This window comes from Leucopleurus acutus, assembly GCF_964270905.1.
Source record: "Leucopleurus acutus genome assembly, chromosome: 5".
NCBI classification, from domain to species: Eukaryota; Metazoa; Chordata; class Mammalia; order Artiodactyla; family Delphinidae; genus Leucopleurus; species Leucopleurus acutus.
The window spans coordinates 46,902,782-46,974,870 of NC_139147.1; positions in this window are offsets into that span (position 1 = coordinate 46,902,782).

A 72,089-nucleotide genomic window follows, 5' to 3' on the forward strand; every position below is an offset into this window, starting at 1 on the left:
ATTAAAGAAAATCTGTATTTCCCAACATTGAAAAAAGCATATCCTTTTTCCTGAAAGCAATAAAAATATAATCAATATGGCTTATTAAAGAGAAATGCATTTGCTTATGTAAAAAGAAGCTCATATTAAAAAAAAGAATAGCCTGAAGACTGGTTAATACAGCTTCTCTCTGTTTTACCCTTGTTTCTGCTCTGCCATCATCATTATATGGACATATCATCAAGCCAGCTTCCTCAAAGTAGCAAGATGGCTGCCCAGGTCACACTCAGGTACGGCAGCATCCAGCACAAGATGAAGCCATTTATTTCTGTGCTTTAAAGAACAAAAGATCTTTCCTAGACACCTCCTAGCCATATTCTGCTTATTTCATTCACTAGAATTATGTCACATTGCCCTTCACAGTCCATTAACTGGGAAGGATAAGACTACCATGTGTGCTCATACTAATCGGTATCTACTCTTGACATGGGGAAAGGCTCTCTTTTCCTAAGGAGTGGAAACCTCAACAAAATTGGGGCTCTGTTAGCAAGGAATAGGGAGGAAAGAGTTAATGGGCCGGCAATCACCAAGTCTACAATAATGTTTTAAAATGCAAAATGTAGAAGGAGATGCACAGCTTTGTCTCTTCATAAACATTTTTAAAGCTCTGAAAGCATACTAAATGTTGTGTAAAGATACAAACACCTATAGTGAATGGTCAAAAACAAAGGTGGATGCTCTATAGGGTGGTTACTGGCTGTCTGATTGCACAACTGGAGTTCTTCAGTATACAGCTTGCACCCCTTAGACGTGGGCTAGATTCCATGGCCTCATGGTTTTCTTTAGGAAAAGAGGGAGGGGAATGACATGGGAGGTAGCTATCAGCCTCAACTACACATTTTCTTTCTATTAATAAAGAAACAAATATAGCAGTATGTTAACATTTGTTAAATCTGGGAGGTAAAATGAAATCCACCATTTTAAATATCAAATAATTTTGGACCCGAAGCCCAGGGTACTCTTTGCTGTGTTCAAATTCCTGTGTGCTGATTATCAGGCTTTTTGAAAAAAAAAAAGGAAAACAGTATTTCAAAGTACAAAATTGGTACATTTTAACCCAAAGCAAATATATTGACTTTGGCAAAACTGTGCAAGATTTATGAATGATGATTAAAATGATCAAAATGTTAGCATTTCATTGTTACAATTCCAAAAGGCCATTCTCCAACATGAATTCCCAGACGAATGTGAATGTGGCTTTTGGCTATTTTTTTAATTGCTAGTTTGTTTTGGGTTATTCATTCATGTAAAAATCACTGGGGAACAGGTAAGCTTCTGTTTCCTTCCTAAACTACCCCCTGCTTCTGTCCACACCCTGAAAGGTTGTATGTGGGCTGAGCTCCTGCTTAAGCATATATTCCAGCTGATCATAAACATAGTCCCTGTTTTTCCTTTCCTTTTTTCTCTGGTCATTTGCATTCACATACATTTTGACTTCCCATGAAAAACTGTCAGGGAGGTCACTTTGCCATTTCTTAGTTCCCTTCTGTCCTCACTCCTACCGTATAAGGGGCTTCTATACAAATTAGGAAGAACGGGGGTTCATGTAGCCCCATACCCATGAACCTGAGTGGTCCTTCTTTCTGGGGGATTGGTATGGACCAAGAAGAAAAATACCTTATTTTGGCCATTAAAGCCTCACAATGTTTGGAAAGTGGCACATGCTTTAATAAGGGCCTTCTGGCTGATTATATTCTGTCATTGATATTCAGAAAGTCCAACCAAAAATATTTCCGAACATCTGCAACTAGGCTGGTAACTCTTCATTTTACATTCCAGAGCAATGATGCCCAAGTGTCCCTTAACCATTGGAAACACTGCAGTCGGAGAGAGTTGGCACAGATCCCAGAAGCCGCAGCCTCCCCTGTGCTTCTCATTTCACTACTGGCTCATCAATCTATTGGCCAGAAGTAGATCGTGCATTGGATCCTGTGCTGGAAGTCCAGGTTTGGTATGATCTGAATTTGGGGGGGGTGTTCCCACCCTCTCTCATTGTCTCCATTTTTATTTCCCAAAGAATAAGGAAGGGCTATTTCAAAACACCCTATCTAAAACTATCAGCACAAGTGCTGGCACCATCTCCAATGTCCAAATATCAGATTAAAGGAATAGTCAGTCCTGAGTCATAACATGGTTCTTTCTCAATTGGTCTTACTATAAAACAAAGGGGTATCTTTTGTTACTTGTGCTCCATGCACTTACAAATACTGTCATAGATATTTTTTCTGCTTGCTGATGAAGACTTATCTTTTTCTGAAACTGTTTGTTTATGAATGTTATGTTATGGGTTTGCATCATTAACCTTTAGACAGAACTACAGTTTAGTGGTTTTAAAGAGCAATTTAGTAGTGGGTGTAGCTTGAATGGTGCAGGAGAATAGCATTAAACGTCATTTTGGAGACAAGTATAATAGCGCTATTTTTCACTTAATTCAAAAAGGATCTGAGCAGAGGAATTCTACTGTTGCCTCACCTTAAATGAACCTCTTAGCCACAGTCTCAGTTTTCACTGTAGTCAGCACAGGATTTTTATGCCTACTTGTCTTACCAGCTCTTTAGGGAGTGCCTATAACAGCGTTTCCCTGATCACTTTGAATCTGCTCAATTTCCAACTAGAATTTTCTTCACATTTGACAAAAAGGGAGTATACGTGATTTAAATGTAATTTTCACTTATAGAAATGCCTAGAGTGAGTATTCTTTAGGTTTTGTAGTAGAACCTTCCTCCTGGAAGCTCAAAGCACTTTATATATAAAATTTCATTTGTGTTTACCCAACTACAGTAATATAAGTTGGGGGTCAGGTTTTAATTATTTCCTTGTGTTCCATGCAGATGATATGCTATTATTTTATAGTGAAGACTTCGAAGATACCGTCTCAAAGCAGAAGAAAGGAAATCACTTTCTTTTCCTGAAAACATGTATCGCCATGAAGATTTGGCAGGCCTGAGCCTGACCTTTTGTTCCTTCTATTATCTAAATACTTATTTGGCTTTAAGAAACCAGCATGTCATGTCTGGAATTATTACTAAATGTAACCCTCAGATTGCAATACCAGTTTATAACTAAAGAAAGGGTAAGCATGGCCATGCTGAGGTTTTGAAAAATGTCTCCTTAGTGAAGGCATGGACCACTGTCTGCTTCTACCTCAGCTGCGTGCTTCTACCTAAAACACCATGTCAGTCTATAGCTTTACACTGTTGTCTTGGCTAACTGTAGTCTTTATTAACAAATATCCCAGGTCACAGTACTGTATGAGGATTACACAGCAGTAGCAGAACAGACAGGAAGGTCTCCTCACCCCACTTCTATTGTTCTGTCTTTATGGGATTTAGTGCAGTGGTTTCCAGCCTGAGGGCCCTAGATTTCTAGAAGTCCTCAAACCACAAAAATAAAAGCCCAGTTATTTCTAATAAAATTTGAAGTCTCACATGAATTGGATATTTTCACATCATTGTCTTGGTTTGCAAGAATATCAACATAGTATAGTAACAAGGTGATCTTATGCTAACAGCTCCAGCTGGCTATTTTTGGGGTCTTTTAAGGAAAAAAAAAGGAAACAAATGAATTATTACTTAATACATGTGGTGAGTTTGGTGGAACACAGAAATCTCTTCAACTTGAAGTCTGTGGGGGAACTTATGGTGGTGGGAAGGTTGGCTACACCTGTCTTCAGTTTGGGGTCATAGTCACTCAGTAGAAGAGCCCTCCACTTCACAGAATTCCCACCTTATTTGGCTTGATCCCTGAAATCTGCAGATCTAAGAGTTTCTGTGTGCTAAGTACTAAGAGCCCAACAAAAGTTTATTAAAAGAAACAATTAAAAGCAGGCTGTTTCCAGTTCTTAGAGTCACACTTATTCAATAGGTATAGAGTGACCACCATGCCCCAGGCTCTGTGCTGCACATTTGGAATATAAAAGTTCCCCCAAAGACCATTCTTACTGTTGTAGACATTGCAGTCTAGTAGGGGTGACAGACATTCATCAAATGATCATATAAATAGAAGTAAAATTACAGTCATGGTAAATGTTATCAAGGAGAGGTGCATGGAAACCTTGACTGGGGGGTTTGACCTAGCCAGGGGGCTTGTGAAAAGCTTCCCCAAAGAAGATAAACTTGAACTGAAACTGGTAGTTGAGTAGTTAACTAGTCAAGATGCGAGGAAGATGCATTCTAGCCAAAGTAATCATTTATGTAAATACTCTGTCAGGTGGAAGTGAGGTAAATAGTAGGGCTGAAAGGAGGCCAGTTTGGTGGTAAGACTGGAGAGAACAGTATGTTATATGATCAAACTTGTGTGCTGTTGGGTTTTTTTTTTTTTAAGAAATCACTTTGGCTACCAGAGGGAGAAAAAACTGCAGGTGGAGAAGAGAGACCAACTAGGATTCTATTGTTTATAGTTCAGAGATCAAGGTGGCTGGGACTCTTACTGAGTTGGTAAAAAAAAATAGTAGAAGAAATCAAGAGATTTAGGAATCTCCCTCAAACACTTTGGTAGCCCTAGATGTCCTTGTGTTTGTATGTCTTTGCATGTCTCCCAGGAGATTTTTCTTCGTTTCCCATTCTCCACCAAAGGAACCCTTCAGCCTCATTGTTGGATCCCATCTTCACTAGGTATATAGGCCTTTCTCTGTGGTTTGCACTTCATGGTCCCTGATATGGGATACTTGCTTTGTTGTTAAGTTGGTCTGGGCTACTGCTTTCTAGGCATAGCCCACAAACTGTCACCCTGAGCGTGATGAGTATAGCTCTAATGCCAAAGGTAGCATCTACTTCCATGCTAGGCTGGTCCCTAGACAGGACAGCTGTTATAAAACATAAAGGCTCCACTTTGGCCACTTGACCAGCAGGGTTACTTAATAATTTTCTGTTTAATAATATCAAGGGTCTTTGATTTAGAATTTGGACAGCAGGAAGATCAAAACCAACTTCAGAAGAACAGATGCCTAAGTTCTTACCTCAGACTTCTAGCAGGGCCACTATGTGATGCTGGCTGAGGTTGTGCAATAGAGTGCAACCTTTATCTACCATTTGTTTTGTATATTATGTTCAATGAGTGCTTAGTACTTGTCTATGGCATGAATGAATCAGTCAAAGATAAGTGTCTAGTCTGATCTGCCCATTCAGAGCTGAAAAGAGAATAGTTATAAAGAATAACTATATTACAAAATCTAACCAAAAATTCAGCAACAGAGGAAAAGGAAAGAAATTTGGGTGAAAATATAATCAAGACAGGACCAGAAAGAAACTGAAAAAAAAGAAGTTTTGGTGAGATGGTAGCATGGGAAAAATGAGTTGATTCTTATTCTGGCAGGAGAGAGAAAAAGCTGGAAGTACTGTATAATCTGATGGTCACAGTGTGACTATGCATGTCCCAGCTGGTTTCATTCTATCTCCTCAGGCTGCCCCAAGTTTCTTGAAGTTTGAGCTTCTGGATTGAAAATCAGTCTAGACATTTTATTCTCAGAATTTCCAGAGGAAACTCAGATGGTAACACTACCAGCATGCCAAATTGAGAACCTGCATTGTTCTCTCCTGATGACATTTAGGCAATGTCCAAGACAATTCAAAGAAGTAAGGAACTATTTCCACTTTGTAAGAAAGTAAATGCTTCCTTAAAGTCCATTATGTAGGTTTCTAAAATAAAACTGCAAATGCAAATTTTAAATGGCTTGTCTAAAGGCTAATATAAAAACAGGGAATGTCAGAATTTTTACCTTTGCTCTTTGTCATTTCTGAACATATTAACATACTTTTATATTTAAGCCGAAAAGGTCTTGAATTCCAAAGAAAAACATGGAGATGTGGTGAAAAAACAGAGGACTCAGAATGAAGATAAACAGGATGGAGTTTTAATTCTCCCTATGTGATCTGGGACTAGCTACTTAATCTCTCTGGGTGCCCATTCCTTCATCATAAAAGTCACAATGTTGTTTGAATGACCTAGAAGAATATTCTAACTAGGATACTCATTGGTTCCATTTAGGAATGATACTGCAGAGTAACCCTTTTGATATACTAGATCCGGTATTTAGCGTTTTTTAATGGAGAATCAAGATATTGTTAAATTAATTAAACAAGGAAGCCAGACTGAGGTGGTTCTAATGCCATGGAGGCCTATGTAAGCAAACCAAAATCTAAGCCTGTAAGGGCTTACAGATTACAAAATCAAAACCTAAGGACAACCAATCACAAACAGCCAACTAGGCTTTAAGCTATAGCCAATCCAATCATCTTTCTTAGCTTCTGTACATTCTCTATATAAGTCTTTCCCTGGATCCTCTCAGCAGAGTTCTCCTGATCACTTCTGGTTTGGTGCTTCCTGATTAGAATTGATTTTTGCTCAAACTCTTGAAATTTTTAATATACTTCAATTTATCTTTTAACAGTATTCAAGGTCCAATTTGGATTTTGTGTTATCTTGAGAAGTATTGTAACCAAACATGTAAATTATACTTCAATGAAATTTTATATTTTTAGCTAGAGAGACAATACAAATTAATCTTTTTTTTTTTTTTTTTTTTTTGCAGTACTTGGGCCTCTCACTGTTGTGGCCTCTCCCGTTGCAGAGCACAGGCTCCAGACGCACAGGCTCAGCGGCCATGGCTCACGGGCCCAGCTGCTCTGCGGCATGTGGTATCTTCCCAGACCGGGGCACGAACCCGTGTGCCCTGCATCGGCAGGCGGACTCTCAACCACGGCGCCGCCAAGGAAGCCCCAAATTAAACTTTTGATATGCATTTCTTGGGGAAATTAATAAAAAATAATTATTGACTTTGAAAAATGAAAGATCTCGAGATGGTGAAAGCATATTATATTTATATTTTTGCCAGACTTATCTATAAAAATAAGCGGAGGCCCTTTGTTAAAGTCATAGAATTTGTACTTTTCTAGCCGAAGTAAAGGGCATAAGGTATTTGGGAGATAGAATTCTTGTTTAAATATATCCAGCAATGCTCAGAGAATACTGTGCTTGGTAGTTGATGGCGGTGAGCAAGCCTGGTCTCTGCTGCCGCAGAGCTTACAGTGCAGTTATTTCTATTCTTTGCACATCCACCACCTTTTTGGTATAACTCAAAGACACAGAACATAAACCACAGAGATATTAAGAAATTTTCTGCATGCTCCAAAGTAAGCTTACGAAACAGCATGATAAAAATTCAAGTCCAGTGGTATACCATGTGGATTCCATTGTGCTGTCACCTCGTCTCACAGGGGGAGTTTAGTGAAGATACACAGAGATGTATGAGTCCTAAAGTGGCCCCCATTAAGACATACGGCTCTTCTACAAGTAAACAGTCTGAACCATCTATCATTTTAATGAAACTGTGAGGACCAATAGTGCATAGCCTATCCCAGTATCATCTCTACGCAAAGAGAATTGGCCAGGAAGGAGTTCCAAAGTAAGTACGTGACTGATGGTGCCATAATTCAAGTCATTAGTGTTTGGCCTCTACTGAATTATTTTGTTATATAATTAATTAATTAAATACTTTAAATAGTTTTTGCCTGACCTTCCTTCTTTCTCTATGACATAGAGTTAGCAGATGGAGCAAATAAAAGTTCAACTTGAATTTCAGGTAAACAACAAATATGTTTTTAGGATAAGTATGTCCCATGCAATATCTGGGTCATACTCATATTAAAATTCAAATTGAACTGTGCATCCTGTATTTTGTCTAGCAATGCTACTACCACAAGCTGCCTCTCTACCATGGCTTGCATGAGAAACTTTCTACATATGTATTTTATTACATACAAGAACATTGACATATATATACTACCATGCGTAAAATAGATAGGTAGTGGGAACCTGCTATAAAGCACAGGAAGCTCAGCTCGGTGCTCTGTGATGACCTAGATGGGAGGGGTGGGGGGTGTGGGAGGGAGGGGATATATGCATACATATAGCTGATTCACTTCGTTGTACAGCAGCAACTAACACAACATTGTGAAGCAATTATACTCCAATTTTAAAAAACGTAAAAAAAAAAAGAAAAAAGAACATTGACTCTTATTTGAAGGCTGGAGAAATCCCCTCTCTGAAGATCCTCAGACATGACAAATACCAAATCTGTCAGAAAGTATTTCATTAAGTTCTTTCTTGAGGTAAGAGGATGGCCTGGGTGGCATTTGGGAATCCCATTCAACCTCATATTTTTGAGTCTCTAAATCACATGATGATCAAATAATAAGCTCACTGAAGCTTCATGAAGGCAGAGACGTTGTGTATCTGCCCAGTGCCTGGCATACAATCTAACAGAGGTGCTGACCGGTGTAGGCATTCAGTGACTATATATTAGATAAATAAATAAGAAAAAAGCCCTTGAAATCTGTTATTCCAGAAATAACAAAATAAAGCAAAAATTAGAGCAGATGTTTGTTTTCAACTATGGATGCAGAGGCATAAGGCTCCACAGACCCGTTATAGCTACATTATTACATTAATGCCTGAAGCTGCTTTCTAAGATAATACACGAGGATTTCTCTAAGGCCTAAGCCTCTCTGTAGGGGTTGAGCCAAACCAGAGGTTGTTTTTTTCCAGGTGCCATGCAGGGCCCCCCAAAAGATAACATTTTGACTCCTAAACTTAAATCCTTTTATGGCCCCTCTGGGCCACCTGGGTACTTTCTTAATCCACAGTGTAAGGCTTTTTAGAGCACTTAGAGATTTAAATTGGGGTTTGCAAAGTAGAATTTGTTTATGACTAAGGAAAGCCATTTTGACCTCAAAAAATACAAATGGAGCAATTGAGAAAAAAAAAAAAAGAAAGAAAACCAAAACCAGTCAAATGCTAACCAACAGGAAACTGGTATAGAAATAATAATATCATACAAAATAGAATTTAAGGCAAAAAGCATAGATGGAAATGACAGGAGAAAATGCACAATAGAAGGAATAACTCTATAACAAATTACAACATGCATAAGCCTCTGTATATCTAATAATATAGTCTTAAAATACAGAAAGCAAAAACTGGCAGTAGCAGTATAGTGTCAGACCAATGTGAACAATGGGGTTGACTGACTGGATTTTAATCTCGGCTCTACCAGTTACTAGCTTTGTGAACTTAGCTTCTTGCAACTTCTTTGTCCCTCAGTTTCTTCTGTAAACCAGGGAAAAGATGCCCTCACCTCACACAGTTGTTTTAAGGATTAAATAAATTATGTTTAGAGGACACATAATACTGCCCAACCCATAGTAAAATATATGCCTAACTTTTTAGTAATTGAGAGAATTATAAGAATTGATCCCTAATAATAATGTGAAAATTGATAATCAAGCAAAATATAATAATGCTAGGGGATTTCAATGAATAATTTTTCTCTAAAAGAGAATGCATATTGAACTTTACCTCCAAAAATAAATATATATATTTTCAAGCTATTGGAACAGTATAAAATTACTCACATACTAGATCATATGTAATGTCTCAACTATTTTCAATAATTTATATTAGGAAACAATATCATCTTACCACAAGCATTAAATATTTAATAAAAATAAAATATAGTTATTTTAGGAAAGTTGATATGTTCTCATATGCAAAGTATGAGTAAAAGATAACAACAGAAATTAGAGAATATTTATAACTTAATGAAAATAAAAGCATTACATATAAAAACCTGTGAGAAGCTGGTACAGCAGTAATCAGGGAGAAATTTATAGACATAAATGCATTTACTAAAAATAGTGATTGAAAACAATTAACACAATAGTTTAACTCAGAAAACTAGAAAAATAATAGAATCAACCAAATGAAAGGAGAGGTAAAGAAAAACTCAAGATAGTAATAGAAAATAATAAAATCAACAAGACAATTTCTTTTAAAGAAAGAAAGTACACTGACTCCATCAATAAAAGAGACAAGGATCAAAAAAATGGAGAAAGGGAACAAAAATGGTAAAAAGGGAAATGACTAAATATCCATGGAGTTTTTTAACAACATCATAAAAACATTATGAAGAAATTTATGCCAATAAACTTGTAGATTTAGATGAAATTGACAGCTTTCTAGACAAATATGTTAGGAAAATTGCCTGAGCAAGAATTAATAATCATTAAAATAAATTTAATAAGTTATACAATCTTATCTTACCTTAAAAATACTAAAGCTTCTAGGAACAAATAATTCAAACCGTATAAACATGTCCCAGAGAATAGCTAATGAGGGGAAGGAAGCTACTCAGCCAGTTTTATGACACAAACATATCTTTATACCCAAAGCAGACATGAATAACAAAAGAAACAAAATCTTGTAGATAGATGCAAAAAATTCAATAATTTCAAGAGTCATTTATGACAATTTTTAGCGAATCAGGAATAGAAAGAGAATCTCTGAACCTTATCTACAGTAAACACCACACTGAAATGTGAAACTTCAGAAGTGTTCTAATTAAACGCAGGAAAAATAGGAGGATACCTACGGCTGCATCTAACAAACACTGCACTGGAAATCCAAGGCAAAAAATAAGGTAAGTAAAGAGAGTAAGATGTATAACAAGTACAAAAGCTAGCAAAATTATCTTTACTGAGAAAATACTGGTTATAAAATCCAAGAAAGTTTACAAACAATTGGGACTAAGGAGAGAATATTCAGCAAGTTTGCTAGGTATGAGATCAATATATAAAAATCAATAGAATCTCTACATATGAACAATCATTAATGAGTAAAACAATGGCAGTAAAGTACTTATTAATAAAATAATAAAAAACAGTAAAGCACCTTTTAATAAACCTAGCAAAAGTGGTATAGTAAGCTTTTGACAGAGAAAACTATATATTTGAATGATACTTTAAAGCACTGAGTAAATATAAAATTATGCTAACAGATAAAGACCTAATATCCAAAAGATATCCGCTCACTCTAATTCATTCTACATTTTTTAATCCAACTGCATCTATAAACCCTTGCCAAGCTTATCCTGAAATTCATATAAATGAACAAAAGTTCAAGATTAAGTAAGAAATTTAGAAGAAAAATAAGAAAAAAGAAAAAGAACCTATCAAGATATCTTGATACTGGAATAAATAAAATAGTGTAGAGCAGGAACCGAAATAAACAAAGGGTCAGAAAAGAGAGCCCAGAAATTCATAGATATATTGACATATGAGAGAGAAGTGGGAGAGAAGTGATACTAAAATCAGTAAGAAAAGAGTGAATTTTTCATAAATAGTTTTAGAACACCTGTGTATCCAAACAAAAAACAATTAATTCCAAATATTTGAAAGCCCTAAATATGGAAAGCAAAACTTTAAAACTTTTAAAAGAGAATATAGAATATATTTATGATCTTGAGCTTGGAAGGAGGTATAATACCTAAAATGCAAAACTCAGTAAGTAAAAACTATGATATATCTGCCTACATTACAATGTAAACTTTCTATTTAATAAAATACCACAAACAAAGTTAAAGGAAGCCACGGAATGGGAAATTATATTTGCATGGGGTTTCACCAATGAAGATTTTATATTCAGAATATATAAATGTTTACAAATAAGAAAAGAATAACAACCCAACATGAATAAAGACCAATATATGTGCACCAGATACTCAGGCAAAGGAATGTTCAAATGACCAATAACATAGAAGTTAAAATGCTCAACCCCACAAACAATTAGGAAAATGAAAGTTAAAACCACGTGCAAATTAAAACTACCTACCTTTTCAAACTCAGCAGACAAAAATTTTCAAGTCTGGCATTACTCTAGGCTTATAAAGGTTAAGGGATCACAGGGTTTCTCATACATTTATAGTGAGCACAGAAATTGGTATAGCTATTTTGGAGGGAAATTTAGCATTAGTTAGTAAAGTTTAATATGCCTTATTAGCTTTCTGTTGCAGCATAACAAGTTACTACAGACTTCATGGCTTAAAACAATGAAAATTTGTTAGCTTACAGTTTTGGAGGTCAGAAGTCTGTCCTGGGTCTCACTGGTGTAAAATCAAGGTGTGTCTCTCTCTGCTAGGCTGCATTCCTTTCTGGAGGCTCTAGGAGAGAATCCATTTTCCCTGCCTTTTTTCCAGTGTCTCAGGGCCGTCTACTCCCTGGCGCATGGCCTGCTTTCACCATCTTCAAAACCAGCAACAGGGCTTCCCTGGTGGCGCAGTGGTTGGGAGTCCGCCTGCCCACGCAGGGGACACGGGCTCGTGCCCCGGTCCGGGAAGATCCCACATGCCGCGGAGCGGCTGGGCCCGTGAGCCATGGCCGCTGAGCCTGTGCGTCCGGAGCCTGTGCTCTGCAACGGGAGAGGCCACAACAGTGAGAGGCCCGCATGCCGCAAAAAAAAAAAAAAAAAAAAAAAAAAAGTAAAAACATAATATTGAACAAAATAAAGATGTAGAATTATATTTGTGTGAGTATGTGTATGTATGGATATGCATGGATAAATAGATGATTGATAGATTGATAGATAGATGATAGAGATTATATCAATTTGAATTGGCAAAATGAACACAAGATTTGGTATAATGGTTATCTAGGAAGTGAGGGGAAGGAAAAGACATACAAGCAAAGCATAATGTTTACATTTGTTAGAGCTAGGTGGGTACCTGTGTTTTCCTTAAAATATTCTCTAGATTTTTTTATGCTTTAAAAGAATAAGATTTTGTAGGCATTGGTCTAAGGGCACTGAATTGAATGAAGGCATCCCATGGAAGAAGCAAAGGCTAAGAAGAGGAAAACACAGAGTTAAACCTAGATTAGTTGGTATTGCTAAAACCAACTGGTAAACCTAGATTAGTTGGTATTGCTATAACTCTGGATTGAAAATCAAGAGCCTAGAGTTTTAGTCTTGTCTCTATCACTATCTAGCTCTGTGATTTTGAGCAAATTACTAAACATAGCCAGATTTTATTCCCCCATCTCAAAAGTGAGGACATTGAATCAAAACACTCTAAGTCTGTTGTAACCATAAGATAATCTGATGGCTTTTATGTACAGTAAGATAATTTGGACACTAAAATACGGATGGTTTGACAAAGTACATCTTCTTGAAATTGGCGATCATGTTTACAGAGCGTGTACCCACATGCAAGCACACACACACACTTCATAATCCCTGCTTTTGGCTTAAAACCATTCCCTGCCAGTATTTTGGGGCTAAAGGATGGCTGCAAAGCTGGGATCAGGGAGAAGAGCTATTAAGCCCAATGTGGGGTAAAATGTTGAGATGGGCTTGAATTTGGAGCCCTGTTCTTTTTGGCCCTCACAGAACCAAGTTCAGTGTTTCATTCATATAATCTCCTTGGGGAACATGTTCAGTGGCAAGCTGTTAAACAGTATATCTCTAGAACACTATTCCCCAAAAGAAACCTATTAATGTCATAGAATTATGGTAACTGCCTGTCCTAATTTTGGAACAGTGTTAGACAATAGGGTAAATATTTCCTGGCAAAAACTACATGGTCATTCAAATCCCAGTGTTGCCGAGTGATCTCCTTGCCTATGCCAGAATGGTCCCTGGACTGCAGAAAGAATTCCCTACACAGTTGCTTCACCACCTGACAAATACTTCTTTTGTCCTATGTACAAAATCAATGCTGAAGACCACCCAGATTTTATACCTTGATTCATTTCTTTGGACAGTATTTGGCATATCCTTGCAAGCAATGTCCACTTCAGTAAGAACAAACCACTTCTGATGACATGAATTCTTGAGTAGGACTCTGACTGGGACATACATTGCCTAAAGCAGGAGGCTGGGATCATTGGCTGTCTTTTGAGCCTGCTTTCATGTCCTAGTTACTCAACTTTGAGCACAGCCAAAAATTATCTCAAGTTCTTCTGGACAAAAAACACTCAAAACTCTTGCTTGCTTCAAGCCAATAGAAGACTCCAGCTGGATATTGGACCTGTCAAGTAATTTTAATAACTAAAAGAAGAATAGATTAGATTCTTGCTCTCATTCTCTATAGCGCTGAGGCCCATTCATCCCTATTTGGAATTTTTGTATTTTAATTTAAAGTCTCTGTTGCTTCTGTACATATGATGATATTTCAGAATATAGTTTTCAATCATATATGTATTTCTGAAGACGCATAGAAGTGATTGCTTCATGTTTATATCACAATTCCTATTTTAGAAGACAGTATTCCAGATGTTGTATGACCCTCTTCACTGCCTTGTCAATGCATTCTACCTATCTCCTAGTCATTCCCCCACATACTTTAAGAATTTGACCTCAGGCTCATGGTTTTCTTCCCCAACCCACTGAATTTTCATGTGACAAGTTACCAAACCCTAGATACCTCTAATCAATAACTTTCTCCATCTGTTACGTTCTAGAACATGCCACCACACAAATTGCTCGCTTCCATCACAACTTCTAATCTTTTTATTTTACTCATATGTGGACATTATTCTACCCTTTTGGGGCTCACCAGTTCATTGACTCTTCCATTTTTATCTTCTTATCACCTTTTATCTCCCCCTTCAGGTCAGATTGCATGCTCTAGAATTTCAGTAATTATCCTGATAAAACCATTGAATTTTTTTGCCTTTCTTTTCTCAGAAAACACTAACCATATTATAAACTCAATCTTCTGCTTTGGAAGCTAGGTCTCACTATAAATTTGGAATCTTATCTTTTTCTCTGGTCAACTTGCCCACTGACGTTTTCCAAAAATTATTTCAAACTTTCCTTTCTATCCTCAAACTTCTACTTCAACCTCACACCTTAACTTTTGACTTTTAGCTGATGATATTACCATTTACTTCACACAGAGAGAGAAAATCCACCTGAAAAGAATCAACTAACTTTCTGACCACCCAACTCACAAACCCACCTGAATCTGCTTGCATCTTTTCCTTCTGTGCGTGCTTCTAGAAGAGGTGGTAGCCCTCCAACCTGAAGCATTCCTTCCATCTGGGCTCCGGGATCTCATGCCCTCCTGACTACTCTGGAACATTTACTTCCTCTACTTTCCCCTGAATCATCAATCTTCTACTTTACGTAAGATCTTTCCCATCACCGTGTGTAGTCTTCCAACGATTCCAACCATTCTTTACTTCAGTAAGTGTGAAAAATCTGTTTCTTAATTTGAGTTTCCTTTTCTGTGAACATTATATTCATATACTGTACCTATTTTCTAGGGAATCATCTTTTCCTTATTGATTTGTAGGATTCATTTGTAGATTCCATATATAAATACTTTGTCAGCTAAACACTGCAGTGTGTTCTTTGTACTTTGCCTTTTAGATTTGTTTATTGGGTCTTTTGTCATATAGGTGTTTTCATTTTACTGTAATTAAATTTAACAGGATTTTCTTTTATGGTTTATGCATTTTGTAGCTTTTTAAAAAACTCTTTTCTAATATAATAAAGATATATTTCAAAATTTTGTTCTAGAAAATTCAATGTTACCTTTTACATTATATCTTTAGTTCACATAGATTTTTTAAAAAGAATAGTATAAACTAAGAACCTAATTTTATTTTTTTCTTATAGATAATTATCCAAGCAACATTTATTCATCTGCCTAACTTCCATCCAATGATTTGAAAAAGAAACTTAGTCACCTACCAAATCTAAATATTTGTGTCTACTTCTGTACTTTATTTTTTGTCCCATTGACTGATTTTCCATTCATGAATCAATATCACAATGCTTTTATTATTAAATTGCTATAGCTTTCTTTACATACCTTGATATCTGATAGGGTGAGTTCTTCCACCATATCTTTCTCAAAACTCTTTTGACTTTGTTGGCTGATTGCATTTTTATTTGAATTTTAGTTATCAATTTGTCAAATTACAAGAAATTTCATTTGATTTTTTAATAGAATTGTTCTGAATTTATAGATTGATTTTGGGTGAATTGACACTTTTTTGATATTATTGGTTCCCAGCCATAAACATGGTATATATTTTTCATTTATTCTGGTCCTCTATGTATTTCAAGAATAAATATTATACTTTTATCACCAAAGTGAATAAAAATAATTCAAAACAAAACACAAAGAGAATAAAAGAGAGAAAAATGGAACAGAACATTTAAAATCTGTGGGAATAAAATCAAGCAGTTTAAAATACATGTAACAGATCTCAGAAGAAAGAGAGAAAGTAAATGGTATAGAAGAAATATTTGAAGAGACTGTGGCTATGATTTTCCAAAATTGATAAAAAACAGTAACCTATATATCCCAGAAGCTCAGCAAACCACACAGGATAAATACAAAGTAAACCATACTTAAGGAAATCATAGTTAAAATTTGGAACACCAAGGATTAAGTGAAATTCATAAAAGCAGTCAGAAAAAATCTCTCACAATTCACTCACAGGGAAAGAAGAAGATTGATGGCTAATTGTTGGAAAATATGTGTTCTGAAAGTACTGAAAGAAAACAAAAAAACCTGTCAAACTAGAACTCTATCTTCAATGAAAATATGCTTCATAAATGAAGGCAAGTTAAAGAAACTTTTAGTGAGACAAATGTTAAAAGCTGAAAAATTTTCTCCAACAGATCTGCACTATAGAATAAAATAGATTATTTAGGCTAAAGAAAGTGATACCATAAGGGAGCCCAAATTTACAAGAAACACCAAAAAGCACTGAAGAAGAAATTAGTGGGAGTAAATATGAAATAACATTTATATATATACAGATATACATATACATACATACATTTTATATTTATTTGCTTTCTCAAACCACTGATGGGCTTTGAAAAACTATGATTTTGTAGCTTAATCAGTTTGCTTCATTATTAGTTGAGTAGAATTTTTTGGTTTTAAATAAATATGACAGAGAATTTCCTTTATTCAAAAAGGATCCAAAAAGGACAAATTCATTCTCAACCAGAATGTGCATTATATAAAGAAAGCAATTTATTTGGAGGGAAAGTTTTATTATACAATATAAACAGTATATTATTGTTTCTTTTTGGCTTACCTATCTATTTTAAACCTTAGAAAATATTAGATTCAACTTTCCTTTAGCACTTAGTCTTTGCTGACTCTGATTTGAAGTGATCATAGGTACCAAAATTTCAAAAGTGTTTACAATTTCCTCCCAGTCTCAATAACTCAAAGCTATAATTTTTTGGTTCCTAATTTTGATGGTTATGTCAACTTCCTTGCTTTGTTAGTTGATATTAACAGGTCTTTAACTAGCAGTTTGATTTGGTCAAGTCTCATCCTTGCAAAACCATTTTTTGTAATAAAAGAATATAATGAATTTGGTTCTCAAAGTGCATGGAAAAAAATATGGACCCTCCACCAAGTCATAAAAGGACAAAGGAGTTCTGGGGTCTTCTCAAAAATATGTTTCCAACAATCTCAAGATTATTTCTACTTCTTTATAATATTATTCCATTCTTTTTAACCATGCAGGCATTGCCCTCTCCTCTTCCAATAATATGCACCTTTCTTGAATGATTGATTCATGGCATTGACACAAGGAATTCTAAGTGTATTGAATCCAACAGGACATGTAATATGTGGGGTTTACTAAAGGCATGTTCTTCTACGGCAGTGGAGTCACAGACTATGAATTTGAATTCACAACTATCTTCACCAAGAAGAATTCTTCAATTACTAGCAGATTTACACCCATATAGTTGGTAGAGTTTCATCACATCTTAATAAATCAAAATAATTCTCAGTTAGTATTGATTTGCTTTCTCTTTTGACATATCTGAAGACAAGACAAGAAATTGGCATCTAGATCACTTAAAAGAGTGTTGGTTTCTTCAAGAGCTTCTTTTAATCTGTTACTTATATTTAGCACATGATACTGGTAGTATATCTAGTGCTCTAGCCATTGTTACTTTCTGCCCCAAACTTTGTCTGGCCTATAGCCTCATCTGCTCAATTCATGGGTATAGCATCTTTTTCTCTATGTACGTCAGTGCTGTCCCATTCTAGGAGAGAGCACTGACCAGAACTAGGACTAATCCTAATTCCAATCCCAGTTTTGATATCTGTTCCAACCTTGGCCTCAGCTCTGGATGGAATTTTAATGATTCTATTTTCACTACACAAATGGCCCCTTAAAACTCAATCAGAGAGTCATTTAGTTTTAATCACCTACTCCTCTAGAGCAAATGGACCTTGGAAAGCTGTCAGTCCCTTATATGTCAGAGTCAAATTCAGCTGTTTCCTTTCCACCCAACACCTAATTGAGATGAGTCACACAAATAAACAAAACAAAATAAATTCCTCTGTTGGAGTGAAAAAGAATATATGACTAATAATTTCAGATCAGATCTAAATTATTGGGCCAAATAAAGGTCCATGGTCTTGAGATGCTTATAAGAAGAGATGTAGCCAGTAAGAAATAGCGCAGAGAGAGTGCTGAAATGTTGCCAAAGATTAATTTAATCAGCTTAACAATTCTGACTAGATCAATCTCTGTTGAATAATCTTTCAACCTATCATTTAGAATAAAGAAAGCAAATCCTTTCCTGCACCTAAAGTTGTTTCTTTGTAAAATCAGACTCTGAGGAAAATATGCATTCAGAAGAGGACAAGCAGAGGACATCTGTTTTTAAGTGATGGAGAGAATTTGGGGTCAGAAGAGACTCTTACATTTTCAGATAAATGTGAGCTTGTTCTTCATTTTTTAGGAAGAAAGTTGAATCTAAAATTGGAACACTGGATATAATATCAAAATAATCAATTCATCAGACATATATTGAGTACCTACAATGTGCCTATGTGCCGGGTATAACTCCGTAAGATCTAAGTAGAGACGACTGCTAAAAGAACACAGTGGGGGGCTTCCCTGGTGGCGCAGTCGTTGAGAGTCCGCCTGCCGATGCAGGGGACGCGGGTTCGTGCCCCGGTCCGGGAAGATCCCACATGCCGCTCGTGAGCCATGGCTGCTGGGCCTGCACGTCCAGAGCCTGTGCTCCGCAATGGGAGAGGCCACAACAGTGAGAGGCCTGCGTACCACAAAAAAAAAAAAAAAAAAAAAAAAAAAAAGAACACAGTGAGGTTTTTTTGGTGTTTGTATTCAAAGGTCATATGAAAAATGCATACAGATGAATGACTAAGTCTTTGTACATAAAATAGCCCAACATGACTTGGTATACATGTCTTTTGAAAAAAAATCACACTTTATACTATTCAAACTTAAAGCAAAATCCTGTGTTATATGCCAAATACTTATAAGTGTAGGGACCTTTCTTTGAATTTATACCCAGAGTCTGAGTTGATTAAAAAAAAAAAATTCTTTCCCTGGTTTATTTTCTTCTTTTCCTAATAATGCCAAGGATGTCAGATAAGTTTTCTTGGACCAGCCAATTTCACATCTGCTTGAGATAACATATGATACATACTAATATTCTAACAGTTATAATGCATATTACAATCAAAGATACATAAAATGAAAAAAATGGAAATCATTCTGAATTCACTTTATTTCTATTCCTATTATCTCCAGGTCAAGAAGATCTTCACTTAATTTTAAGGAATGCTTGTGTTAAAAAAATTTTTTCTCAAGACTTTTGGTTTTGGCTCCTATGTGAATAGATGAAAAGAACTTGAAAGTTGTCACTCCTGTATTTACAACAAGGAAAAAAATGAACAAACTTTCAGTTTGATCAATGGCTTTTCCTGGACCCATCAGAGAACTGTGACACAAAGAAAACCTCCACCCTAAAATCTGGAAAGACAAGTGAATACAGAGAGTCACAGCCAAGACCTCCTTACCTGGAGCAGAAGGCACTGAAGCCATAAACTGGTAGGAACACTTATACAGTAATTTTGATGAACTTTTAGAGGCTGAGTGTGGATCAACATGAAAGCAAGAAACCCCTGAGGGTGCAGCCTTGGGTGAGGGTGGAGGCACAATTTGGGGGGCTTTACCTCCAGAAACCCCACTAGGTTTCTCTTGATGAAGAGCCAAGAAATATGTCCTCATAGCTTTGGCAGAAATAGGTGAAGAGTGATCATTGTGAAATATATCCAAAGGGTTTCTATAACAAAGGCCTATTTTCAGGGGAAAAGATTTTACCAGAATTTTATCCCATCTGAAGTAAGAGCACTGCTCCCACTCCAGCCCCCTCTAGCCATATTGTCTCACTTAGGGAGAAAGAAAGTAAAGAAACACAGTGAAGGTCAGAGTCACCACAGTGAAGGACAAAGACACACTGAAAATGTGAGATTTAATCATAAGATTCTTCTAATCATAAGATACTTCTACTTCCACACATTATTACCCTACAAACGGGGCTCGGTATAATAACTGGGAAACACAAATAAGAGAGCTGCAAGACACAAACCCTCTAAGGAAGAGTACTTAAAGAGGTTCAAAGTCAACAGGGAGTGGGAAAAAAGAGACATCAGAGAAATCTGAACCTCCTAGCATGTACACCTATAGCAAATATTTCGTAAAGCCCAACTCTTAGCCACATGAACATAAAAGTTCACACTAAAGGCTTCTTTGCCTCAGTTCCCATAATATTCAGCTTTCAAAAAATATTACAAGGCATGCTAAGAGGGAAGAAAGACCACAGTCTCCAGAGACAAAGCAAGCATCAGAACTAGACTCATATATGACACAGGTGTTGAAATTATCAGAAATAAACTTTAAAATGATAATAATGAATATGTTAGGGACTCTAACGGAAAAAGTAGACAATGGGCAGCAAAAAGCAAGTAATGCAAGCAGAGAGATGGAAATCTAAGAAAGAATCAAAGAGTCAAAAGTACCGTGACAGAACTGAAGAATGCCTTTGGGCTTGTCTGTAGACTGAACACAGTCTAAAATAATCAGTGAGCTTAAATATAGGTCAGTAGAAACTTCTCAAAGTGAAATGTAAATAGAAAAGATAATGACAACAGTAGAACAGAATATCCAAGAAAAAAAAGATAAAATAACTGCACTTTGTCATTAGATTTAAACTGCAGAAAGCAAAAGACAAAGGAAATCTTGAAAGAAGTTAGAGGAAAGAAGAACAACCTTACCTATAGAGGACAAATAATACAGAGATAAGAATTACAGTGAGCTCTTCAGAAATCATGCAAGCAAGGCGAAAGTGGAATGAAATATTTAAAGTATTTAAGGGAAAACCCACCAACCTTGAATCCTATAGCCAGTGAAATTATCTTTCAAAAATGAAAGAGAAATAGACTTCCTCAGACAAACTAAAACTGAAGGAGTTTACCACCATCATATTTACTCTGTAAGAAATGTTAAAAGAAATTCTTCAGGGAGAAGGAAAATGATAATAAGTCAGAAACTCAGATCTATATAAAGAAAGGAAGAGCATTAGAGAAGAAATAAAGTAAAATAAAATCTTCTATTTTTCTTACTCTTAATGATCTAAAAGATAGCAATTTAAAGTAATAATAGTCACATTGTATTGGGTGATTATAGAATTTGGACAAGTGAAATGAATGACAGCAATGTAATAAAGGATGAGAGGGAGGAATTGGGCATACTTCGTTATAAGGCTTCTGCATTACAAGTGAGCAGTACAGTGTTATTTGAAGGTGGACTTAATTAAAAATATGTTGTAAACTCTAGGGCAACCACTAACAACTTTTTAAAAGTAAGTGTAATTGATATGCTAAGAAAGGTGGTAAAACGGAATCATGTAAAAATGCTTATTTTAAAACCAGAGAAGGCAAAAGAGAGGCATAAAATGCTCCCAAAGAGACTTCTGTTTGAAGAAATAGTAGGGGATTCCGATATTCTTTTCAGTAAAGAATTGATTATCAAATATAAGAGGAAATGTTGAAAACACAGAACTCCACATTTTGCAGCTCTTCTCATAACATATTTTCCTGTAATTAACTAACTTGTTGTTTGTGTACATCTGTTTTCTAGTTTGGGAGCATTCAATTTGCAGGACCCCTGTATTCCACTGTGTACTCCCTTTGGGACTTAAGTTTTTGTAAACTACTTGAATGAAATTGAATTATCCAGGATATCACATTTACTCTCTTACTCAATTACAAGATACAATATTTGGATGATTGCTGTGTGGACCAAGATAGAGATCAAGGTAAAAAACAAACAAGCACCCAGTAATTACAATTCTCCAAAGCTGATATCTTTCACGTATCTGGTTCAAAGATATTTCTCAATAAGAAGATCATTTAATAGTGCCACTGGTAGCTCCTTTTATAGTTCAAAACCCTTTTTTAAGAATTTCTATTAGCAATTTATTTTCCCCAATAGGTGGGAAGAACCTAATAATCACTCCAAATATATTTTAAACAGTAGATGTTTTATATCTATTTCCACCTGCAACACTTTCATCTACATTACATCAATGAAAATATTTTCTCTATAGCTTGGTCTTTACTTATATTTTTTGTTAAATATAAAATTGTTGTAAAACACTAGTAATAAACATTTCAGAAGATTTGGGTTATTTATACTTTAAAATAAAATAAATTCAGTAAAAATTATTCAGTGAGCATTTGCCATCAGACGTTAACAAGTCTTAGAGTGGGATATCAAGATGAATACGACAAGAGGTCAAAAGAGGAATTTAGTGAACTACTCATAAAGAATAATCCCTTTTAAAATAGAATAGTTAGGGCTTCCCTGGTGGTGCAGTGGTTGGGAGTCTGCCTGCTGATGCAGGGGACACGGGTTCATTCCCCGGTCCGGGAAGATCCCACATGCCGCGGAGCGGCTGGGCCCGTGAGCCATGGCCGCTGAGCCTGTGCGTCCAGGGCCTGTGCTCCACAACGGGAGAGGCCGCAGCAGTGAGAGGCCCGCGTACCACAAAACTAACTAACTAAATAAATAAAAATAAAATAGTTATTAATAAAACCAGAAGTCTTTTTTTGTTATTGTGTTCATGAATTTTCAGTAAAGTTAATTAGTCAATTAACAAATCTTTTTGAATTTTTAACTTTGTGACCAACTTTAAGTACGCAAGATCCAATGAAATTGTTTGTTACTATTCCTCCTTCCAATGCATGACAGACCTCATTAAATTATATTGACATATTTTCGGATTGGGCTTGGATGTGCCTTTAGAATCTTTTCAAACAGTTTAAGACATTTCTTCCATTTGATTAGAACTGCCATACAAGATGAAATTCATTTGTCATTCCTGGCTTAAAGATATGTAGTAATCATATTGTCACAAATAAGAATGTTGAATAGGGCTTGGGTAAATGCTGGATCATATTCTAACTCATTTCAAGACATTTGAAGAAGTAACTGGAAAAATAGAGATACAATATAAACTGAAAATTAAAAGTTTAGGGATGTGTTGTAGAGGGGAAGGGAATCAAGGGAGAAAGAATGCCATAAAGGACAAATTCTACTGAAACTTGTTGCTCTAAGGGAGAACACTGATTTATTGATCTTTCAGAAACATTAAAACAAGACTAGAAAATGGTGTGTCTCGGTACCAATAAAACCATATTTCCCCCACTGAGAAATAAAACACATTTTTAATATTATATTACATATGTTATTAGAAATTATTATATTATTATATTCTGTTATAATAAATTGTTATGTTATTTATGTTATGATGTATTTCAAAAGAAATTTGCTTGCTAACATTTATAAAAGTAGACTTTAATGAATTGTCATTACTTGTGCTTGTGTGAATTTAGTTATATGTAGAATGTAATACATCATTAGATAATTTAAGTATTTTGTATTTGTATTTAACATCCTGCAAAGTTAAACCTTCACCCTAGTTTGGCTTCTTAAATGTTATTTAAAATATCTTATAAGATACTAAAACATAATCTAACATATAATTTAATTATAATATATAACATGTAATGGAGCATCTCAGAACTTCTAAGTGTTTCCACTGAGGACAAACAGAAAAGTTAGATGAAATTTAAAGTAACTATTTTAAAGCATCAAGAAAGAGGCTGAATCATTAAAGACAAGAGTGACTAAAATTCAAGAAAGGAGAGAACTATAGAGAGATTAATTGACAGTCTTCAGCAGCCTATTTGCATGGGAGTACATGTCAATCTGTGTGTGGGTGAGAGATTAAGAATCTGAGCTTTGCCCTGGCAGAAATGTGCTGTTAGAGAACAGAACAGAGAACAGCTGTTGCAGAGCTTTTAGAGTCTTACATACTAGAAAGACAATGTTAAACACTTGAGTGATATCTTGCAGTCAGTTTTTCCCTCAAGAGATTTGCTGATTTCTGAAGCTTCATAGGGTAGGAGGTAAAGATGCTAAAACAACAAAAATAAAACCCTTTGAAAAGTAGAGCAGAGATTTTGTCAAACTCATGTTTCCAAAGAGACAACAATTTGCATTAAAGGACACAGTATGGAAGGAGATTTAGTGAACATACTCTCAGTTGAACCAGTTTTCAGTTGAACACACAGGAGAGCTGTGCCTGATTAATAGGGCACTCTTTTTCTTTTTAAATAAATTTATTTATTTTATTTATTTATTTTTGGCTGCATTGGGTCTTTGTTGCTGCACGTGGGCTTTCTCTAGTTGCAGAGAGCAGGGGCTACTCTTCGTTGTGGTGCATGTGCTTCTCATTGCAGTGGCTTCTCTTGTTGTGGAGCATGGGCTCTAGGACTGTGGGCTTCAGTAGTTGTGGTGCCTGGGCTTCAGTAGTTGTGGCTCATGGGCTCTAGAGTGCAGGCTTAGTAGTTGTGGCACATGGACTTAGCTGCTTTGTGGCATATGGGATCTTCCCAGACCAGGGCTCAAACCCATGTCCCCTGCATTGGCAGGAGGATTCTTAACCACTGCGTCACCAGGGAAGTCCCTACTAGGGCACTCTTAATTAAGCTATGTCAAATTATCAGAGGCAGACTTAGTTTGACCAAAATTGTATCCAGTATCTATGAAAGTCAATCCTTATTGGACTAAAGTGCTTAGTCCCCACTCTATCTGTCTAGCAGAGGAAATGGTGAGTTTTGTCTGAAGGAAAAGAGCATCATCTGAAGCCTCTGTAAGTTGATCTATATGATGTTTGGAATTCAGTTTTTTTTGTTTTAAAAAAAGGTGGTGTGTAAAGACACAGGGACAAAAGACCAACCAAGAGAATAAATAGATGATAGAAACAGTCACAGGTGATCCAGATAGCAAAGTTCAGTCACAGGACTTCAATATAACTATGAGTAATATGTTCAAGGATAGAGAATAAAAGATGAAGAAATAAATAAAAATATAGAAAATTTCAACAGACAAAGGAAGAAGGGATATTCTAGAAATAAAAAATTTACAATATTTAAAGTTAAGAATTCAATACATTAGATTAACATCAGAATAGGCAAGGCAAAAAGCAAAATTAGTAAGATGAAAGACACCCAATACAGGAGAAGCTAAATATATGAAGCAAACACTAACAGACGTAAAGGAAGAAATTGACAATAATACAATAATGGTAGGGCACTTTAACACCCAATGACATCAATGGACAGATCATCCAGTCAGAAAATCAATAAAGCAACAGTGGTCTTAAATGACACAATTGACCAATTGGACTTAATTTATAACTATAGGACATTACATCCAAAAAAGGCAAAATACACATGCTTTCAAGTGCACATGCAACATTCTTCAGGATAGACCACATGCTAGGCCTCACAATAAGCTGCAACAAAGTTAAGAGTAGAGAAATTATATTGAGAATTGTTTCTGATCACAACATTGTGAAACTAGAAATTGATTACAGAGAGAAAAAATGGGAAAGACCAAATATGTGGATACTATATAACATGCTACTGAAAAAACAATGGGTCAATGAAGAAGTCAAAGAGGGAATCAGAAAATATCTTGAGATAAATGTAAATGGAAACACAACACTCCAGAATTATGGGATGCAGCCAAAGCAGTTCTAAGAACTTTACATTGATACAGGCCTTCCTCAAGAAACAAAAAAAATCTCAAATGAACAACCTAACCTACCAGGTAAAGGAATTAGAAAAAGAAGAACAAACAAAGCCCACAGTCAGTAGGAGGAAGGAAATAATAAAGATTAGAGAGGAAATAAATAAAATAGAGATAAAAACAATAGAAAAGATCAATGAAATCAAGAGCTTTATTTTTTTTTTTTGAAAGATAAACAAAATTGATAAACTTTCAGCCAGGCACAATAAGAAAAAAAGAGAGAGGACCCAAATGAAAAACTAAGAAATAAAATCGGAGAAATAAAAACTAATACCACAGAGATACAAAAAAATCACACTACAAAGAGTTATAAGCCAACAAATTGCACAACCTAGAAGAAATGGACAATTTTCTATAACCTGCCAAGACTGAGTCAAGAATAAACAGACAATTTGAACAGACTGATCACTAGTAGTGAAAGTGAATCTGTAATTTAAAAACTCCAAGCAGGGCTTCCCTGGTGGTGCAGTGGTTAAGAATCTACCTGCCAATGGAGGGGACACAGGTTCAAGCCCTGGTCTGGGAAGATCCCACATGCCACAGAGCAACTAAGCCCGTGCACCACAACTACTGAGCCTGCACTCTAGAGCCCATGAGCCACAACTACTGAAGCCTGCAAGCCACAACTACTGAAGCCCGCACACCTAGAGCCCGTTCTCCGCAACAAGAGAAGTGACTGCAATGAGAAGCTCTCACACTGCAACGAAGAGTAGCCCCTGCTCACCGCAACTAGGGAAAGCCTACACACAGCAACGAAGACAACGCAGCCAAAACTAATAAATAAATAAAGTAAATACATTTATTAAATTAAAAAAAATACTCCAAGCAAGCAAAGTCAAAGGCTGGATAGCTTCACAGGGGAATTCTACAAAACATATAAAGAGCTAATACTATCCTTCTCAAACTATTCCAAAAAACTGAAGAGGATAGAACATTCCCAAATTCATTCTATGAGGCTACCTTTACTCTGTCACCAAAACAAAGATACTACAATACATGAAAATCACAAGCAATATCTTTGATGAATATAGATGCAAACATCCTCAATAAAATATTAGCAAACTGAATCCAACAATATATAAAAAGAATCATACACCATGGTCAAGTTGAATTTATTCCAGGGACACAAGGATGGTTCAATATTTGCAAAGAAATCAATGTGATAAACCACATTAACAAAAGGAGAGATAAATATCACATGCTCATCTATAGATGCAGAAAAAGCATTTGACAAAATTCATCATCCTTTCATGATGAAAACTCTCCAGAAAGTAAGTATAGAGGGAACATATTTCAACATAAGAGAGGCCATTTATGACAAACCCACAGCCAATATAATACTCAACATTGAAAAGCTGAAAGCCTTTCCTTTAAATTAAGAAACAAGACAAGGATGTCCACTCTCGCCACTTCTATTTAACATAGTCTTGGAAGTCCTAGACACAGCATTCATACAAGAAAAAGAAAAGGCATCCACATTCGAAGGGAAGAACAAAACTGGCACTATTTGCAGATGATATGATACTATCTATAGAAAAACTTAGGTCTCCACTCCAAAACTGTTAGAACCAATAAATGAATTCAACAAAGTTTCAGGATACAAGATTAATATACAGGAATCTGTTGCTTTTCTATACACTAATAATGAACTATCAGAAAAAGAAAGCAAAAAATAATAATTGCATCAAAAAATAAAAAATCCAGGAATAAACATAATCAAGGATGTGAAAGACTTACACTCTGAAAACTATAAAACATTGATGAAGGAAACTGAAGATGATAGAAAGAAATTGAAAGATATCTAATGTTTTTGGATTGGAAGAATTAATATTATTAAAATGACCATACTACCCAAAGCAATCTACAGATTTTATGCAATCTCTATCAAAATACCCATGATATTCTTCACAGAACTAGAGCAATAATTCTAAAGTTGTATACAACCTCAAAAGACCCTGAATTGCCAAAGCAATCTTGAGAAAAAAAGAACAAAGCTGGAGGTATAACCCTCCCAGACTTCAGAATATTCTAAAAGCCACAATAATCAAAACATCATGGTACTGGCACAAAAACAGACATAAAAATGAATGGAACAGAAAAGAGAGTCCAGAGATAAACCCATGCCCCTGTGGTGAATTAATTTACAACAAAGGAGGCAAGAATATACAATGGTGAAAAGACAGCCTCTCCACTAAGTGGTGCTGGGAAAACTGGACAGCTACAGGTAAAAGAAGGAAATTAGAACATTTCCTCACACCATATACAAAAATAACCTCATAATGGACTAAAGACCTTAATGTAAGACCAGAAACCATAAAACTCCTAGAAGAGAACATAAGCAAAACACTCTTTGACTTAAGTCACAGAAATATTTTTTAGATCTGTCTTCCAATGCAAAAGAAACAAAAGAACAAAAATAAACAAATAGGACCTAATTAAACTTAAAAGGTTTGTACATAAATGGAAATCATTGACAAAATGAAAAGACAACCTAAAAAATGGGAGAAAATATTTGCAAATGATATGACCAATAATGTGTAATATCCAAAATATATAAATAGTTCCTACAACTCCATATAAAAAAAACCCACTCAAAAAATGGGCAGAAGACCTAAATAAAAATTTTTCTGAAGAAGGCATACTGATGGCTAACAGGCATATGAAAAGATGCTCAACACTGCTAATTATTTGAGAAATGCAAATCAAAACCACAATGAGACATCCCCTCACACCCAAAAGAATGGCTAAACGACTATCATCAAAAAGTCTACAAATAACAAATCTTGGCGAGGATGTGGAGAAAAGCGAACCCTCATATATTTTTGTGGGAATGTAAATTGGTACAGCCACTATGGCAAACAGTATAAACGTTTTTCAAAAAATTAAAAATAGAACTACTGTATGATCCAGCAATCCCACTCCTGGGTATATGTCTGGAAAAAATGAAAAGCACTAACTTGAAAAGGTACATGCACCACAATGTTCATAGCAGTACTATTTATAATAGCCAAGATATGGAAGTAACCCAAGTATCCATCAATAGACAATTGGATAAAGAAGATATGGTATATACATACAATGGAATATTATTCAGCCATAAAAAAGAATGAAATTCTGCCATTTGTAGCAACATGGGTGGACCTAGAGAATATTATGCTTAGTGAAATAAGTCTGACAGATAAAGACAAATACTACATGATATCACTTATGTGTGTAATCTAAAAAAGCAAAACATATGAATGTATACAGCAAAACAGAAACAGACACAGATATGGAAAACAAAGTAGTTGTTACCATTGGGGAGAGGGAAAGGGGGAGGGGCAAGATAGGGGCAAGGGATTAAGAGAAACAAACTACTATATATAAAATATATAAGTAACAAGGGTATATTATATAGCACAGGGAATTATAGCCATTATCTTGTATAACTCTCAATTGAGTATTATCTGTAGAAATACTGAATCACTATGCTATAAACCTGAAGCTAACATCATATTGTAAATCAACTATACTTTAATAAAAAATTAATTAATTAATTGAAAAGTTTTTTAAATGGAGGCAAATAGGGAGATCCATTTCAGCTTAGAAAGTGTTGAATATAAGGTGATATTCTCTTTCACTTGACATGAAGAAAAAGCTAAGTAATCTACAAAATCATACATTTGTTTTTGCTCATTGAGTAAGGTCATCAGGCAACAGGGGAACTAGATTATCATGGATGAATGGCCCCTAGAAATAGGACATGCCAATTGTTTCACTTTTGGCAGAGAACAAGATAAAGAGGTTATACTCATAAAGGTGGGTAAGGAAAAAAACAACTAAAATTTTAACAAATTTTTTAAATCCATTGGTGGGCTGGTGTGACAGTTTGGAATTTCTGGGATTCTGGAAACAAGAGGATTTTGCAAACAAGTGCTGGTTTTATACACAGGTTTCTTCTAGGTGCTCCAAGAAAAGAAAAATAATTAAGGCAGGGCAAGAAATTGAAGAGAGCTACCTCTCAGAATGCAAGCGTTCAGGACCTGCCAAAGTTTGAGGGTGGAACAGGAGCCCTTGGAGAAGCCTGTCTACACTCCAGGCCCTGTGCAAGTACCAAGTGGTGATCACTTCCACAAGGAGAGAGGCACACAACCCAACCCACACCCTTGACATTTCACTCATTAAAGCAGAAGTCATTTGCAAAATGGGAAGGAACAAAACCCTCAGTTAATCCCCCAACTTGATGTTGCTTTAAAATGATGGAAAAGCTACTGGCATCTGTACAAGGGGTAAATAACCCTCTCATTCACCCCATCCCAGGAAAGGTCAGCTGCCACTGGGGCAAGGGTAGAAAATTTGCCCACAAAAACTTGCACTGATAATAAACAAAAGAGATCTGCTTTTGGTGGGGAAAAGTATACCCAGTCCTGGCCGGAATCCTGTACTGATATAAAGCACAGGTCTGCTGCCATCCAGGAAAAAGCAAGGAATTCATTTGCACCCAAGATCCCTCATGAAAATGGTAGGGTTTGAATGCCAATCGGAGGATGGGAAGAAAACCTTACCTGTGCTCTAACCCCTACAAAGAGTAAGAGGCAGAGGCTGTCTGCCACTGAGGGAGAGGCAGAAAGACTGATGAATCTCACCACTGGAGCTCAGGAACAAGGTGCCTGTCTAAGTCTAAAACTAGAGCAGGAGAATCAGGAAAACACACCATGAGCTTAGCGCAAAGTAAAAAGCAACAAGCGCGTGGAGAGCAATGCTCTAATTGCACAGGCCTATAAGGCTTACTGAAAGCTGAGGTTGGAACAAGAACAGTGAGAAATATCCTTCAGTACTCCAGCCTCACACTGAGCACAAGGTAGTAGGTCCATTACCAGAGGAATTTGAAGCCTGTGGTGCACTAGATGTGCCTATAACAATGATAAAACCCAGACCCAGCAGAACTACTTTTTAGCTTTATTCAATCCCAACCCCAGGGCCTGACAGAGAAAATGCTTTTCTCTTTCCTGGCATAAATATTATTTACCACCACTTCTCCTGTTATTTTTACAATGTTCAGCATTCAATTAAAAATCATGAGATACAGAAATTAGCATGAAAACTATATTCCATTTTTAAGCAACAAAATGGAGAACAGAATTCGACACAGAGATGGCCTGGATGTTGGAACTGTCAGACAAAGGCTTTTAAGATAATCCTTTAATGTGTTAATGGATACAGTGGCAAAGGTAAATAATATGCCTAACAGGTGGAGAATACCAGCAGAGAGATCGAAACTAACAAAAATGACAAATGGAAATAGTAGAAATGAAAAGCACAGTACAAGTTATAAATAATTTTTGATGATGTAATCAGTAGACTCAACAAATAGGAAGAAAGAATCAGTGAATTAAAACAGATAAATAGAAGTTATCCAAAGTGGATGGCAAGAGGGAAAAAGAGTGACAAAGCAGAATAGAATATAAAAAAGCAGTATGGGCAATATGAAATTTTCAAACATTTATAGTTAGAATCTCAGAAAAAGAGAGAGCAAGGATAGAGCAGAAAAGAATATTCAAAGATATAATAGTTAAGAATATTCCAAAAGTAACAAAAAACAACAAACCACAAATTCAACACGCTCAGAGATCCCCAAGTATGATAAATACAAAGGAAAACAACCTAGGCATATCTCTGTTAAACTGGTGCAAAAGCTGTGGATGAAAAATGACAAAATATTGCTTCAGAGAAATTAAACAAATTGGGAGGTATTCGATGAACAAACATCAGAAGATTTAAATTGTTTAATATGTCACTTCTCCCCAAATTAATCCATAGATTCAAAAAGCAGGTTTTTTGGAGATAGAGAAGCAGATTCTCAAAAACTACATAAATGCAAAGGACTTAAGCCAAAATAATTTTGAAAAAGACATATTATCTGACTTCAATACTTACAATAATTTTCACCAATGAAAACAATGGGATATTGGCATAATGAGATCAATGGAATAGAAAACAGAGTCCAAAAATGGATTCACACATAACTTTTGACAGGGATTCCAAGGTAACTCAATGCTGAAAGGACACTCTTTTAAAGAAATGGTTCTGGAACAATGGGATAACTACATGAAAAATGTGAACCTTGACCCTTAATCACAACAAACACAAGAATTTACATAAAATGGATCTAAATAAAATAGGTAAAATTGTCAAACTTTTAAAAATAGAAGTATAGTTGATTTACAATGTTGTGTTAATTTCTGCTGTACAGCAAAGTGATTCAGTTATATATATATATATATATATATATATATATATATATATATATATATTCCCCTTTATATTCTTTTCCATTATGGTTTATCACAGGATATTGAATATAGTTCCCTGTGCTATACAGTAGGACCTTGTTGTTTATCCATTCTATATATAGTGTTTTTCATCTGCTAACCCCAAACTCCCAATACGTCTTTCCCCCACTCCCCTTCCCCTTGGCAACCATAAGTTTGTTTTCTATGTCTGTGAGTCTGTTTCTATTTCATAGATAGGTTCATTTGTGTCATATTTTAGATTCCACATATAAGTGATAGCATATGGTAAAGTTCTCAAATTTTAGAGGAACATATATAAGAAAATTTTGTGACCTTATGTTAGGCAATTTCATTTCTTAGTACACCGAAAATATGAGCCATAAAGAAAAAAAAGACATAATATCATTCAAAGTAAAAATGTCTGCTCTTCAAAAGGCACTGTTAAGAAAATGAAAAGGCAAGCCTCATGTTTTCAAAACACATATTTGATAAAAGACTTGTAGCCAGAGTAAATTAAAAAAAAAGAAGATCCATAGAACTCAATAATGAGAAAATTAAAAAATCCAACTAAATGGATAAAATATTTATACAAGAACTTCACCAAAGAGTTTTTAGCATTATTGGAGAAGTGATAAAATCAACATTTAAAAATTTTTTTTATTGGAGTATAGTTGATTTACAATGTTGTGTTAGTTTCAGGTGTGTAGCAATCTGTCATACATATACATATATCCACTCTTTTTTTAGATTTTTTTCCCATATAGGCCATTACAGAGTATTGAGTAGAGTTCCCTGTGCTATACAGTAAGTCCTTAGTAGTTATTTGTTTTATATATAGTAGTGTGTATATGTCAATCCCAATCTTCCCTGCCCCGCCCCCTGGTAACCATAAGTTTGTTTTCTACATCTGTAACTCTGTTTCTGTTTTGTAGATAAGTTCACTTGTACCCTTCTTTTTTTAGATAAAATCATCATTTTGTATTAGATGATTAATTCAGGGCTGCATGTTGTGATCTCTAGAGCAACCAAAGACAGATAGATGGAAAGACTGATTGATTGATCTTACAAGTAAATAGAGGGAAAATAAAATAATGAAAGTATTCATTATCTAGAATAATGCAGGAAAGAAGGAAAAAGAATCCTAAATATGTGAGACAAAAAAGATCTTGAAGATTGCAAATATAAAATCAAATGTGTTAATAAAGTAAATATAAATTAAATTAAAAGTTTAATTAAATGGTTAAAACTCTTAACTGGATAAAGATACAAATGCAATTTTACTGCTTATGAGGAACAATTAAATAAATAAATAAACAGAAAAAATTACAATGAAAACATGAACCAGGAAAAAAGCAAAGTAGATTTTAAGGCAAGAAGCACAGTTAGAGATAAAGAGGGATGTTTTATAGTCAATTTTATATCAATTTTATAGTCAATAGACAATTTTATATAAAATTGTCAGTCCAATAAAAAGATAAAATAATTTTACATTTAAGTGCACTTAATAATATGGATTCAAAATACAAAAAGCACAATTGATAGAATAAAAAAGAAAAAAAGACAATTTCAAAATGATAGTGGGAAATTTTAACATGCCTTCTCATTAACTAATAGAATTAGCAAACAAAAAGTAGGATAATTTATGTTCCAGGCTATGCAGCTCTCACTAGATGAATTCAGAAATAAAGTATAATAAGATGGGAAATTTTTATATAATTTATCTCATTTTATATTATGCTTTCACAATGAATAATAGCATAATAAAAACTACAATTAAATTCTGCATTATCAAAATATATAGGTATTTTCTAGATTTGTTTGATCATGGAAACTTTTTCAAAATAGCTTTTACTAAAGTAACTTGGAAAATATATTTTGTAGAATACACTTTGTGAAATATTGCTCTGGTTTTGCAGTTTAAAGATATATGGGTGACTGGAAAGATGGTGGAGTAGAAAGACTCTGAGCTCACCTCCTCTCATGGGAATACTAAAATGACAATTTTACAGAACAACCATCAGTGAAAAAGACTAGAACTGTCCAGAAAAGATCTTCTACAACAAAAGATATAAAGAAGGAACCACAATGAGATGAGTAGGAGGGGTGGAGTTGTGACATAGTCAAGTCCCATACCCCTGGGTGGGAGACCCACAAATGAGAGAATAATTACAACTGCAGAGGTTCTCCCAAAGGAATGAGGGGTCCAAGACCTACATCAGATTCCCCAGCCCAGGGTGGGAAAATGAGCCCCCAGAGCATTTGGCTTTGAAAGCCAGCGGGGCTTACTTTTGGAAGTCCCAGAAGGCTAGCGGAAATAGAGGCTTCACTCTTAAAGGACATATACAAAATTTCACATGTTCCAGGACCCAGGGCAGAAGCAGTAATTTTAAAGGAGCCTAGGTCAGACATACACAGACTCTTCTGGAGAGGCAGGAGGTAACTGCAGCTCATCCTGGGGACATAGACACTAGAGGCAGCCATTTTGGGGAGCTCCTTCTACCACATGGGAACTGGTGCTGGCAGATGCAAAGTTGAAATCCTCCAACTATCTTATTAGCTTCAGGATCCAGCCCTGCCCTAGCTCCACAGTCTGTAGGCATCAGTGCTGCGATACGTCAGGCCAAGCAACTAACTGGGAGCAGACACAGCCCCACTCACCAGCAGATGGACTGCCTTAAGACCCTCTGAACCCATAGCTACCCTGGGACCTGGCCCTGCCCACCAGAGGGCCCAGGACACAGTCCCACACACCAATGCACAGGCACTAGACCTGGGACCTCCAGGGCCTCCAGCTAGAGACACCAGGACACAGATCCAGCCACCAGTGAGCAGGTACCAGCCTCAGAACTCCCTGGGACCTAGCCCCACCCTCCAGGGAGGCTACTCTATCGTTGAGATCAGACTCACCCATCAGGGGCAGACCCTAGTCACAAGACAACTGCAGTCCCACAGCCTGTGAACCTGACCCACCCACCAGCAGGCTAGACTCTGCCTGGGACTGGCTGGGCCTCGGCCCTGCCCACCAGAGGGCCTTCTCTAACCACAGGACCAGCCTCAACCAACAGAGTGTGGACCCCAGCCACAAGGCAACTGCACACTGCAGACTGCAGACCCAACCCACACATTAGCAGGCCAGATGCTGCCCTGGGACCAGATATGCCTTGGCCCTGCCCACTACCGTGCCAACAAAAGCTTTGAGACATCCCAGACCCCACAAACAGCTATGTTAAGAACAAGCCCCACCCACTAGCAATCTGACATCAGCTCAGGACTCCTGGGTTCTACAACCAGACCCCAGAATATATCTCTGCCTGCCAGTAGCCTGGCATGAGCCCCAGGACCTGGCTTCACCTATCCCTGGGCAGGAAACACTTCCCAGGGTTTCTTGGACCTTGAATAGGCTCACTGGTGAATGAGCACTAGCTCTGGGGCCCCCTTGTGACATGTAGTCAGCTGCCTCATGAACTGGCCCAGCCAACCAGCAGCTGGCAGTCTCTGCACAAAGCAGGGCCAAGCAATCAACCAAACCAGGGCCAACCAAGCCTACAAGATGGCCCACAGTAGTCAGCCAGCCACAACAGAAGGAGCCACACAGCTCAAATAAGGGGCACCCTTAGAGCTTATAGCTCTGATGACCAGAGGGGAGTGCATTGCTGGGACACAAAGGATGTCTCCTGAAAAACGCCACTTCTCCAAATTGGGATACATAAGCAACATACAAAATACATAAATATAAAAACAGAAAATTAAGCAAAATGAGGAAACAGAGGAATATATTCCAAACAAAGGAACAAGATAAAATAACAAAAGAAGAACTAAGTTGGGGGAGATAGGCAATCCATCAGAGAACGAGTTCAAGGTAGTGATTGTAAAATGATCAAAGAACTTGGGAGAAGATTGGATGCACAGAGTGAGTCAGAAGTTAGAGACTTTTAACAAAGAGTTAGAAAATATAAAGAACAACCAAAAAGAGATGAAGAATACAACAAATGAGATGAAAAATAAATTAGAAGGAATCAACAGTAGATTAATTAATACAGAGGAACAGATCAGCACTGGAAGACAGAGTAATGGAAATCACTGATGCTGGAGGAAAAAAATTAAAAAGGATGAAAACAAATGAGGACAGTTTAAGAGACCTCCTGGACAACAGCAAGTGCACTAATATTTGCATTACTGGGGTACCAGAAGGAGAAGAGAGAGAGAAAAGGTCTGAGAACTTATTTGAAGACATAATAGCTGAAAACTTTCCTAATCTAGGAAAGGAAACAGACATATAAGTCCAGGAAGCACAGAGAGTCCCATACAGGATTAATTCAAAGAGGAACACACAAGACACATTGTAATTAAGATGGCAAAAATTAAAGACAAAGAGAGAATATTAAAAGCAGCAAGGGAAAAGAAACAAGTTATGTACAAGCGAACTCCCATAAGGCTTATCAACTGACTTTTCAACAGAAACTCTGCAGGCTGTAAGGAAGTGAGGAAAGGGAGAAGCTTCCAAACAAGAATATTCTACCAGGCAAGGCTTTCATTCAGATTTGATGAAGAGATCAAAAGTTTTACAAATGAGCAAAAGCTAAAAGAGTTCAGCATCACAAAACCAGCTTTACAAGAAATGTTAAAGGGACTTTTCTAAGCAAAAAAAAAGGCCACAACTAGAAACATGAAAATTACAAAAGGAAAAAACTCATTGGGGCCTTCCCTGGTGGTGCAGTGGTTGGGAGTCCACCTGCCGATGCAGGGGACATGGGTTCATGCCCCGGTCCAGGAAGATCCCACATGCCACGGAGCGGCTAGGCCCGTGGGCCATGGCTGCTGAGCCTGCGCGTCCGGAGCCTGTGCTCCACAACGGGAGAGACCACAACAGTGAGAGGCCCGCGTACTGCAAAAAAAAAAAAAAAAAACCAACTCATTGGTAAAGTCAAACATACAGTAAAGGTAGAAATTAATCTATGCAAAAAGCTAGTAGGATGGTCAAAAGACAGAAATAGTAAAATCATCTATATGCCCAGTAAACAGTTAAGGTACAGATAAAACAATTAGATGTAAAATATGATGTCAAAAAGAGAAATCTTAAGGGGAAGAGAACAAATTCAGGATTGTTAAAATGCATTTGCAATTAAGAGATCAGCAACATAAAACAATCATTTTTTATATATATATATATATATATATAAATATATATATATATACCATACAGTAACCACAAACCAAAAATCTATAATAGATGTACATGCAAAAAAGAAAAAGGAATCCAAGTATAACACTAAAGATAATCATCAAATCACAAAAAAAGAAAATAAAGAAGAATAAGAAAAACAAAAAGACCTACAGAAACAACTCCAAAACAAATAACAAAATGGCAACTAGAACATATATGTTAATAATTATTTTAAATGTAAATGAACATATGTCTATGTAGACACAGAGTGGCTGAATGAATACAAAAACAATACCCTTCTATATGCTGCCTACTCTTTTACTCACTTCACATCGAAAGATACACAAAGACTGAAAGTGAGTGTATAGAAAATGTATTCCATGAAATAGGAAATTTAAAAATGTCCAAGCTAGCAATACTTACATTAGACTAAATAGACAGTAAAACAAAGACAAAGAAGGACATTACATAATGATCAAGGGAATCAATCCAAGAAAAGTATATAACAATTGTAAATATAAATGCATCAACATAGGAGTACCTAAATACATAAAGTGAATATTAACAGACATAAAGGGAGAAATTGACAGTAACACAATAATAGTAGGGGACTTTAACACCTCAATCACATCAATGGCCAGGTCATCCAGACAGAAAATCAATAAGAAAACAGTGGACTTAAATGACACATTAGAGCAGATGGACTTAACTGATATTTATAGAGCATTCCATCTGAAAGCAGCAGAATACACATTCTTTTCATGTGCACACGAAACATTCTCCAGGATTGATCACATGCTAGGCCACAAAACAAGCCTCAGTAAATTTAAGAAAACTGAAATCATATCAAGCATCTTTTCTGGATACAACACTTTGAGACTAGAAATCAACTACAAGAAAAAACTGAAAAGCAAAAACATGTGGAGGCCAAACAATAAGCTACTAAACAATCAATGGATCACTGAATAAACCAAAGGGGAAATAAAAAAAAAAAACCTGAAGACAAATGAAAACGAAAACACAATAATCCAAAATTTATGGATGCATCAAAAATAGTTCTAAGAAAGTAGTGTTCAGAAGAATTAGCTTACCTCAAGAAACAAGAAAAATCTCAAATAAATAACCTAACCTTACACCTAAAGGAACTAAAAAAGAATAAACAAAATCCAAAGTTAGTAGAAGGAAAGATATCATAATGATCAGAGAAAAATTAAAGGAAATAGAGACTGAAAAATAAAACAATAGAAAAGATCAATGAAATTAAGAGCTGGTTCTTTGAAAGATAAAGAAAACTGTTAAACCTTTAGCCAGGCTTATCAAGAAAGAAAGGGAGAGGACCTAAATCAATAAAATTACAAATTAAAAAGGAAACATTACAGCTGACATCACAGATATACAAAGGGTCATAAGAGGGTACTATGAACAATTATATGCCAATAAAATGGACAGCCTAGAAGAAATGGGCAAATTCCTAGAACTATACAATCTCCCAGGGCTTAACCATGGAGAAATAGAAAATATGAACAGGCCAATTACCAGTAATGAAATAGAAACAGTACTAAAAAACTTCCAACAAAAAAATGTCTAGGACTAGATGACTTTGCAGGTGAATTTTACCAAACATCTATTCTTCTCAAATTATTACAAAAAAATTGCAGAGGAAGGAACACTGAACTCATTTTATGTGGCCAGCATCACCCTGTTACCAAAATTAGACAGATATCTCACAAAAAAAGGAAATTACAGGCCAGTATCACCGATGAACATAGATGCAAAAATATGGAACAAAGTGTTAGCAAACCAAATTCAGTAGTACATTAAAAGGATCATTACACCAAGATGAAGCAGGATTTATACCAGGGATGTAAGGATGGTTCAATATCTACAGATCAATCAATGTGACCCACCACATTAACAAACTGAGGGAAAAAACCATATGGTTATCTCAATAGATGCAGAAAAAAATTTGCCAAAATTCAACATTCTTTTATGATAAAAACTCTCCAGAAAGTGGTATAGAGGGAACATAGCTCAATATAATAAAGGCTATATATGAAAAATCCACAGGTAACATACTCAATGGTGAAAAGCTGAGAGCATTTCCTCTAAGATCAGGAACAAGACAAGGATGCCCACCCTTACCACTTTTATTCAACATAGTATTAGAAGTCCTAGCCATGGCACTCAAACAAGAAAAAGAAATAAAAGAGATACAAATTGGAAAGGAAGAAGTAAACCTGTCACTGTTTGCAGATGACATGATACCACACATAGAAAATCCTAAAAATGCCACCAAAATACTAGAGCTCATCAATGCATTTGGTAAAGTTGCAGGATATAAAATTGATATACAAGAGAAATTAAGGAAATAATCCCATTTACCTTAGCATCAAAAAGAATAAAGTACCTGGGACTAAACCTACCTAAGGTGGTAAAAGACCTATATTTGGAAAACTATAAGACTCTGATAAAAGAAATGGAAGCTGACACAAACAGATGGAAAGATACACCATGTTCATGGATTGGAAGAATTAACATTGTTAAAATGACCATACTCCCCAAGGCAATCTACAGATACAATGCAATCCCTATCAAAATATCAAGGGCATTTTTCACTGAACTAGAACAAATAATCCTAAAATTTATAGAGAACAACAAAAGACCCTGAATTGCCAAAGCCATCTTGAGAAAAAAAAAACAAAGCTGAAGGTATAGTTTTCCCAGACTTCAGACTATACTACAAAGCTACAGTAATCAAAACAGCATGGTACTGGCACCAAAGCAGAAACATAGATTAATGGAAAAAAATAGAGAGCCTTGAAATAAACCCAAACACCTGTGGTCAATTAATCTACAACAAAGTAGGCAAAAATATATTGGTGGGAAAAGACAGTTTCTTCATTAAATGGTGCTGGAAAAAGTGGACAGTTAAATATATAAGAATAAGATTAGCACATTTTCTAACACCATATACAAAAATAAACTCAAAATGTATTAAATACCTTAATGTATGCCCAAAAAAACCATAATACTCTCAGAAGAAAACGTAGATGGAACTCTCTTTGACATAAATTGTCAAAGTAGCAATTTATTTTTGGAGCTGTCTCATAAAGCAAAGGAAACAAAAGAAAAAGTAAAGAAATAGGGCCTAATTAAACTTAAAATCTTTTGCACAGCAAAGGAAACCATCAAAAAATGAAAAGACAACCTAGTGAAGAGGTGAAAATATTTGCAAATAATATAACCAGTAAGGGGCTAATATCAAAAATATATACACATCTCATATTTCTCAACATCAAAGAAACAAGCAACCCAACTAAAAAATAAGCAGAAGAACTGAATAGAATTTTTTTTCAAAGAATACATAAGATGGCCAACAGACACATAAAAAGATGCTCAAGGTGTTAATCATCCTAGAAATGCAAATTAAAGTCTCAATGTGCTATCCTCTCACAGCTGTCAAAATGGCTATCATCAAAAAGGAAACAAAAAACAAGTGTTTGCAAAGATGCATATAATAGGGAACCCTTATACACTGTTGGTAGAAACGCAAATTGGTGGAAAATAGTATGGAGGTTTCTCAAAAAACTAAAAATAGAATCACCTTATGACCCAGCAATTTCACTCCTGGGTTTACATCCACAGAAAATAAAAACACTAATTCGAAAAGATACATGCACCCCAATGTTCATAGAAGCATTACTTACAATGGCCAAGATATGGAAACAACCTAAGTGTCCATCAACAGATGAATGGATAAAGAGGTGGCATACACACACACACACACACACACACACACACATACACACATACACACACACACACACACACACACTGGAATACTACTCAACCCTAAAAAAGAATAAAATGTTGCCATTTGCAACAACATGGATGGACTTGGAGGATATTATGCTTAGTGAAATAAATCAGAGAAAGACAAATACTGTATAATATCACTTATATTTGGAATCTAAAAAATAAAACAAAATAGTGAATATAACAAAAAGAAAGACTTACAGATATAGAGAACAAACTAGTGGTTATCAGTGGGGAGAAGGAAGCGGGGAGGATAAGATAAGGGTATGGGATTAAGAGCTACAAACCACTATGTATAAAATAAATATGCTACAAGGATACATTGTATAGCACAGGGAATATAGCTAATATTTTATAATAATTATAAATGGAGTATAACCTTTAAAAAATGTGAATTACTATGTTGTACACTTGAAATTATATAATATTGTACATCAATAAAATTTTAAAAAAGAATATACGGCTTATTTTCAGGAATATACTCTATGCAATATTGGTTTTGGCTTAGAAAATTTCAGGTTTACTAAGTAGATAATTGTTAGTTATTCAAATTAAGAAGAATTTATAAATTTCATTCCTTTAAATTAACAAGTTACCAATTGCATTTTTAAATAATTTAATTTACAAAAGCATTTACTTTCAGTAATATATATTTCAGAAATACATCTAGTGTTGTGAAGTGTTGTTATTCTGTAAATTACTAATTCCTGAGCAAGAACACCCAGATTCTATGTTCCATAACTTAAGACCACATATATTCTCCAAAATTATCTAGTTAATACTGTTATTGAGAATATATTTTATATATAATTTTGAGGTGCTACTTCATGCAGAGTTAAAAGCACACATAAACCTTGTATCTGTGCCATTTAAATTTTAACCAAAGCTTTATATCATTTAAAATCCAATAATAGATCCAGACCATGCATTAATAGTAGTTATCATAAAACCTACAAACATTTATGAAAACATTTCTAGTTTACAAAATTATTTTATTTGTTTTTCACAAACATAGGTAAATAGATCTGGTATTAACATTCTTATTTTACAGGTTAGAAAACTGCGATTCAAAATCCCATACTCTTTGCCTGTACCACTCCATCTCACCTTACATGATCACTTTAGCCCTCTCCTTATGTAATCTCTTGACAGTGTTGTCATTGTTAACTATGTCCTATTCCCCCAAACTCTTTCCAAAACAGTGATGAATTTAATTATATATAAAAGAGATATTTGCTTAATGATAAGACTGTTAATACAGTGATGAGACAGGTGATTAAATGAGACCAACAAGGGATTAATATCTAGGCTATACAAGAAATACTTGTAAATCAATGAGAAAAAGAAATTGACTCCACAGGAAAAATGAAAAAGGATATGAACAACAATTTTTGAAAGAGACAATGCAAAAAGTTAACAATCCTATAAAGAAATACTCCAGTTCTTTAGTAGTAGAATTGTAAGCCTTCTAAAATTCCCACATAGGTCCCCAAGTGAAGGTATACTTGGATATTCTTTGCAACATTATTGGGGGTGATGGATATCTGGAGGCATTCTACATGACCTTCAATGGGAGAGTGGAAGCACAACATTTAGAACTATACAGTATATAAAATAATGGGTTAGATGTATGGGTTAGATGTATATGGCATTAGAATTGAATCTTAAACAAAATCCAAATTACAATATTTACATAAATGAAGAATAATGCTTACAAAGCAATGTTGCATATTGTGCTAGACCATAAAGAAGCAAAAAGATAAACATTTAACAGTTTGGATGAGTGCCTATAGGAAGGAGAAAGGCAGAGGACCATGTGGATAAAGAGAAACAACAGGGAAAAATAAATAAAGGAAACACTCTCTTCCCTCCCCTTCACCACTTCAATCTGTCTACTTCTCTCCATCAACAATAATCTAGACCTCCTTCACTTCAGGAACATTATGATTTCCCCCAATCACTTTTTACTTTCCTCCTCTCCGTTTTTGTCACCTTGGACACAGTGACCTTTAAAAATCTAAATTTCTTCACTTTACTACCTTTTTAAAATTCTTCCAAAGTTTTCTTTAGCTTTCTGGATAAAAAATAAATCCTAACACAACCCTATCCGTCCTTGTGCTGAGCATTCTGTTCCTTGATGTCAATGTCTTTGTCTAGAATGTTCTTCTGTCCTCTCTTCACCTAACTTGTATTCACCTTTCAGATCCATCTCTCAACATCTGACTAGATCGCTTCCCTTTGCTATGCTCTCAAGAGCATCCTGCGATTATTATTTATGTCACCTATTACAGATGTAATTACCTTTGGTAATTATTTCAGTAATTTCTATTTCTACCAATATTTTTAAGCTCCTTAAAGGTAGGGACCTACTGGTTTTGCTCACCATTGCATTCAAAGAATTTGACAGGGTGCCAGGCCCTTATAATTGGCCCAGTAATTACATGTTAAACAAATGATTAAATGTAAGAATTCCTGCTTTAAGAAAATATTGGACACCTGCCTTCATAATTTAAAAATGAGAGATTTATAGAAGGATGTTTAGAATAAGAGTAATAATAAACAGACTGTGAGTCAGAGAAAGAAATGATGTTCAAAAGGGAAAAAACATGAAATGAAATCAAGAAACACTGACAGCACTTCACTTCTAGATTTAACTATTAAATGATTATTATAAATGTTTGAAAAAGATCTTAAACAAAATCCACACACATCCACATCACACATCTATTTTATATTTCTCTGTTCAGAATCTGTGTATAATTCTGTAGCTTCTGAGTAGAAGTTTTTAAATTGCATTCCAACTGACAGGCTTTAAATAATAATGATTTTTTCTGAAACAAAGCCAGGAGGTTTTACATCATAGGTGTCCAACTACCCAAAGATTCATTGTGCAGAAACTAATTCCGAACTAATTCCAAAATTTGCTAATGCATTTCCTTATGTAAACAAAAGTGAAGACAGTCGGACATAAGAGAAGAATGAGTGTATTGCTACATTTTTCAAGTATACATCTGTTTTTTTAATTCTGTGGCATTCCAACTGGCCTAAAGAAAACCCCAGGAAGAAAACTACAAATGGTATACCCCATGCACATACACTTAATAATGCCTAGAACACATGGAAGTTGTAAAATTGGGAGGAAAACCAATGTTTCTCATTGAAACAAGTCTAGCCATAGATGGGAAGCCTCAGAAACAGGATCTTTGTTATTCAGAAACCAGTGCCAATTAGCCTAGATATGTTTTCAGAGAAAGATAAAATCTGATCAGGGCTATGTGCCAGGTGTTTTATAAATTTTATATCACTTAATCCTCCCCACAAGTCCTGTAAGGTATATATAAATGTCAACATTTACAGCAGAAGAAACTGAGATGCAGTTAAACAGTTAACCAGAGTAGACACAGGTACCAGTTGGGTAAGGCTTGAACCCGAGTATAACTCAAAAATATTCATGTTTTCCACTCAGGCCTGCCGTAAAGGATTCCTCCTCTCTTCTTTAAATCCCAGTCTTTCTCTGTCTATTACTGTATCTCTTGAGCTCTTCTCAAAATTTTCTTTCTCCCACCAATTTGCCAGTCATCTTTGAACACTTTCACTGTGGTTAGTATGACAGACATTACAAACTTGTGGACCCACTGTGCACCTAACTAGAGGGTAATTTGAGACTGATTTCTATTTCACATCTTGATCTCTTTCTCTTTTTCTCTTCTTGGTCACAGAATGTCTTGGACAAACATTTACTATGGGTACTAAAATTTAACCTGTGAAGAGTTGAAAGAATAGTATAATAAATTACGTTCGATCATTTCCAAATTTCTGGTGCGTACGCTAGCTTATTTAAGAATCTTTTTTTTAGGTCAACTTGACTTTAATGTTTTCTAAATGGAATTAAGCCAACGAAGTGTTGCTCTCATCTGGAGTTTGCCTCATTACGGACCACAATAAAGGGAAAAATCTCCAAGCTATTCCAAAATAGATCTCTCCTACTTGATACCTGTGAGTATTATTTCTCTGCTAAATAAAACTGAAGAAGAGGGACTTCCCTGGTCGTCCAGTGGTAAAGAATCCGCTTTACAATACAGGGGATGCGGGGAACTAGTCAGGGAACTAAGATTCCACATGCCGCGGGACGACTAAGCCCACGAGCCACAAGTACTGAGCTTGCACGCCTCAACTAGAGCCTGTGTGCTACAAACTACAGAGCCCACGTGCTCTGGAACCTGTGCACCACAACTACAGAGCCCATCCACCCTGGAGCCCATGGGCCACAATTAGAGAAGAGAAAACCCACACACCACAATTAAAGAGAACCCTGCAGGCCACAACAAAATATCCCGCGTGCCACAATGAAGACCCTGTGTGCCTCAACTAAGACCCGATGCAGCCAAAAATAAAAATAAATAAACAAATCTTTAAAAAAAATACTGAAGAAAAGATTTCCCTTCCAAAGACCGAGCCCCTCATATTCATGGACTTTTCTCATCTGCACCTTCTTAAACTTGGGATTCTAACACTCGCTAATTTAATCTAAATGGTTTTCAGTAAATTATTTAACTTCACTTTAGTGTGTTCATCCATTAAAAAATGTTGTAGTAATACATAATGAAATATTGTCAATGATTACATAATATTTTTAAAGCAGACATGGTTTAGAGAAAGTTCTCAGTATTTCTTTTTCTTCTCTTCTCTTACTGTATTCTAAATTCTCAGAGGCTCTTGCTGTTTCCCTGATTCTCTTTCCTTCTGTAATTCACTTCTTCACTAACACCTTACATTCTTAATTTGCTTACTCTGAATTAACATCTCAAATCTCAAGCCCTTTCTTAACTGGAGTTCCTATCAACCTCTATTTCTCCCCCTTACTCTAGAGTAGGCTGGAACTTTATATCAAAGATTAAATTTTTTAAATGGGTAGGTTGTCGTTATGTAACTCATGTGGAACTTTAGCATGTCAAAAACCTTTATCAAACTCATACATCCTGCAGTGAGATGGTTGAACAGATATTTCCCTTTCAACATTCCTATAGAAAAGTAGCATATCTGGATTGAATTAGAGTGCAATGTTCCTGTCTCTAGCCAAGCTGAAGATATTCCCCAATCCACCATGACTATTGAGAGATGGGGTGGCTTGCTACAAGGCTCACTTCCAGTCTTCTTGATATATGGATATATGCTATATAAATGATAATAACAAGCAGATCTAGGAAAATAATTAAGGGAAAGGTAATACTCAGAAATGGTCATAAGGAATAAATATTATCATAGTAAAGTAGTATGGCTTGTTGTTTAGGCTAAATGGTAATATCAATGACATTGTGGTAGCTTTAAAACCCCATATTCTTTTGATATTCTTGCATCAAGGGGTCTCTGTGACTACTTGAGCAATAGTATATTGTACAATTTTCAGAAGTCATATTGTACAATTTTCTAGGCCCAGGCCACAAAAAAATGGTAACTTCCATTTCCTGTTTCTTAGATCACTTACCCTGGGAACCCAGCCACCGCACAGTGAGGAAGTCCTGTCAGTTCATGAGGAGCCCAAAGGGAGATAAACCAAAGGCTCTGGCTCACGGTTCTATGAGCTTCCAAGCTGAAAGTCAGAACCCACTTGCCAGTCATAAGAGTGAGTCATCTTAACAGTGGGTCCTTCAGACTCCAACAGATGCCTTGTGGAGTAAAGATGAGTTGTTCCCAAGAAACCCCACAAAATTCTAGATTTGTGAACAAAATAAATTATTGATGTTACTTGAGCTATTAAGTTTTGGGTGATCTTTTAGGTATCAATAGGTAACTGGAATAGACACACATTCAAAAGGGCATCAGTTGCTTGACTAAGTTTGAGGGAGTGAATGTCACATCTTGGGGTCTGTGCCCTCTATGCTCCCTACATTCAAACATCTATATCTATCTATCTATATATGTGTATATATATACACACACACACATATATATATATATATATATGCATACGGACACAACTGATCCTTATTATCCACAGATTCTTCATTTGCAAACTTGCCTACTCACTAAAATCTACTTGTCAACCCTAAGCCAACACTGGAAGCACTTTAATTGTTAGTCATAAACAGGCATAGTGATTAAAAATTTGAGTCCCTCAGCATACACATTCCCATCTGAGACTGAACAAAGCAACACTGCCCTCTTGGGTCCTTTGGGCAGTCTATTTAGTGTCACATTTTTCATTATTTTGTGCTTTTCTTTTGGTGATTTTGCTGTTTAAAATAACCCCTGAGCATCATGTTGAAGTGTCCCCTAGTGTTCCTAAGTGCAAGAAGGCTGTGATGTGCATTGTAGAGAAAATATGTGTGTTAGATAAGCTCCGCCCAGGCATGACTGATAGTGTTATTGGCTTGAATTCAATGTTAATGAAACAACAATACATGTTAAATAAGATGTCTTTAAACAGAAACACATATTAAATGAGTTCATGTATTGATTGGTTGACAAAAATGTTGTGACCAGATGATCACAGAAGCCTCATTGGGTATTTCTCCTAAGAACAATGGCTCAGCAATCACAAATTCAGGATTTGTGGCTACTTTATGCAACATAACTATTATGAATAATGAGAATCAACTGTGTATATCCCAACCTAATATCTCAATGATTCTGCCTAACTTCCAGATATACATGTGTACACATGTGCACACACACACACTCACACGTAAAAAATAGCATGATAGTATAGGAAATCACCCACATAAACTATGAAACATCAGTCCTGCCTCTATTTGTCTGATTATAGTATAAAATTCATTAAAATATGTGAAAAACTCTGAATGCCATTTTATGGACAGATCTACTAATTTCATATCCAAGTAATCTGTTTCTCAACCATGCACATCACTCACAAATTATTTTATCCACACTTCACCTTTTAAATGAGGCATTGTTTTCTAGCTAAGTGAGGAGAAATCATGATGTCCTACATATAATATGAATTTAATGAAAGTTATGTCACACTGAAATGTGTATGATCAGATAAGTACATGGCAAAGATGACTGTGGTTGATTAAAGTTGATATTGTAAATAGACTGGTTAATTCCCCAAACTCAGATGTGAACAAAGCTTTTGTCTACAACTCATTTCCTCTTTTCTTCTCACTGATAAACTTCATAGGTCCACTCTCAGAAACTGACCTCGTTCTGAATATGTGATGATTATATGATGGAGCCCCAAGTGTTAGCTTGTATTTCATTCTTTAAATCTACACTCAAAAGTAGCATCCTTTCTTTTCCTAGTTTGGAGTTGGTTCATGACAGCTGAAGTTTGGATACAAAGGAATATCTAAATCTAGATTTTCCTGCATGAGCTACAAGTAATCATCTATCCTTTGCTCCCTCTTCCAGATGTTCCTAATCTCCCGTCCCCCACTCCACATACACACATACATCCCCCCTCAAACCTTTTGATGTATGACATGCTGGAATGCTGGAGAGAGAAAAGTACTTTTTGGTCAGACAAGGAAATAGAGCTAAACATGGAACAGGGACAAAATTCTAATTTTAAAGAAAGAAGCTCAGTAGAATTGAAGGTTTTCTTTTCACACTGTGGGACCTCCATTTTGCCAGGAAAAAAGAAAAAGGAAAATATGCACAAAATGACTTTTATTATGTTTTTGTTTCAATGAAAAATCTTGATAAAAGAAAATGTAACTTTAGAAAGGAAGTGATATTTGGGCTTTTTTTCTAGTGCAACACCTCTATTCTGTTTACTCTTAATTTTCTCCAGCTTTATTGAAATATGACAAATAATGTATAAATTTAAGGTGTACGACCTGATGATTTGATATGTGTATATTGTGAAATGATTATCACAATAAGGTTAGTTAACACATTCATCATCTCACGTGATTATTATTTTGTGTGTGTGATGAGAACACTTAAGATCTACTCTTTTACCAGCTTTCAAGTATACAATACAGTATTAAATATATAGTCACCCTGCTGTACATTAGATCTCCAGAACTTATTCATCTTATAACGGAAAGACTGTACCCTTTGACCAACATCTCCCCTTTTCCCCCATCCCCTGGCAAACACATATAAGTGAGATCACACACCATTTGTCTTTCTCTATGACATTTTACTTAGCATAATGCCCTCAAGGTCCATTCATGTGATCACAGATGGCAGGATTTCCTTCTAAGTGAGAAAACTGTGGACCAAAGAGATAATGTCACCTGTCCAAACTCTTACACCTTTCTGGTGGCAAAACTGGAATTGGAACCCAAGTCTCAATGCTATTATTTTTGTATTATAGTTGAGTCAGGATCAGAGAATACCCAGAAAGAAAGTTTAACAGTATATCGACATCCTTATTTCTTGAGCTATAATGTTAGTGGATTGATGTAAATCACAGAAAATTTTTGGGCTATACCCTAAGGCTTCATAATCTCTCAGTTTTTTTACATTAAAAATGTGTGTGGGCTTCCCTGGTGGCGCAGTGCTTGAGAGTCCACCTGCTGATGCAGGGGACACGGGTTCGTGCCCCGGTCCGGGAAGATCTCACATGCCGCGGAGTGGCTGGGCCCGTGAGCCATGGCCGCTGAGCCTGTGCATCCAGAGCCTGTGCTCCGCAACGGGAGAAGCCACAACAGTGAGAAGCCCACGTACCGCATAAAAAAAAAATGTGTGTGGTGACACTGGGCTATTAATTCTTTTATTGATACACCATAGAGAAGACTGTCTTAGGATTGCTTGTTTTACAGACATGTAAATTCCTTTTTTAAAATGTTATTGGCAACAGCAGAGAACACTTTCTTCTCTTCCCCATTATAGCTATGAAATTCCATTCAGAAATACTGTCCCAGGCAGTTTGGAGAATTACCATTACCTTCATCTAGCAATGGAAATGGTGATTTCTGGTGACAAATTAAAGCAAACAGTTAGCAGGCAAGACTCACTGTTACTTTGATCCTGGAGCCAGACACAGTAGAGAAAAGCAAATGGAACTTGGCCCCCGATTGTGCTTCAGCTGGTTTCTGGAGTCAAATAAGCATAAAGGGACTGTGATTCTTATGCAGGTTCAGTATTATCCTATGGAAGGTGGAGCAATGAAGAAAGAGAATGAGCCTGAAAATCTGGTGCTTAACTAATGTGTTCATAGAAAACCTGATTAGCTCTGGCTGCTTCAAAGCAGTGTCTGATCTGAAACACGTGTTTATTGCCTAGTGCCCAGAGTTTCCTTTACTGAAGTTATATGATTCACTTGAAGTGTTTTGCCATACCAAATTGGTTAGCTAATTTGAATAAGGAACCCAGATATGTTATTTGTTCCCCAGACTTCTCTAAATAACAGTTTCTTTCCTTCCTCATATCCAAAACACAACTATTAAAATGGAAACATCTTAATAATTTTTAGAAACTCAAGAGAACCTCTTTGAAGTATAAAATGTGAGTAGAACACTGTACATGACTTATGGGTGAAATATGTTTTAGCTAATGTTCAGGGCCTCCGCATGGCATAACTCCAGGGTTTATAACATTTTCTTAACACAAATGGAGCATCCAGACTATTAGCATCTGGTTCAAAGAAAAAAGTAATTCTGAGAGATGGGATAGTAATAGAGGTCAAGAAAGCATGGACTAAGTGAAAAGCCTTGACGCAGATGAGAGAGACATGAAGAACAGAATGTTAATGAGAAAAAAATGATATGAAAAATTAAACTAGTTTGAGGAACATGCCAGACATTGTTCAGTCAGTCAGGGGAGACATATATCATATTGATGCCTAAGATCACAAAAATGACAGCTGAGCTACGGCAGTTAGGAGGCCCTGTTTCCTCTTCTTGAAGTCTCCAGTTGTTCCCTTGTGGGCTCTTTATTTCCATTTTACTCAGTCACACCCAAATCTCTTCACCCTGGACTCAAGAGTTATTATTTTTTTTAATGTAAACTAGATCATGTTGCCCCTATGACTGAAACTTCACAGGGTCATTCCTACATGACTTACCTTGTCCTCAAGGGGAAATGATCTGATCTCTACTTGCCTCTCCATCTTCTGCTGACTTCTTGCACCTTGCTTCCTCCCACTCCATGCCCTATTCCTTATGCTCAGTCCTTTGGCCTTCTTCCTCTTCCTAGAACATCCACACTTTAGAACTATTGCACTTACTGTTCCTCTGTGTAGAATATTCAATCAAAGATATTTTATGTCTGGATCCCTCTTGGCAGTCAGATCTCAGCTCATATGTTACATCCTTAGTGAGGTCTTTCATAAGCATCTAATTTATTTATTTTTTCAATAAAATTATTTTATTTTTTTCATACTAACACAATTTTTATTTTTATATTTTTTAAACATCTTTATTGGAGTAATAATTGCTTTACAATGTTGCGTTAGTTTCTGCTGTATAACAAAATGAATCAGCTATGTGTATACATATATCCTCATATCACCTCCCTCTTGAATCTCCCTCCCACCCTCCCTACCCCACCCCTCTAGGTGGTCACAAAGCACCGAGCTCATCTCCCTGTGCTAGGTAGCTGCTTCCCACCAGCTATCTATTTTACATTAGTTAGTGTATACATGTCAACACTACTCTCTCACTTCATCCCAGCTTACCCTTTCCCAACCTCGTGTCCTCAAGTTCATTCTCTACGTCTGCATCTTTATTCCTTGTCCTGCCCCTAGGTTCATCAGAAACATCTTTTTTTTTTTTTTTAGATTCCATATATATGTGTTAGCATAGGGTATTTGTTTTTCTCTTTCTGACTTACTTCACTCTGTATGACAGACTCTAGGTCCATTCACCTCACTACAAATAGCTCAATTTCTTTTTATGGCTGAGTAATATTCCATTGTATATATGTGCTACATCTTCTTTATCCATTCATCTATTGATGGGCACTTAGGTTGCTTCCATGTCCTGTCTATTGTAAATAGAGCTGCAATGAACATTGTGGTACATGAGTCTTTTTGAATTATGGTTTTCTCAGGGTATATGCCCAGTAATGGGATTGCTGAGTCATATGGTAGCTCTATTTTTAGTTTTTTAAGGAACCACCATACTTTTCTCCATAGCGGCTGTATCAATTTACATTCCCACTAACAGTGCAAAAGGGTTCCTTTTTCTCCACACCCACTCCAACATTTATTGTTCGCAGATTTTTTATTTTAACATCTTTATTGCAGTATAATTGATTTACAATGCTGTGTTAGTTTCTGCTGTATAACAAAGTGAATCAGCTATACATATATTCCCATTTCTCCCACCTCTTGTGTCTCCCTCCCACCCTCCCTATCTCACCCCTCCAGATGGACACAAAGTACCAAGCTGATCTCCCAGGGCCATGTGGCTGCTTCCCACTAGCTATCTATTTTACATTTGGTAGTGTATATATGCCCGTGCCACTTTCTCATGTAGTCCCAGCTTATGCTACCCCCTCCCCGTGTCCTCAAGTCCATTCTCAACATCTGCATCTTTATTCCTGTCCTGCCCCTAGGTTCTTCAGAACCATTTTTTTTATTCCATATATATGTGCTAGCATATGGTAATTGTTTTTCTCTCTGACTTACTTCATTCTGTATGACACTCTCTAGATCCATCTACCTCACTGCAAATAACTCAATTTCGTTTTTTTTATGGTGGAGTAATATTCCATTGTATATATGTGCCACATCTTCTTTATCCATTCATCTGTTGATGGACACTTAGGTTGCATCCATGTCCTGGCTATTATAAATAGAGCTGCAGTGAACATTGTGGTACATGACTCTTTTTGAATTATGGTTTTCACAGGGTGTATGCCCAGTAGTGGGATTTCTGGGTCATATGGTAGTTCTATTTTTAGTTTCTTAAGGAACGTCCATAGTGTTCTCCATAGTGGCTGTATCAATTTACATTCCCACCAACAGTGCAAGAGGGTTCCCTTTTCTCCACACCTTCTCCAGCATTTACTGTTTGCAGATTTTTTTATGATGTCCATTCTGACCAATGTGAGGTGATACCTTATTGTAGTTTTGATTTGCATTTCTCTAATGATTAGTGATGTTGAGCATCTTTTCATGTGTTTGATGGCAATCTGTATATCTTCTTTGAAGAAATGTCTGTTTAGATCTTCTGCCTATTTTTTGATTCATTTTTTTGTTTTTTCGATAGGGAGCTCCATGGACTGCTTGTATATTTTGGAAATTAATCCTTTGTCAGTTGCTTCATTTGCAAATATTTTCTCCCATTCTGAGGGTTGTCTTTTCATCTTGTTTATGGTTTCCTTTTCTGTGCAAAAGCTTTTAAGTTTCATTAGGTTCCATTTGTTTATTTTTGTTTTTATTTCCATTTCTCTATGAGGTAGGTTAAAAAGTATCTTGCTGTGATTTATGTCATGTTCTGCCTTTGTTTTCCTCTAAGAGTTTTATAGTGTCTGGCCTTACATTTAGGTCTTTAATCCATTTTGAGTTTATTTTTGTGTATGGTTTTAGGAAGTGTTCTAATTTCATTCTTTTACATGTAGCTGTCCAGTTTTCCCAGCACCACTTATTGAAGAGGCTGTCTTTTCTCCATTGTATATTCTTGCCTCCTTTATCAAAGATAAGGTGACCATATGTGTGTGGGTTTATCTCTGGGCTTTCTATCCTGTTCCATTGATCTATCTTTCTATTTTTGTGTCAGTACCATACTGTCTTGATCACTGTAGCTTTGTAGTATAGTCTGAAGTCCAGGAGCCTGATTATTCCAGCTCCATTATTCTTTCTCAAGATTGCTTTGGTTATTTGGGGACTTTTATGTTTCCCTACAAATTGTGAATTTTTTTTGTTCTAGTTCTGTGAAAAATGCCATTGGTACTTTGATAGGGATTGCATTGAATCTGTAGATTGCTTTGGGTAGCATAGTCATTTTCACAATGTTGATTCTTCCAATCCAAGAACATGGTATATCTCTCCATCTGTTTCTACCATCTTTAATTTCTTTCATCTGTGTCTTATAGTTTTCTGCATACAGGTCTTTTGTCTCCTTAGGTAGGTTTATTCCTAGGTATTTTATTCTTTTTGTTGCAGTGGTAAATGGGAGTGTTTCCTTAATTTCTCATTTAGATTTTTAATCATTACTGTATAGGAATGCGAGAGATTTCTGTGCATTACTTTTGTATCCTGCTACTTTACCAAATTCATTGATTAGCTCTAGTAGTTTTCCAGTGGCATCTTTAGGATTCTCTATGTATAGTATCATGTCATGTGCAAACAGTGACAGCTTTAGTTCTTCTTTTCTGATTGGGATTTCTTTTATTTCTTTTTCTTCTCTGAGTGCTGTGGCTAAAATTTCCAGAACTATGTTGAGTAACAGTGGTGAGAATGGGCATCCTGGTCTTGTTCCTGGTCTTAGAGGAAATGGTTTCAGTTTTTCACCATTGAGAATGATGTTGGCTGTGGGTTTGTCATATATGGCCTTTATTGTGTTGAGGTAGGTTCGCTCTATGCCCATTTTCTTGAGAGTTTTTATCTTAAATGGGTGTTGAATTTTGTTGAAAGATGTTTCTGTGTCTATTGAGATGATCATATCTTTTTTGTCTTTCAGTTTGTTATTATGGTGTATCACATTGTTTGATTTGCGTATACTGAAGAATCCTTGCATCCTGGGATAAACCCCATTTGATCACGGTGTATTATCCTTTTAATGTGCTGTTGGATTCTGTTTGCTAGTATTTAATTGAGGATTTTTGCATCTATATTCATCAGTGATATTGGTCTGTAGTATTCTTTTTTTGTGACATCTTTGTTTGGTTTTGGTATCAGGGTGATGGTGGCCTCATAGAATGAGTTTGGGAGTGTTCCTCCCTCAGCTATATTTTGGAAGAGTTTGAGAAGGATAGGTGTTAGCTCTTCTCTAAACGTTTCTATTATGTCCTGGTTCAGTCTTGGAAGGTTTTGCTTTTCTAAGATTTTGTCCATTTCTTCCAGGTTGTCCATTTTACTGGCATATAGTTGCTTGTAGTAATCTCTCATGATCCTTTGTATTTCTGCACTGTCACTTGTTACTTCTCCTTTTTCATTTCTAATTCTATTGATTTGAGTCTTCTCTCTTTTTTTCTTGATGAGTCTGGCTAATGGTTTATCAATTTTGTTTATGTTCTCAAAGAACCAGCTTTTAGTTTTATTGATCTTTGCTATTGTCTCCTTTATTTCTTTCTCATTTATTCTGATCTGAAATTTATGATTTCTTTCCTTCTGCTAACATTGGAGATTTTTTGTTCTTGTTTCTCTAGCTGCTTTAGGTGTAAGGTTGGGATGTTTATTTGAGATTTTTCTTGTTTCTTTAGGTAGGATTCTATTGCTATAAACTTCCCTCTTAGAACTGCTTTTGCTGCATCCCATAGGTTATGGGCCATTGTGTTTTCATTGTCATTTGTTTCTAGGTATTTTCTGATTTCTTCTTTGATTTCCTCAGTAATGTCTTGGTTACTTAGTAGTGTATTCTTTAGGCTCCATGTGTTTGTGTTTGTATTTTTACAGATTTTTCCTGTAACTGATATCTAGTCTTATAGCATTGTGGTTGGAAAAGATACTTGATATGATTTCAATTTTCTTAAATTTATCAAAGCCTGATTTGTCACCCAGGATATGATCTATCCTGGAGAATGTTCCATGAGCATTTGAGAAGAAAGTGTATTCTGTTTTTTTTTGGATGGAATGTCCTATAAATATCAATTAAGGCCATCTTGTTTAATACATCATTTAAAGCTTGTGTTTCCTTATTTATTTTTATTTTGGATGATCTGTCCATTGGTGAAAGTGGGGTGTTAAAGTGCTCTCTATGATTGTGTTACTGTCGATTTCCCCTTTTATGGCTGTTAGCATTTGCCTTATGTATTGAGGTACTCCTATGTTGGGTGCATAAATATTTACAATTGTTATGTCTTTTTCTTGGATTGATCCCTTGATCATTATGTAGTGTTCTTTTTGGTCTCTTGTAATATTCTTTGTTTTAAAATCTATTTTGTCTGATATGAGAATTGCTACTCCAGCTTTCTTTTGATTTCCATTTGCATGGAGTGTCTTTTTCAACCCCCTCACTTTCAGTCTGTATGTATTCCTACGTCTGAAGTCTGTCTCTCTTGTAGACAGCATATATATAGGTCTTGATTTTGTATCCATTCAGCCAGTCTCTGTCTTTTGGTTGGAGCATTTAATCCATTTACCTTTAAGGTAATTATCCATATGTATGTTCCTATTACCATTTTCTTAATTGTTTTGGGTTTTTTATTGTAGGTCTTTTTCTCCTCTTGTGGTTCCTGCTAGAGAAGTTCCTTTAGCATTTGTTGTAAAGCTGGATTGGTTGTGCTGAATTCTCTTAGCTTTTGCTTGTCTGTAAAGATTTTAATTTCTCCATCAAATCTGAATGAGATCCTTGCTGGATAGAGTAATCTTGATTGTAGGTTTTTCCCTTTCAACACTTTAACTATGTACTTCCTGCTACTTCCTTCTGGCTTGCAGAGTTTCTGCTGAAAGTTCAGCTGTTAACCTTATGGGGATTCCCTTGTATGTTATTTCTTGTTTTTCCCTTGCTGTTTTTAGTTTCTTTTCTTTGTATTTAATTTTTAATAGTTTGATTAATATGTGTCTTGGCATGTTTCTCCTTGGATTTATCCTGTATGGGACTCTCTGTACTTCCTGGACTTGATTAACTACTTCTTTTCCCACATTAGTGAAGTTTTTAACTATAATCTCTTCAAATATTATCTCAACCCCTTTCTTTTTTTCTTTTTCTTCTGGGACCCCTATAACTCCAATGTTGGTGCATTTAATATTGTCCCAGAGGTCTCTAAGACTGTCCTCAATTCTTTTCATTCTTTTTTCTTTATTCTGCTCTGCAGTAGTTATTTCCACTATTTCATCTTCCAGGTCACTTATCTGTTCTCCTGACTCAGTTATTCTGCTATTGATCTCTTCTAGAGAATTTTTAATTTCATTTATTGTGCTGTTCATGATTGTTTGTTGCTCTTTAGTTCTTCTTGGTCCTTGTTAAACGTTTCTTGTATTTTTTCCATTCTATTTCCAAGATTTTGGATATCTTTACCATCATTATTCTGAATTATTTTTCAGGTAGACTGCCTACTTCCTCTTTGTTAGGTCTGGTGGCTTTTTACCTTGCTCCTTCATCTGCTGTGTGTTTCTCTGTCTTCTCATTTTGCTTATCTTACTGTGTTTTTTTTTTTAACATCTTTATTGGAGTATAATTGCTTTACAATGGTATGTTAGTTTCAGCTTCACAACAAAATGAATCAGTTATATATATATACATATATTCCCATATCTCTTCCCGCTTGCGTCTCCCTCCCTCCCACCCTCCCTATCCCACCCCTCCAGGCGGTCACAAAGCACCGAGCTGATCTCCCTGTGCTATGCGGCTGCTTCCCACTAGTTATCTACCTTACGTTTGGTAGTGTATATATGTCCATGCCTCTTTATCGCTTTGTCACCGTTTACCCTTCCCCCTCCCCATAGCCTCAAGTCCATTCTCTAGTAAGTCTGTGTCTTTATTCCTGTTTCACCCCTAGGTTTTTCATGACATTTTTTTTTAAATTCCATATATATGTGTTAGCATACGGTATTTGTCTCTCTCTTTCTGACTTACTTCACTCTGTATGACAGACTCTAGGTCTATCCATCTCATTACAAATAGCTCAATTTCGTCTCTTTTTATGGCTGAGTAATATTCCATTGTATATATGTGCCACATCTTCTTTATCCATTCATCCGATGATGGACACTTAGGTTGTTTCCATCTCTGGGCTATTGTAAATAGAGCTGCAATGAACATTTTGGTACATGACTCTTTTTGAATTATGGTTTTCTCAGAGTATATGCCCAGTAGTGGGATTGCTGGGTCATATGGTAGTTCTATTTGTAGCTTTTTAAGGAACCTCCATACTGTTCTCCACAGTGGCTGTATCAATTTACATTCCCACCAACAGTGTAAGAGGGTTCCCTTTTCTCCACACCCTCTCCAGCATTTATTGTTTCTAGATTTTTTGATGATGGCCATTCTGACTGGTGTGAGATGATATCTCATTGTAGTTTTGATTTGCATTTCTCTCATGATTAGTGATGTTGAGCATTCTTTCATGTGTTTGTTGGCACTCTGTATATCTTCTTTGGAGAAATGTCTATTTAGGTCTTCTGCCTATTTTTGGATTGGGTTGTTTGTTTTTTTGTTATTAAGCTGCATGAGCTGCTTATAAATTTTGGAGATCAATCCTTTGTCAGTTGCTTCATTTGCAAATATTTTCTCCCATTCTGAGGGTTGTCTTTTGGTCTTCTTTATGGTTTCCTTTGCTGCGCAAAAGCTTTTAAGCTTCATTAGGTCCCATTTGTTTACTCTTGTTTTTATTTCCATTTCTCTAGGAGGTGGGTCAAAAAGGACCTTGCTGTGATTTATGTCATAGAGTGTTCTACCTATGTTTTCCTCTAAGAGTTTGATAGTTTCTGGCCTTACATTTAGGTCTTTAATCCATTTTGAGCTTATTTTTGTGTATGGTGTTAGGGAGTGATCTAATTTCATACTTTTACATGTAGCTGTCCAGTTTTCCCAGCACCACTTATTGAAGAGGCTGTCCTTTCTCCACTGTACATTTCTGCCTCCTTTGTCAAAGATAAGGTGACCATATGTGCGTGGGTTTATCTCTGGGCTTTCTATCCTGTTCCATTGATCTATCTTTCTGTTTTTGTGCCAGTACCATACCGTCTTGATAACTGTAGCTTTGTAGTATAGTCTGAAGTCTGGGAGCCTGATTCCTCCAGTTCCTTCTTTCGTTCTCAAGATTGCTTTGGCTATTCAGGTTCTTTTGTGTTTCCATACAAATTGCAAAATTTTTTGTTCTAGTTCTGTGAAAAATGCCAGTGGTAGTTTGATAGGGATTGCATTGAATCTATAGATTGCTTTGGGTAGTAGAGTCATTTTCACAATGTTGATTCTTCCAATCCAAGAACATGGTATATCTCTCCATCTATTTGTATCATCTTTAATTTCTTTCATCAGTGTCTTATAATTTTCTGCATACAGATCTTTTGTCTCCTTAGGTAGGTTTATTCCTAGATATTTTATTCTTTTTGTTGCAATGGTAAATGGGAGTGTTTTCTTGATTTCACTTTCAGATTTTTCATCATTAGTATATAGGAATGCCAGAGATTTCTGTGCATTAATTTTGTATCCTGCCACTTTACCAAATTCATTGATTAGCTCTAGTAGTTTTCTGGTAGCATCTTTAGGGTTCTCTATGTATAGGATCATGTCATCTGCAAACAGTGACAGCTTTACTTCTTCTTTTCCGATTTGGATTCCTTTTATTTCCTTTTCTTCTCTGATTGCTGTGGCTAAAACTTCCAAAACTATGTTGAATAAGAGTGGTGAGAGTGGGCAACCTTGTCTTGTTCCTGATCTTAGTGGAAATGCTTTCAGTTTTTCACCAGTGAGGATGATGTTTGCTGTGGGCTTGTCATATATGGCCTTTATTATGTTGAGGAAAGTTCCCTCTATGCCTACTTTCTGCAGGGTTTTTATCATAAATGGGTGTTGAATTTTGTCAAAAGCTTTCTCTGCATCTATTGAGATGATCATATGGTTTTTCTCCTTCAGTTTGTTAATATGGTTTATCACATTGATAGATTTGCGTATATTGAAGAATCCTTGCATTCCTGGAATAAACCCCACTTGATCATGGTGTATGATCCTTTTAATGTGCTGTTGGATTCTGTTTGCTAGTATTTTGTTGAGGATTTTTGCATCTATGTTCATCAGTGATATTGGCCTGTAGTTTTCTTTCTTTGTGACATCCTTGTCTGGTTTTGGTATCAAGGTGATGGTGGCCTCGTAGAAGGAGTTTGGGAGTGTTCCTCCCTCTGCTATATTTTGGAAGAGTTTGAGAAGGATAGGTGTTAGCTCTTCTCTAAATGTTTGATAGAATTCGCCTGTGAAGCCATCTGGTCCTGGGCTTTTCTTTGTTGGAAGATTTTTAATCACAGTTTCAATTTCAGTGCTTGTGATTGGTCTGTTCATATTTTCTATTTCTTCCTGATTCAGTCTTGGCAGGTTGTGCATTTCTAAGAATTTGTCCATTTCTTCCAGATTGTCCATTTTATTGGCATAGAGTTGCTTGTAGTAATCTCTCATGATCTCTTTTATTTCTGCAGTGTCAGTTGTTACCTCTCCTTTTTCATTTCTAATTTTATTGATTTGAGTCTTCTCCCTTTTTTTCTTGATGAGTCTGGCTAGTGGTTTATCTATTTTGTTTATCTTCTCAAAGAACCAGCTTTTAGTTTTATTGATCTTTGCTATTGTTTCCTTCATTTCTTTTTCATTTATTTCTGATCTGATTTTTATGATTTCTTTCCTTCTGCTAGCTTTGGGATTTTTTTGTTCTTCTTTCTCTAATTGCTTGAGGTGCAAGGTTAGGTTGTTTATTCGAGATGTTTCCTGCTTCTTAAGGTGGGCTTGTATTGCTATAAACTTCCCCCTTAGAACTGCTTTTGCTGCATCCCACAGGTATTGGGTCGTTGTGTCTCCATTGTCATTTGTTTCTAGGTATTTTTTGATTTCCTCTTTGATTTCTTCAGTGATCACTTCATTATTAAGTAGTGTATTGTTTAGCCTCCATGTGTTTGTATTTTTTACAGATCTTTTCCTGTAATTGATATCTAGTCTCATGGCGTTGTGGTCAGAAAAGATACTTGATACAATTTCAATTTTCTTAAATTTACCAAGGCTTGATTTGTGACCCAAGATATGATCTATCCTGGAGAATGTTCCATGAGCACTTGAGAAAAATGTGTATTCTGTTGTTTTTGGATGGAATGTTCTATAAATATCAATTAACTCCATCTCGTTTAATGTATCATTTAAAGCTTGTGTTTCCTTATTTATTTTCATTTTGGATGATCTGTCCATTGGTGAAAGTGGGGTGTTAAAGTCCCCTACTATGAATGTGTTACTGTCGATTTCCCCTTTTATGGTTGTCAGTATTTTCCTTATGTATTGAGGTGCACCTATGTTGGGTGCATAAATATTTACAATTTTATATCTTCCTCTTGGATTGATCCCTTGATCATTATGTAGTGTCCTTCTTTGTCTCTTCTAATAGTCTTTGTTTTAAAGTCTATTTTGTCTGATATGAGAATTGCTACTCCAGCTTTCTTTTGGTTTCCATTTGCATGAAATACCTTTTTCCATCCCCTACTTTCAGTCTGTATGTGTCTCTAGGTCTGAAGTGGGTCTCTTGTAGACAGCAAATATATGGGTCTTGTTTTTGTATCCATTCAGCCAATCTCTGTCTTTTGGTGGGAGCATTTAGTCCATTTACATTTAAGGTAATTATCGATATGTGTTTTCCTATTCCTATTTTCTTAATTGTTTTGGGTTCATTATTGTAGGTCCTTTCCTTCTTTTGTGTTTCTTGCCTAGAGAAGTTCCTTTAGCAGTTGTTGTAGAGCTGGTTTGGTGGTGCTGAACTCTCTCAGCTTTTGCTTGTCTGTAAAGGTTTTAATTTCTCCATCAAATCTGAATGAGATCCTTGTTGGGTAGAGTAATCTTGGTTGCAGGTTTTTCTCCTTCAACACTTTCAATATGTCCTGCCACTCCCTTCTGGCTTGCAGAGTTTCTGCTGAAAGATCAGCTGTTAACCTTATGGGGATTCCCTTGTGTGTTATTTGTTGTTTTTCCCTTGCTGCTTTTAATATGTTTTCTTTGTATTTAATTTTTGACAGTTTGATTAATATGTGTCTTGGCGTATTTCTCCTTGGATTTATCCTGTATGGGACTCTCTGTGCTTCCTGGACTTGATTAACTATTTCCTTTCCCATATTAGGGAAGTTTTCAACTATAATCTCTTCAAATATTTTCTCAGTCCCTTTCTTTTTCTCTTCTTCTTCTGGAACCCCTATAATTCGAATGTTGGTGCGTTTAATGTTGTCCCAGAGGTCTCTGAGACTGTCCTCAGTTCTTTTCATTCTTTTTTCTTTATTCTGCTCTGCAGTAGTTATTTCCACTATTTTATCTTCCAGGTCACTTATCCGTTCTTCTGCCTCAGTTATTCTGCTATTGATCCCATCTAGAGTACTTTTAATTTCATTTATTGTGTTGTTCATCATTGCTTGTTTCATCTTTAGTTCTTCTAGGTCCTTGTTAACTGATTCTTGCAATTTGTCCATTCTATTGTCCATTCTATCTCCAAGATTTCGGATCAACCTTACTATCATTATTCTGAATTCTTTTTCAGGTAGACTGCCTATTTCCTCTTCATTTGTTAGGTCTGGTGGGTTTTTATCTTGCTCCTTCATCTGCTGTGTGTTTTTCTGTCTTTTCATTTTGCTTATCTTACTGTGTTTGGGGTCTCCTTTTTTTTTTTTTTTTGCAGGCTGAAGGTTCGTAGTTCCTGTTGTTTTTTGTGTCTGTCCCCAGTGGCTAAGGTTGGTTCAGTGGGTTGTGTAGGCTTCCTGGTGGAGGGTACTAGTGCCTGTGTTCTGGTGTATGAGGCTGGATCTTGTCTTTCTGGTGGGCAGGTCCACGTCTGGTGGTGTGTTTTGGGGTGTCTGTAGACTTATTATGATTTTGGGCAGCCTCTCTGCTAATGGGTGGGGTTGTGTTCCTGTCTTGCTAGTTGTTTGGCATAGGATGTCCAGCACTGTAGCTTGCTGGTCGTTGAGTGAAGCTGGGTGCTGGTGTTGAGATGGAGATCTCTCGGAGATTTTTGCTGTTTGATATTATGTGCAGCTGGGAGGCCTCTTGTGGACCAGTGTCCTGAAGTTGGCTCTCCCACCTCAGAGGCACAGCACTGAGTCCTGGCTGCAGCACCAAGAGCCTTTCATCCACAGGGCTCCTTAATTTGGGATGATTCGTTGTCTATTCAGGTATTCCACAGATGCAGGGTATATCAAGTTGATTGTGGAGCTTTAATCCGCTGCTTCTGAGGCTGCTGGTAGAGATTTCCCTTTCTCTTCTTTGTTCTCACAGTTCCCAGGGGCTCAGCTTTGGATTTGGCCCCGCCTGTGCGTGTAGGTCGCCGGAGGGCGTCTGTTCTTTGCTCAGACAGGACGGGGTTAAAGGAGCCGCTGATTCGTAGGCTCTGGCTCACCCAGGCCGGGGGGGTAGGGAGGGTCACGGAGTGCGGGGTGGGCCTGCAGCGGCAGAGGCCGGCGTGACGCTGCAGCCTGAGGCGCGCCGTGCGCTCTCCCGGGGGAGCCGTCCCCGGATCCCGGGACCCCGGTAGCGGCGGGCTGCACAGGCTCCCCGGAAGGGCGTGTGGCTAGTGACCTGCGCTCGCACACAGGCCTCCTGGCGGCGGCAGCAGCGGCCTTAGTGTCCCATGTCCGTCTCTGGGCTCCGCACTCTTAGCCGCGGCTCGCGCCCGTCCCCTGAGCTCTCCCAAGCAGCGTTCCCAATCCCCCCTCCTCGTGCACCAGGAAACAAAGAGGGACGTAAAAGTCTCTTGCCTCTTCGGTAGGTCCAGACCCCTCCCCGGACTCTCTCCCGGCCAGCCGCGGCGCACCAACGCCCTGCAGGCTGTGTTCACGCCGCCAACCTCAGTCCTCTCCCAGCGCTCCGACAAAAGGCGGAGCCTCAGCTCCCAGTCCCGCCCGCCCCGGCGGGCGAGCAGACAAGCCTCTCGGCTGGTGAGTGCCGGTCGGCCCGATCCTCTGCGCTGGAATCTGTCCGCTTTGCCCTCCGCACCCCTGTTGCTGTGCTCTCCTCCGCGGCTCCCAAGCTCCCCCACTCCGCCTCCCGAAGTCTCCACCCGCGAAGGGGCTTCCTAGTGTATGGACACTTTTCCTCCTTCACAGCTCTCTCCCGCTGGTACAGGACCCGTCCCTATCCTTTTGTCTCTGTTTATTTTTTTCTTTTGCCCTAACCAGGTACGTGGGGGGTTCCTTGCCTTTTGGGAGGTCTGAGGTCTTCTGCCAGCGTTCAGTAGGTGCTCCGTAGGAGTTGTTCCACGCGTAGATGTATTTCTGGTGTATCTGTGGAGAGGAAGGTGATCTCCGCGTCTTACTCTTCCGCCATCTTCCCGGAAGTCTCTTTTACTGTGTTTTGGGTCTCCTTTTCTCAGGCTGTAGGTTCGTATTTCCCGTTGTTTTTGGTGTCTTCCCCCAGTGGCTAAGGTTGGTTCAGTGGGGTGTGTAGGCTTCCTCGTGAAGGGGACTAGTGCCTGTGTTCTGGTGGATGAGGCTGGATCTTGTATTTCTGGTGGGCAGGTCCACGTCTGGTGGTGTGTTTTGGGGTGTCTGTGGCCTTATTATGATTTTAGGCAGCCTTGGTGCTAATGGATGGTGTTGTGTTCCTTTCTTGCTAGTTGTTTGGCATAGGATGTCCAGCACTGTAACTTGCTGGTCGTTGAGTGGAGCTGGGTCTTGGTGTTGAGATGTAGATCTCTGGGAGATTTTTGCCATTTGATATTATGTGGAGCTGGGAGATCTCTGGTGGACCAATGTCCTGAACTTGGCTCTCCCACCTCTTAGGCACAGCCCTGATGCCTGGCTGGAGCACCATGAGCCTGTCACCCACACAGCTCAGAATAAAAGGGAGAAGAAAAAGATAAAATAAAATAAACAAAAAAAGTTATTAAAATAAAAAACAAAAAATAATTATTAAAAAGATATTTTTAAGTAATTTTAAAAAGAAGAAAGAAAGAAAGAACAACGAAACCAAAAACAAATTCACCAATGTTAACAAGCGCTGAAAACTCTACTAAAGCAAACAAACCAACAAACGAAAAAACGGACAGACAGAACCCTAGGACAAATGGTAAAGCAAAGCTATACAGACAAAATCACACACAGAAGCATACGCATACACACTCACAAAAAGAGAAAAAGGGAAAAAAAAATAACATTGCTCCCAAAGTCCTTGTCAAGTTGGGATGATTCCTTGTCCATTCAGGTATTCCACAGATGCAGGGTACCTCAAGTTTATTGTGGAGATTTAATCCGCTGCTCCTGAGGCTGCTGGGAGAGATTTCCCTTTCTCTTCTTTGTTCGCACAGCTCCTGGGATTCAATTTTGGATTTGGCCCTGCCTCTGCGTGTAGGTTGCCCGAGGGCATCTGTTCTTTGCTCAGACAGGACGTGGTTAAAGGAGCAGCTGGCTCACTCAGGCCGGGGGTGGGGGGCGAGGGAGGGGCACAGAGTGCGGGGCGAGCCTGAGGCTACAGAGGCCAGCATGGTGTTGCAACAGCCTGAGGTGCACCGTGTGTTCTCCCAGGGAAATTGTCCCTGGATCACAGGACCCTGGCAGTGGTGGGCTGCACAGGCTCCCAAGAGGGTGTGGATAGTGACCTGTGCTTTCACACAGGATTTTTGGTGGCTGTAGAAGCAGCGTTAGCATTTCATCCCCATTTCTGTGGTCCGAGCTGATAGCCGCCGCTCGTGCCCGTCTCTGAAGCTTGAAGTGGTCTGAATCCCCTCTTCTTGAGCACCGCGAAACAATGGTCTCTTGCCTCTTAGGCAGGTCCAGACTTTTTCTTGGACTCCCTTCCAGCTAGCTGTGGTGCACTAGCCCCCTCCAGGCTGTGTTCATGCAGCCAACCCCAGTGCTCTCCCTGGGATCCGACCTCCGAAGCCCGAGCCTCAGCTCCCAACCCCCACCCATCCCGGCGGGTGAGCAGACAAGCCTGTCGGGCTGGTGAGTGCTGGTCAGCACCAATCCTCTGTGCGGGAATCTCTCTGCTTTGCCCTCTGCACCCCTGTTGCTGCGCTCTCCTCTGTGGCTCTGAAGCTTCCTCCCCTGCTGCCACCCCTAATTCCACCAGTGAAGGGACTTCCTAGTGTGTGGAAACCTTTCCTCCTTCACAGCTCCCTCCCAGGGGTGCATGTCCCATCCCTATTATTTTGTCTCTGTTTTTTCTTTTGCACTACCCAGGTATGTGGGGATTTTCTTGCCTTTTGGGAGGTCTGAGGTCTTCTGCCAGTGTTCAGTAGGTGTTCTGTAGGAGTTGTTCCACATGTAGATGTATTTCTGATGTATTTGTGGGGAGGAAGGTGATCTCCACGTCTTACTCCTCTACCATGTTGAAGGTCCCCCCGAAGCATCTAATTTAAATTGGTGTACTCCTGACTCATAACTTTGTATTGTATTATGATATTTTATTTAATTCACATAGCCTATCATTAGCTGAGATTATTCTGATATCTAGTTTTTGTTCATTTACTGTGTCTGCTCTTTCTGTCCTCTTCTCTGCCATCTTCCCCCCAGCAAGAACTTTGCTTGACACATAGTACGCACTTATTATATATTTAATGAGGAGATCAGTCTTACCTGATTAACTTGATATGCTATGACAGTAATTTCATCTCTCAATCAGTCCAGAAGTAGGCAAGAGGAAATACTACTTTAAACTTAATTCCTTACAACAAAGACAAACTGATTGAGCCAATGAGAGTAATAACAACTTTGGAGAATGTGAGCAATGTTCTCGGAATTAATAATAAAGCTGTGGAAAGGAACGCTGGGAGACAGCCAGACATCTACCCAGGACTTCAGGAAAGCACATCTCAAAAATTTTAAGACAAATTAGGTATGACCACATGGACAGGGATTCTAAAAGGGAAGATTGCTTCAGAGAGATGGAAGAATAACAATGACACTCTGATAATACAGTCTTTGATTATATTTTTATAAACAAAAAGTGGAGCCTTAGGTACTGTCTGGGATGAGATCATATTTTAATAAGACATGTACAAAAGACAGAATAAACAGTGTATAACCAAAAATAAAAACAAAAGTACCATAAACCCATTAAAACTGTCAAAGTCCAAAATAGGCTGTGGAGTACAAAAAATAGAATATAGAGTTTAAATGACTTTTTAAAAATTACAATTTGCTCTTTCCAAATTGAGAAGAACATGAAGCATCAAATTCATTTGGGTGAGACAGAGCAATGTTAGTAAAAGACTAAACTGTTAATGTTTGTTTCCAACTTTTATATCAAGAGAAATTTCTTTCAAGCTGAAAAAAGAAGAAACATGAAGAAGAAAAATGAGGCACAAGATAGACTAAGGAAAATACATTAATGGAGCGATCTATGTAGCTCAGAGTGTTAAAACAGCTTGCAATCATACAAGCATTAAGGAATCATGTTGACTAGTACAGAGGGGAAAAAGCCTCATCCTAAAGCTCACAAAGGGTAAAATAAATGTTTGAAACTACATACCTACTAATTTTCATCCTTCATGGTAAAATTCTAAATCATGTTATTGGGGTTGTAAGGGAGTGTATCTTAAAGTATTTTCCAGGAATACGGCAGGATGTTAAAAACAACCAAACAACACAACCACTACCAACCAGGTTTCCACACACAAATAAGCTTGGGAAAAGTTGGGTTAATTGAAGTTAAACAGGACTTCTCATTACTGCACTTTACAATGTGCAATATGCACTGTGACTTCCCAAGAAAGAGCATATAGTATGTGATGTTTTCTTAAACTTATCTGATCATGGAAATTTTTTCCTTTTTCTCTTGTAGCATCTCATAGAACTAGAATCTTGTTGAATATAATTTGGGAAACAGTGTTCTGGTGGCATGCTGCAGGGTTTTATACTTAGGTCCCTTGTGTTCAATCAACACTTTTCCTAATAATTTAAATGAAGACAAGAGGGCCTGCTTATAGCATTTGCAGTCAAGACATAGCTGGGAGAGATGGTTAATATGATGCATGACTGAATCAAGTTTTAAAAATATTATGACAGGTTGAATTATTGGGCTCCAAGATCATCTCACAAGATAAGAGACACCTGGCTTAACAGCAATTTCTATGAACAAAATCTAGAGGGTTTACTTGACTATAAACTCAGTATGACCCAATTTTGTGTTGCCCCTGTGAGCAAAAAGAACATAGTGAAACTATTACACTGGGATGTTTTCACAGATGAAAAAGCACTTGGCAGGGGCATTCCTAATTTCATTGTCTTCAGTACCGGTCGTACAACATTTGGAAGTGGAGTTAGGGATTGTAATGTGCTCATTTTGAGGACCACAAGAAAGGGAAGATGTCTGGATGCGTGTCACAATAGCAACACCAAAATGGTAATGTTTTGTCTAGATAAACGTGTACTTGCATTAGACTCCATATAAGGAAAGACTTTCTGATTGTTCTCATTTCAAGGAGAAGCAAAGTAAAATTCTGACTTACAAGATGGTGAACTCTTTATTCCTGGATATCTTCAAATCAGGCTGGTGATTGTCTTTCCAGGATGTTGAAGGTGAAATTCTTACAATGACTCCCACTTCCTGAGATAAAATAGTTTCTAGAAGTCTATGATACTATGTATTTAACTATTATTTTTCTGGTCACTAGAATATTATAAGATTTTCATATACAGCACTGAAAATGCTAGACCTGGAAATAACCTTAGAAATAATCTATGTAAGACTCTGCTTTTTAGAGGTGAGAAACTAAGGCTCAGAAAATTTCTGTTCTTTAATTTGCCAGATGTTTCCTGGGTGCAAAGCCCTGAAATATGTAACTGTAGAGAACACCAACATGAACAAGGAAAACTTGCTTGCCATAAGCTTATAATCTAAGTAGCCAAAACACAACACAGAGATACAAAACATGTGTAGTTGAGGAATAAGCAACTCATTCTGATTGGCAGATCAGGAAATGTGAAAGTTGGGAGTGTTCTAGCAGAGAAAACATTAGCAAACTCTGAGGGAGAAAAGTGTTTGGGAAGAAGTTTCCATGGAGTTGGAGGACATCTCATGTAGGACCAACTCCAGGTAAAGGACCATGTAGACCTTGGAAGTGGACTCAGGCCCATTTGGACCAGAAATACTGAGACCTGGATTCCAGCTACCTTGAATGTGATCTCAAAGGTAGACAGATGCAGGTTCCGGGTGGGCACATCCCTTAAAGCCCACAAACTCATTGCCTCATGGGGAGAGGCATAGACAAATTAGGGTTAGAGTGAGGTCTTCTAACCCTCAGGGCCAAAGGCAGAAACCCCTTTTGTCATAGGGTAGGAATTTTGATTTTATTTTGGAGCCATTCAAGTTTTTTGCAGAGGGAAGTGGTATCATTTGTTAAGGTCATGCTGACGAGCCTGGAATCCACATTTCCAATCCCTAGTCCAATATATCACCCATTACTCCACACCGCACCTATTATTACCTATTAAGGTCTGTGTTCCACATTGATTGAACTCTAACTTAACCTTTATGGGCACCTATTATAAAGAAAACCTTTCAGGTATGGATCTAAAACAACACATATAAACATTTCCAAAAGAAATCAACCAATGCCTGTTCACATTAAAAACTTATTTTATTTAAGGGGATAAGAAAATATGAAGAATAAAGTACTGGAATTCATTAAATCAGTCCAAAAATAACATTACTATTTATTGAACACCCCACGTGTGTGTGTGTGTGTGTGTGTGTGTGTGTGTGTATTGCTTCTAAACCTTGCAACAAACCTACAAGGTAAGTATTATTAATCCCCATCAACAGATGAGGAACTGGGGTTGTCTATGTAAGGCCAACCAGTGAGTCACTGAACCTGGGTACAAACTCAAGTTTATCTGACAATAATGTTCATGATATTCCCTCTATAGCACTCAATAGTCTACTGGGGGAAGGACGGCAGTGTTGTTCAGGTTGTCCTTTTCTATGTGTTAATCTCTATTTTATAAGAAAAATAACAGAATGTAAATTCCTCAAGGAAAATGATTCTACTTTTCACTTTCCCTACTCCTTACAACTGCAATCGGTACGGCAACAGAATATAACAAGCAATTTAATCCAGTTGAAAAACCACTGATTCATTCAGCAAGTATTTATGAAAAGTCTACTATGTGCCAGACACTGTTCTTGGCTCTGAGGATACATCAGTGAACAAAACATGCAAATTCCCAGCCCTCATACAGAATTCAGTTTCTTGCTATTGTAAGACTAAGGTCCTTGTGTTCTTGATTGATGTCAGGGAAGGCTGATCTCAGCTTCTGGAGGATGTTCACCATGCCTGATACATGGCCCTCTCTATGACAGGGCAGTTGCTCACTCAAGCCCAGCAAAAGAAGATCTCTGCTTCTTCCAGTTTCTGATTGCTGTCTCTGACCTCTAAATTCAAATTCACAGGGCTCATGTGATTACTTGAGTGGGCTCAGGCCCACTCAGATCACCTCTATTTTGATTAACTCAGTCAACTGCTCAGTAACATAAGTACATCTGTAAAATGTTCAGTAATTAAAATAAAAAATCTGCAGTAGTTAAATCTGTAATTAAAATTACTCAATTACATTTTCAGTCACCTCTTTTTCTATATAACATAATCACAGAGTGATATCTCATCATATTCATTGGGTTCATCTTAGAATTCTGTCTACCACAGGCAGTAAAGGAGCTTGAGGATTAATTTCAATCTTTTGCTTTATATTTTTCATTTATTAATTCACTCATCATTAATATATGCTTACTGAACATTTATTATATGTATACTATACTACAGGCTATAGCTAAGTAAATAATAAGACAGAAGTCACAGCCTTCAAGGATCTAAAAATCCAAAAAAAAGACATTTCAATAAATGATAGCAATAATAAAATGGTATGATAACTTCAATAAAAGAATGTGATTTGGCACAGAAGAACGTCATCTAGAAGGGCCAGATAGCATTGTGAAAATGATGCAATACCTATTACATTAATTGGTGGACTCAAACCCTTCTGAATACATAGCCTTTATTTTGAGACTTACAGAAGGAGTTACAATGGAGACATATTCTCCCTTACTGGTATTAGCTTTTTTCTATTTAACAACTATGAATGCTGAGTTTTCCCATCTACTAAGATGTACTTTACAAAGTATGACTACTCACTCTGTGGGCTAATCAGTTTTTCAGTTAAGTCTGTAAAGTGAAATTGATGAGTCTTTGGAGAGGTCTTTCTACATTCATGAATGGGGTGAGAATAGTCCCAGTTTCTATTAACAATAACAGGAACTACTGGTTTTAAACTTTCTTCCATCTGCAGGTTGGAAATATAGGTTAAGTCATACCACTAGTAAATCTGTAACAAGATCCCACAGGGCAATAAAACACAGTGAACACATTCATTTCTTGGCTTATAGACAGGGAAAGTACGCGAATGCCTAGGCTCCAAAGGAATGACTGTACAGTTCTGTTTGTAGTTACCCATGGTCTGTATAAACAAATGAAGGGTCCTTGGTTTCTTTTTGAATCAGGAAGGGTAGTGAGATTCTAGCAGTCAAAAGCAAAACACTGTTGGCTACAGACAAATTTGATCAATGGTCTGGGAGCTTCAACTTGCCATTCTATTTCCTTAGCAAGCATTTCATCTTGTGCCAGCCACTGCTGTGCACTGTGTTGGATTTGGGGTACTGGCTATTCATCATCCCTTTGTTTTCTCACCAAGCACAAGGATGCCAACAAGGCTGCTTATTGCCTCACGATAGCAGGTGGCAATGTTGGCAGTTAAACAGTCAGCAAGACATTAATCTTACTCTTATTGCTCTGTTCCAGAAAAACATAAAACTGAATGGAATCCCATTTCCCCACCTCCCAAGTTTTTTCAACTATCAGATTGTTTGAAAAAAACGAAACAAAGCAAAAGCCAACAAACTTAGCAACACAGAAGTTCCTTATAGCTCAGGGACACTGGTTGATATATATTTCTAGAATAAACAAGTGAAATCTTCACATAAAGAGCCAGTCTAATATTATATATCATGGAATAATTTTTTCCTGTAAAATGAAATATGGGAATTGTCCTTAATAGTAAGATTTTGAGCGGTTGATTGTTTCATTGATTGATCCATTCATGTGATCTGCAGGGTTTCTCAACCTCAGCACAATTGACATTTGAGGCCTTAGACCATTCCAGAGTAAAATGAAACATGATGAGAACACTGTTGATTATCTGTCTAGACCCCTTCAGAGTCCTTTTATGTTTTCTTTTTGTGCATCCATTCCCCAGCTCCTCTGTATTGTGCTCCCAAATGCTTACTCCTGCACCTTGCTTCAGGGGACTGTTCTTGGGTGACT